The sequence below is a fragment of the Salmo salar genome, chromosome ssa23 (genome assembly GCF_905237065.1).
Source record: "Salmo salar chromosome ssa23, Ssal_v3.1, whole genome shotgun sequence".
Lineage (NCBI taxonomy): Eukaryota > Metazoa > Chordata > Actinopteri > Salmoniformes > Salmonidae > Salmo > Salmo salar.
In genome coordinates this window covers 4,661,006-4,733,094 of record NC_059464.1, presented here as the reverse complement: position 1 = coordinate 4,733,094, position 72,089 = coordinate 4,661,006, and the positions used below count along the sequence as shown (strand labels likewise).

Here is a 72,089-nt window from a genome sequence, read left to right as displayed (position 1 = left end):
TCTACTTCTTATTGCTATAGTACAGTGCAATAATGAGTTATTAATCCGTCTTGGGTTTGTGCAGCCCTTCCCTTACTGCTCACAAAAAAAGCTTTTCCCGCCACTTTCTCTCTCTGTGACAAAAGGTCACACTGTGAATTTCTGTGCCGGTGATACAGTCCTACAGGCCTCAATCTCACTCACTCACTCACTCACTCACTCACTCACTCACTCACTCACTCACTCACTCACTCACTCACTCACTCACTCACTCACTCACTCACTCACTCACTCACTCTCAAAAAGGCCCATGTATGGTCAAGTACTTATACAGGCTAGATGGGAGGAGAGGAAAAGAAGGCAAGCTGTATCGGAGTAGGCCCCACAGTGACCAAATTAACTTTAGAACAAGTATTTACTCAAAGGAGGAGTGAGGAAGGCAAAAGATGAAGGAGTGTACAGTAGATGAGAGACAAACAAGCTACATCTGTTCTCGTGAGATTCACGTCACATCACAACAATGTCTATGCATGTGTGTACAGTAGGATGCATTCACTTGAATAGGGTTACCTTACTATACAGCTATCGTTAACCAACTGTGCTGAAGTGAGTAAACAAAAGGCTACCATCACATAACAATACAGTAGGCCTACACACACACACACACACACACACACACACACACACACACACACACACACACATGCTTTCTTTCATTGTGCACCGTCCGGTCCCCGGTTAGATAAGGCACACTATGTTAGAGTAAGCTCATTTTCACAGGAAATCAGCAGTGTCATTGTTTTACTCTTATCAGGAAAACAAGACTTGTATGGACATGAGTGAAACTACAGCACACATTCCTCTCACTCCCACCCCACTCCACTCTCTCTCTCACTCTCTCTCTGTCCCCCTCTCTCTCTCTTCATCTCCCTCCCTTTCTCTCTCTGTCTATCTCTTTCTCTGCCCAGTACTGGGGTTTTAGGCTGAACCGTAACATTCTTCTGCAGTGTTCATCCATCAGCTTGTCTCTGTCCGTATCTCAAACCAGTAAAGATCTGCTACTTGGGATTCTGGAAATAACTCATCATGAATACATTGTGTGTGTGTGTGTGTGTGTGTGTGTGTGTGTGTGTGTGTGTGTGTGTGTGTGCAAGTGAAACAGCTGCCCTTCTTGTTCAGTAGAGTTGATGAAGTTGTAAAGGTCACCTTTGTCATGACTATCGATGGGGTTTCAGCCCCTGACAGTGCATAGAGTATTTTTAACACAACTGTAGCACCTTGATAGTTTTACTTAGCATGACTATTAATAAGCCTGGTAAGGGCATACTTCATAAAGCATGTCCCAGGGTCTTTGTGAGTGATTGAGCTGACCCTGGGACTAAACACCTCCCTCTGCAACTGCATCCTGGACTTCCTGACGGGCCACCCCCAGGTGGTAAGGGTAGGTAACAACACATCCGCCACGCTGATCCTCAACACAGGGGCCCCTAAGGGGTGCGTGTTCAGCCCCTCCTGTACTCCCTGTTCACTCATGACTACACGGCCAGGCACGACTCCAACACCATCATTAAGTTTGCCGATGACACAACAGTGGAGACAGCCTATAAGGAGGAGGTCAGAGACCTGGCCGTGTGGTGCCAGGACAACAACCTCTCCCTCAACGTGATCAAGACAAAGGAGATGATTGTGGACTACAGGAAAAAGAGGACCGAGCACGCCCCCATTCTCATCGACGGGGCTGCAGTTGAGCAGGTTGAGAGCTTCAAGTTCCTTGGTGTCCACATCACCAACAAACTAACATGATCCAAGCACGCCAAGACAGTCGTGAAGAGGGCACGACAAAACCTATTCCCCCTCAGGAGACTGAAAAGATTTGGCATGGGTCCTCAGATCCTCAAAAGGTTCTACAGCTGCACCATCGAGAGCATCCTGACTGGTTGCATCACTGCCTGGTATGGCAACTGCTCGGCCTCCGACCGCAAGGCACTACAGAGGGTAGTGTGAACGGCCCAGTACATCACTGGGGCCAAGCTTTCTGCCATCCAGGACCTCAAAACCAGGCGGTGTCAGAGGAAGACCCTAAAAATTGTCAAAGGCAATGCATGTTAACATCAGAAGTCTCCTCCCTAAGTTTGTTTTACTCACTGCTTTAGCAGCTCCGCCAACCCTGTATGTCCTTGCCATGTCTGAATCCTGGCTTAGGAAGGCCACCAAAATTTCGGAGATTTCCATCCCCAACTACACCATTTTCTATCAAATTAGAACTGCCAAAGGGGGAGGAGTTGCAATCTACTGCAGAGATAGCCTGCAAAGTTCTGTCATACTTTCCAGGTCTATGCCCAAACAGTTCGAGCTTCTAATTTGAAAATGAATCTCTCCAGAAATAAGTCTCTCACTGTTGCCGCCTGTTATAGACCCCCCTCAGCTCCCAGCTGCGCCCTGGACACCATATGTGAATTGATTGCCCCCCATCTATCTTCAGAGTTTGTTCTTTTAGGTGACCTAAACTGGGATATGCTTAACACCCCGGCAGTCCTACAATCTAAGCTAGATGCCCTCAATCTCACACAAATTATCAAGGAACCCACCAGATACAACCCTAAATCCGTAAACATGGGCACCCTCGTAGATATTATCCTGACCAACTTGCCCTCCAAATATACCTCTGCTGTTTTCAATCAGGATCTCAGCGATCACTGCCTCATTGCCTGCATCTGCTATGGGTCCGCGGTCAAACGGCCACCCCTTCATCACTGTCAAACGCTCCCTAAAACACTTCTGCGAGCAGGCCTTTCTAATCAACCTGGCCCGGGTATCCTGGAAGGATATTGACCTCATCCCGTCAGTAGAGGATGCCTGGTCGTTCTTTAAAAGTAATTTCCTCACCATCTTAAATAAGCATGCCCCTTTCAAAAAATTTAGAACTAAGAACGGATACAGCCCTTGGTTCACTCCAGACCTGACTGTCCTCGACCAGCACAAAAACATCCTGTGGCAGACTGCACTAGCATCGAATAGTCCCCGCGATATGCAACTTTTCAGGGAAGTCAGGATCCAATACACGCAATCAGTCAGGAAAGCAAAGGCTAGCTTTTTCAAACAGAAATTTGCATCCTGTAGCTCTAACTCCAAAAACTTTTGGGACACTGTAAAGTCCATGGAGAATAAGTGCACCTCCTCCCAGCTGCCCACTGCACTGAGGCTAGGAAACACTGTCACCACCGATAAATCCATGATAATTGAGAATTTCAATAAGCATTTCTCTACGGCTGGCCATGCTTTCCTCCTGGCTACCCCAACCCCGGCTCTGCAACCCCCGCAGCTATTTGCCCAAGCCTCCCCAGCTTCTCCTTCACCCTAATCCAGATAATAGATGTTCTGAAAGAGCTGCAAAACCTGGACCCCGTACAAATCACCTGGGCTAGAAAATCTGGACCCTCTCTTTCTGAAATTATCCGCCGCCATTGTTGTAACCTCTAAAACCAGTCTTTTCAAACTCTTTTTCGTATCGTCCGAGACCGCTAAAGATTGGAAAGCTGTCGCGGTCATCCCCCTCTTCAAAGGGGGTGACACTCTAGACCCAAATTGTTACAGACCTATATCCATCCTGCCCTGCCTTTCTAAAGTCTTTGCAAGTCTTCCAAGTTAACATACAGATCACTGACCATTTAGAATTCCACCGTACGTTCTCCGCTGTGCAATCCAGTTTCCGAGCTGGTCACGGGTGCACCTCAACCACGCTCGAGGTACTAAACGATATCATATCCGCCATCGATAAAAGACAGTATACTGTGCAGCCGTCTTCATCGACCAGCCGTCTTCATCGACAGACCTGTTGAGTCTGTTGATAAGAATACGGTGATTGACAGAGTCGAAAGCCTTGGTTTCTCAAATGATTGCCTCGCCTGGTTCACCAACTACTTCTCAGATAGAGTTCAATGTGTCAAGTCGGATGTGTCAAATTGGAGGGCCTGTTGTCCGGACCTCTGGCAGTCTCTATGGGGGTGCCCCAGGGTTCAATTCTCGTGCCGAATCTTTTCTCTGTATATATCAACGATGTCGTTCTTGCTACTGGTGATTCCCTGATCCACCTCTATGCAGACGACACCATTCTGTATACATCTGCCCCTTCTTTGGACACTGTGTTAACCTGTTATGGCTAGGGGGCAGTATTTTCACGGCTGGATAAAAAACGTACCCGATTTAATCTGGTTACCACTCCTACCCAGTAACTAGAATATGCATATACTTATTACATATGGATAGAAAACACCCTAAAGTTTCTAAAACTGTTTGAATGGTGTCTGTGAGTATAACAGAACTCATTTGGCAGGCAAAAACCTGACAAGGTTTCATGCAGGAAGTGGCCTGTCTGACAAGGTGTCGTTCTTCTTGTCTCTGTTTATTGAAGAGTGAGGATCTTAGCTGTCCCGTGACACTTCCTACGGCTGCCATAGGGTCTCAGAAGGCGGTAAAAAGCTGAATCGTGGCTTTGCAGGCTCTGGCTGAAAAAAAGTAGCGCGTTTGGGTAGTGGCTGGTTACAGTACTGTGAGACTCAGGCTCGTGCCCGCGTCGACCGAAAGCTTTGTTTACTTTCCTCTGTTTAGCTAAATGGACATTCCCGGTCGGAATATTATCGCTTTTTTACGAGAAAAATGGCATAAAAATGGATTTTAAACAGCGGTTGACATGCTTCGAAGTACGGTAATGGAATATTTAGATTTTTTTTGTCACGAATCGCGCCATGCGCACGACCCTTATTTACCCTTTCAGATAGTGTCTGGAACGCACGAACAAAACGCCGCTATTCGGATATAACGATGGATTATTTTGGACCAAACCAACATTTGTTATTGAAGTAGCAGTCCTGGGAGTGCATTCTGACGAAGACAACAAAAGGTAATCAAACTTTTATAATAGTAAACCTGATATTGGTGAGTGCTAAACTTGCCGGGTGTCTAAATAGCTAGCCCTGTGATGCCGGGCTATGTACTTAGAATATTGCAAAATGTGCTTTCACCCGAAAAGCTATTTTAAAATCGGACATATCGAGTGCATAGAGGAGTTCTGTATCTATAATTCTTAAAATAATTGTTATGCTTTTTGTGAACGTTTATCGTGAGTAATTTAGTAAATTCTTAGCAAATTCCTCCGGAAGTTTGCGGGGGGTATGCTAGTTCTGAACGTCACATGCTAATGTGAAAAGCTGTTTTTTGATATAAATATGAACTTGATTGAACAAAACATGCACGTATTGTATAACATAATGTCCTAGGTGTGTCATCTGATGAAGATCATCAAAGGTTAGTGCTGCATTTAGCTGTCTTCTGGGTTTTTGTGACATTATATGCTAGCTTGAAAAATGGGTGTCTGATTATTTCTGGCTTGGTACTCTGCTGACATAATCTAATGTTTTGCTTTCGCTGTAAAGCCTTTTTGAAATCGGACAGTGTGGTTAGATAAAGGAGAGTCTTGTCTTTAAAATGCTGTGAAATAGTCATATGTTTGAAAAATTGAAGTTTTTGTATTTTTGAGGAATTTATAATTCGCGCCACGCCTATCATTGGATATTGGAGCAGGTGTTCCGCTAGCGGAACGTCTAGATGTAAGAGCTTAACAAACCTGCAAACGAGCTTCTATGCCATACAACACTCCTTCCGTGGCCTCCAACTGCTCTTAAATGCTAGTAAAACTAAATGCATGCTTTTCAACCGATCGCTGCCCGCACCCGCCCAGCCGACTAACATCACTACTCTGGACGGTTCTGACTTAGAATATGTGGACAACTACAAATACCTAGGTGTATGGCTAGACTGTTAAAACCTGTTGGGAATTTTGAAATAAATATGTGCCCATTTTTAACTGCCTCCTACACCAACTCAGAAGCTAGGATATGCATATTATTGTTCAGGTTTGGATAGAAAACACTCTGAACTTTCTAAAACTGTTTGAATGGTGTCTGTAAGTATAACAGAACTCATATGGCAGTCAAAACCCTGAGACAAATTCTCACAGGAAGTGGATACCTGATGTGTTGAATTACCTTTAAGCCTATGCCATTGAAACACACAGGGGCTTATCGATTGTTGAGCACTTCCTATGGCTTCCACTAGATGTCACCAGTCTTTACAAAGTGGTTTGAGTCTTCTACTGTGAGAACTGAACGAACAAGAGCCTTGGAACGGTGGTGGCCGGTAAGACTCTGGCGCGCGAGTTCATGTTGGGTACTCTCGTTCCAATACGTTTTAAAAGAGAATGCAATCGTCCGCCTTGAATATTATTCATGTTCTGGTTGAAAAAGGCCCTAATGATTTATGCTATACAACGTTTGACATGTTTGAACGAACGTAAATATTTTTTCTCCCCTCTTTCATGAAGACAAGTCCGGCGGGCTTAGATCATGTGCTAACAACACAGAGCTTTTTGGACATAAATTATGAGCTTTTTCGAACAAAACTACATTTGTTATGGACCTGGGATTCCTGGAAGTGACATCTGATGAAGAGAATCAAAGGTAATGTTTTATTTACATAGTATTTTCGATTTTAGATCTCTCCAACATGGCGGTTAGTCTGTATCGCAAAGCGTATTTTTCTGGGCACAGTGCTCAGATTATTGCAAAGTGTGATTTCCCAGTAAGGTTATTTTTAAATCTGGCAATCCGGTTGCGTTCAAGAGATGTAAATCTATAATTCTTTGAATGACAATATAATATTTTACCAATGTTTTCGAATAGTAATTATTTAATTTGTTGTGCTGATTTGACTGGCGGTATTGGAGGGAAAATATTTCCTCAACATCAACGCCATAGTAAAACGCTGTTTTTGGATATAAATATGAACTTGATAGAACAAAAAATGCATGTATTGTCTAACATAATGTCCTAGGAGTGTCATCTGATGGAGATTGTCAAAGGTTAGTGCATAATTTTAGCTGGTTTTCTGCTTTTGGTGACGCGTGTCTTTGCATTGACAAAACATTACACACAGCTATTTTCAATGTACTGTCCTAACATAATCTAACTTTATGCTTTCGCCATAAAGCCTTTTTGAAATCGGACAACTTGGTTAGATTAAGGAGATGTTTATCTTTCAAAGGGTGTAAGATAGTTGAATTATGACATTTAATTGTTTTCAAATTTGGCGCTCTTGATATTTCACCTGTTGTTGATAGGGTGTACCAGGGGTGGTACGCTTGCGTCCCACATAGCCCATAGAGGTTAACTCTCCTTCCAGACTCATATTAAACATCTACAATCCAAAATTAAATCTAGAATCGGCTTCCAATTTCGCAACAAAGCCTCCTTCACTCACGTTGCCAAACATACCCTCGTAAAACTGACTATCCTACCGATCCTCCACTTCGGCGATGTCATTTACAAAATAGCCTCCAACACTCTACTCAGCAAACTGGATGCAGTCTATCACAGTGCCATCTGTTTTGTCACCAAAGCCCCATATTCAGGTACTACTGTAACAACCGTCGTTAGGAATGGACCAAGGCGCAGCGGGAATGTGGATACTCATGTTTATTGATGAAAAAAACAAGTAAAGTATCCACTGGAAAACCAAACAAAACAATACTCACGATGGCAACAGTGTGACAGGCTAAACAAGCAGTGATCACAAACAACTACCCACAACCCCAAAGAAAAACACACACTCCTATATAGGACTCCCAATCAAAGGCAACTCAACACACCTGCCTTCAATTGGGAGTCCCAATCACCAACAACCATTCACACACACAAAACCCCCCTGCCACATCCTGACCAAAACGAACACCAATGACGAACACTGTGCTACACCCTCCCTCCCCAACCCACCTCTCCTGGAGGTGGCTCAGGTGCAGGACGTGGACCTCGCTCCACCTTCGGCGTCGCCCACTTCGGTGGCGCCGATAGCTGCGCCGGGCAGACCGGCCACTCGGGCTGACCCTGGCAGACGGACCACTCTGGCTGGGCCGGAAGACATGCGGGCCACTCTGGCTGGGTCGGAAGACATGCGGGCCACTCGGGCTGGGCCGGAGGACAGGCGGGCCACTCGGGCCACTCGGGCTGGGCCGGACAACAGGCGGGCCACTCGGGCTGGGCCGGACGACAGGCGGGCCACTCGGGCTGGGCCGGACGACAGGCGGGCCACTCGGGCTGGGCCGGAGGACAGGCGGGCCACTCGGGCTGGGCCGGAGGACAGGCAGGGCACCTCTGGCAGATCCGGGCAGTCGGGCCGCTCTGGCAGACCCGGGCAGTCGGGCCGCTCTGGCAGACCCGGGCAGTCGGGCCGCTCTGGCGACTCTGGGCAGTCGGGCCGCTCTGGCGACTCCTGACTGGCAGGCAGCTCTGGCGACTCCTGACTGGCAGGCAGCTCTGGCGACTCCTGACTGGCAGGCAGCTCTGGCGACTCCTGACTGGCAGGCAGCTCTGGCGACTCCTGACTGGCAGGCAGCTCTGGCGACTCCTGACTGGCGAGGCTGGGCTGACACACTAGACGCCTGATGCGTGGGGCTGGTACTGGACGTGCCAGCCTGGAGACGCGCACCTCCATGCTAGTGCGTATAGCGGGAAACACCGGACCTTCGAAGCGCACTGGCGGTCTTGAGCGCAGGGTTGGCATCACCCCTTCCGGCTCGATGCTCACCTCACCCTGGCACATGCGGGGCGCTGGTACAGGGCGGACTGGCCTGTGCGTCCGTATAGGCGAGATGGTGCGTACCTCAGCGTAACATGGCGCCCTCCACCTCATACGCACCTCCCTGTAATCACGGGTAGCTGGCTTACGGCTCTTCCTTGGCCTGGCCAAGCTACCCGTGTGCCCCCCCCAAAAAATGTCTTGGGGGTGCCTCTCGGGTTTCCTACCCAACCGTGTTCCAGCATAACGTTCCCGTTGGTTCCTCTGTCCAGCTGCCTCCACTCTCCTGAGTGCCTCCACCTGTTCCCATGGGAGGCGATCCCTTCCGGCCAGGATTTCCTCCCAGGTGTAGCATCCCTTGCCGTCCAGGACGTCCTCCCATGTCCATTCATCCACCCTGTTCTCCTGTGGCTTCCTCCTCTTCCGCTGCTTGGTCCTTTGGTGGTGGGTAGTTCTGTAACAACTGTTGTTAGGAATGGACCAAGGCGCAGCGGGAATGTGGATACTCATGTTTATTGATGAAAAAAAACAAGTAAAGTATCCACTGGAAAACCAAACAAAACAATACTCACGACGGCAACAGTGTGACAGGCTAAACAAGCAGTGATCACAAACAACTACCCACAACCCCAAAGAAAACACACACTCCTATATAGGACTCCCAATCAAAGGCAACTCAACACACCTGCCTTCAATTGGGAGTCCCAATCACCAACAACCATTCACACACACAAAACCCCCCTGCCACATCCTGACCAAAACTAACACAATTACGCCCTCTGCTGGTCAGGACGTGACAACTACCCACCACTGCGACCTGTATGCTCTCGTCGGCTGGCCCTCACTACATATTCATCGCCAGACCCACTGGCTCCAGGTCATCTATAAGTCTTTGCTAGGTAAAGCTCTGCCTTATCTCAGCTCACTGGTCACCATAACAACACCCACCCGTAGCACACGCTCCAGCAGGTATATCTCACTGGTCATCCCCAAAGCCAACACCTCATTTGCCCGCCTTTCCTTCCAGTTCTCTGCTGCCAATGACTGGAACAAATTACAAAAATCGCTGAAGTTGGAGACTTATATCTCCTTCACTAACTTTAAGCATCAGCTATCTGAGCAGCTTACCGATCGCTGCAGCTGTATACAGCCCATCTGTAAATAGCCCATCCAATATACTTACCTCATCCCCATATTGTTTTTATTTACTTTTTTTGCTCTTTTACACACCCGTATTTCTACTTGCACATCATCATCTGCACATCTATCACTCCAGTGTTAATTTGCTAAATTGAAATTACTTCGCTACTATGGCCTATTTATTGCCTTACCTCCTCACGCCATTTGCACTCACTGTATATAGACTTTTTCTATTGTGTTATTGACTGTACGTTTGTTTATTCAATGTGTAACTCTGTGTTGTTGTTTGTGTCGCACTGCTTTGCTTTATCTTGGCCAAGTCACAGTTGTAAATGAGAACTTGTTCTCAACTGGCCTACCTGGTTAAATAAAGGTGAAATAATACAGGAAAGGAAGACCCTCTGCTGCAGAGGATAAGTTCATTAGAGTTAACTGCACCTCAGATTGCAGCCCAAATAAATGCTTCAATGAGTTCAAGTAACAGACACATCTCAACATCAACTGTTCAGAGGAGACTGCGTGAATCAGGCCTTCATGGTCGAAATTGCTGCAAAGAAACCACTACTGAAGGACACCAATAAGAAGAAGAGACTTGCTTGGAAGAAGAAACATGACCAATGGACATTAGACAGGTGGAAATATGTCCTTTGGTCTGATGAGTCCAAATTTACGATTTTTGGTTCCAACTGCTGCGTCTTTGTAAGATGCAGAGTAGGTGAACGAATGATTTCCTCATGTGTGATTCCCACCATGAAGCATGGAGGAGTGATGGTGTGGGGGTGCTTTGCTGGTGACACTGTCTGTGATTTATTTAGAATTCAAGGCACATTTAACTTGCATGGCTACCACAGCATTCCATCTGGGTTGCGCTTAGTGGGACTATCATTTGTTTTTCAACAGGACAATGACCCAAAAGACCTCCAGACTGTGTAAGGGCTATTTGACCAAGAAGGAGAGTGATGGAGTGCTGCATCAGATGACCTGGCCTCCACAATCACCCAACCTCAACCCAATTGAGATGGTTTGAGATGAGTTGGACCGCAGAGTGAAGGAAAAGCGGCCAACAAGTGCTCAGCATATATGGGAACTTCGGTCTTAAAGCATGTTTAGACATGGACCTCATCAAGCTAGTTTTATCAGTAACAGCACCAGTAGAGACAGAAAATGTACTGGAGGAGTTTGCTGATGTCTTTACAGGAATAGGATTATTCCCAGGAGAATGTACCATTCACCTTGACCCAGACGCAACCCCTGTGGTCTACCCACCGAGAAAGATTCCCCTTGCTCTCCGTGCCCGTCTGAAGAAAGAGTTGGAGAGCATGGAGCAATCTGACATAGTCACCAAGGTTACAGAACCGACTGACTGGGTAAACGCGTTAGTGGTGGTGGAGAAACCACGCACAGGCAAGCTCCGAGTATGCCTCGACCCAAGAGACTTGAACAAGGCTATCAAACGGCCCCATTACCCTTTACCGACGCTAGATGGTATCACGCGCAAGCTAGCGGGAGCACACTACTTCAGTGTCATGGACGCTAGATCAGGCTACTGGGCTATCAAGCTCACAGAAGAGTCATCTAAGCTCACAACATTCAACACACCGTTTGGACGCTACAGGTTCCGTCGCCTGCCTTTTGGGATTATCTCAGCCCAAGACGAGTTTCAGCGAAAGATTGACGAAGTATATGAAGGCCTCGACGGAGTTGTGGCAATTGTGGACGACATCCTTGTTTATGGTCGAACCAAAGAGGAGCACGACCGAAACCGCCGCGCGATGCTGCAAAGGTCCCGCGAGAGAGGAGTCCGGCTCAACCCCGAGAAGAGCACAGTCAGCGCTACAGAGGTCAGCTACTTCGGACATCTTCTCACAGCGAATGGAATCAAGCCAGATCCACAGAAGATCTCAGCCATAAAAGAAATGGAGCCACCAAAGAACCGTGCAGAGCTGGAAACAGTGCTTGGCATGGTCAACTACTTAGCCAAGTTCGCACCCAGCCTCTCCAATGCTAATGCACCCCTGCGTCAACTGCTAAAGCAGTCCAGTGAGTTTCTTTGGGACAAGCAACACGTCATTGCTTTCCAGAATGTGAAAGACTTGATCACGAGAGAACCAGGACCAATCCTTGCCTACTACGACCCCAACAAAGAGCTCAGACTCCAAGTGGACGCGTCGAAGTATGGACTAGGTGCAGTGCTACTGCAAGAAGGAAAGCCCATCGGCTACGCTTCCAAATCTCTCACAGACTGTGAAATCAACTACGCTCAAATCGAAAAGGAGCTCTATGCCATTCTGTTCGGATGTAAACGTTTCCATCAGTACGTATATGGACGACAAGTCATTGTGGAATCCGACCACAAGCTCCTTGAGTCAATCATGAGGAAACCACTAGCTGCAGCCCCGCCAAGGCTACAGAGAATGATCCTTCAACTACAAAAATACGACTTCACAATCACTCACCGTCCAGGCAAAGACATCCCTGTCGCAGACACACTCTCCAGGAAGTTTCTTACCTACAAGGACAGCAGCCTCAGTGAAGGCATGGACATGCAAGTGCACACTGTGTACAGCAACTTACCAGTTAGTGACACAAAAATGAAGGAGATCCAAGCAGAAACAGACAAGGACTCACAACTCACACAGCTGAGGAAAGTCATACAGGATGGATGGCCTGAGGAGAGGAGAAAATGCCCTCAGAGCGTCTCAGAATTCTGGAACCATCGTGATGAACTATCACAGATCAACGGAATCATTTTCAAAGGAGAGAAAATCATTATTCCTACCAGTCTCAGAGAAGAGATTTTAACAAAGATCCATGCTGGACACATGGGCATGGAAAAGTGCAAACAGAGAGCACGGGACATTTTGTTTTGGCCTGGAATGTGCAAACAAATAGAGGACATTGTTGGTAGATGCACCATCTGTCTTGAAAGACGCCCCTCAAACACCAAAGAGCCAATGTTACCTCACTGTATCCCAGACCGACCCTGGCAGGTTGTGGCAACCGATCTGTTCACCTGGAACAACGAGGACTACATCGTAACAGTGGACTACTACAGCAGATACTTCGAACTCGACAAGCTTCACAGCACCACATCTGCAGCTGTGATACACAAGCTGAAAGCAGCCTTTGCCAGGCATGGCATTGTAGAGACTTTAATATCTGACAATGGGCCCTGTTACAAATCAAATGAGTTTGAATCCTTCACAAAAGCATGGGAGTTCACACATGTCACCACAAGCCCACATTACCCTCAAAGTAACGGCCTTGCTGAAAAATCTGTGCAGATTGCTAAATCACTCATGGACAAAGCAAAAGCAGACAAGAGAGACCCCTACCTCAGTCTCCTTGAATACCGCAACACTCCAGTTGACAACTTCAAATCACCAGCCCAGCTGTTGATGAGCCGCAGACTTCGCTCAACCCTTCCCAGCACCAACCAGCAGCTGCAACCTGAGGTCGTCAGCTACAAGGAAATGCATGAAAAACGTGCACAGAGACAACAACAACAAAAGCGATACTACGACAGGTCAGCTAGACCACTGCCACCACTGATCGACGGAGAGTCAGTTAGAATCCAGGAGCATGGCCTCTGGAAACCAGCAGTCGTCATCCAGCCAGCTGACACTGAACGTTCATATCACGTCCGCACAGCAGAAGGAGCAGTGTACTGCCGCAATCGTCATCACCTACTGAACACAAAAGAACAACACACTGATGAGATGAACTGTTCCCCTGAAAGAGAACGTGATGGACTAAACACACACACAGCACAACATACACCACACTTACCTGCAACACCACAAGAGCTGTTGACTGACACAGAAGCATGCTCAACATCATATCGCACAAGGTCAGGAAGAGAGGTCAAGCCCAGAGCTCTCCTCGACCTGTGAAATGTCAAAGGGTGTAGGCGGATCGCTGCCATAAAAGAGTTCCAGACTGTAAACTCGTTATTGAAAGTTCACTTGACATGCTTTGGTATTGTATTTGTTTGAAAAGTTGGATCATTGTTTCAGTCTATGTTGATTCAGTTGGTGTATTATGCAATATAAATGGTTACTTACCTTGAGTTCAAACTACAGAGCATGTATCCAAAAGAAAAGCTTAGAATATGTAAAACATTTGTATTTTGTTTAAAAGAAGGGGGATGTAATATTCATATGTGAATACATACTGAATTATAATTGGATGCATTTTACAGCCGTATCATACTGTGCGGTGATTGGTTAAGACCACCCAGACGGTTAGGTCAGGGCAGTTGATCGTGGTTGGAGATAGGCTAACATGTAGTTGTAGCTAGTTAATAAAGAGTTATGTTAAGAAACATCCTGTAGTTCTGCGTTTTATTATTTTGTACAAAGTGTACAAAACAAGACAATAAGTTGGACAGATCGGGTGTAAAAAGCCGTTTCCCCACACGGCTCATCTCCCCCTTTCCATATCACACAGTAGGTTTCCCCACCCGCCATTTTTAAAAAGACCCGACGGAGCTCATTGCCTTCTTCAATAATGCAGACGGGCAGCATGAAGGTCTCATCATTGATTTTCCTGGAAAGGGAAGAAATTGTGCTATACAATGGTATTGCTTTTACAGTTGACCTGGAAGTATTACTTTTTTGGACGCTAAAATAAGGTAAATTGTACGTTACAGTGCAATGTACAAAAGTGGGTTAGCTAATTATAAATTTTCAGATATTACACGTTTTTAATTTAGTCAAACTGATTTTTCATTTCAAGTTAAAGTGTACTGTTAGCTAGCTAACGTCTGTGTAGTAATATTATTCGTTTCTCAGAGCCATTTGCTTTGCTAGTTATAGCCTAATGTTAGCTAACTAAAATGTTACCTGGTTGGTTAGCTACCTGCAGATTCATGCAGGGTAGTAAAGTCATGAGTTGGGATAATGGTTCATTGTTTAGTTAGCTAGCTACATGTCTTAACAAAAGACTACACTATACAAGTAACATTTCAATGGAGTTTTCATGATATCACTGCAACAACTGTTGATAGACGTAGCTGGTAAATTCGCTCTGGCTATCTAATCCGATTTCAGAGCACTCTCATCTCAGTGTGCCAGAGCGCAGAATAACTGATGAATTTACGAACACTCAACACCCGTTGAATGTGGCCGGTGTCAGTAAACATTGGCAAAAATTGTAATTAAATTGTTGCCAGCAGCACAGTTGCAAGTTAACATACAGCCTCACCAGCTCTGCTAGGGTGTTTTAAATGGTCAGAGTGAGCTGTTCTCTTATTTGTGTCTGGAAGTAGCTAGCAAGCTAGCCAACGTTAGCCAGTTAGCTTGGGTGCTTGACTGCTGTTAGGTCAGAACGCTCGGATCAACCCTACTCCTTAGCCAGAGCGTCCAGTGTGCGCTCTGAACGGTCCGAGGAGAGCGAAACGCTCTGAATTTACGAACAATGGACAATCTGACAACACTCTGAGTTCACGAACGCCCTTAAGCACACTATGGCACTCCAGATTAAATTTACGAACACAGCCGTAGTATAAACCAGCCTTTAGTCTTGAAATGTTTGGTTGTTTAGTACATGTGACTCACCACCTGGATTCTTATGTAGCAAAATTTGAAATTGTGTTTTTTACTTTGGATAAAAGTAGAGACTCAGAGCTACAAATTGGTAAATAATACACCTCATTGTTGAGGAACAATAGGAAAGTAATTCGGCATTGAAAGTTGATAAACTTGTGAAATCATTTTTGAGAAAATGGCTTTGAATGTTTTGGTATCTAGTGAAGAGCTCTTCTTTGTCTACAACCATTCAGCATCGTTCACACCCTCTTCAGCTTTAGACCCACCAATCTTGTTTCACCCTCGGAACGTGCACACTTGACGCTCTGGCCGATGATTTGTTTACCTATGGATAACATGAAAACAGCCTAATCAGCTCTGCTGGTGACAATTTCATTACACTTTTTTGCAAACGTTTACTGACACCGGCCATATTTAACGAGTGTTGTATACTTTAGCTTAAGACATGTAGCTAGCTAGCTAGGTAAACAATGAACCTAGCAAGGTAAACAACGTGTAAGATCATACACGTCACATAACGTTAGCTAACGAGCCAGCCAACTAACGTTAGCTAGTTAAACAACAACAAACATTGTGCCAAATCATGTCGTTAAGACACTGAATGAATATGCTGGGAGCTAACCAACCAGGTTCAATGTTAGCTAGCTAACATTAGGCTCTAACTAGCAAAGCAAACATCTCTAGGATACGAATAACAATGTCAGCTAGGGAGCCAGCCAGCTAACGTTAGCTAGCTAGCTAGCTAACAGTACACTTTAGCTTGAAATTAAACCACTTTCTGTCAAAATTAGAAATGTGTAATATCTGAAAATGTAGCTAGCTAATGCTAGACTATCTTACCTGTATACATCATCATGCATGATGGACGCGTCTCCCTGTCACGGATGCCATGCCACTGTTGCCCTCAGTTTGAAGATGTAATCCGGAGACAGCTGTTTTCTCCATCTCTTTAGCTATCATAGTCTAATTCCACTGATTTCAAACTTGATCCTCCAGAATGTGGAGAGCAACACTTAGCTATGCAGCTCCACTACACAATACATAAAAAAGCCACATTCGACAGGACTACCAACACAGACTGACCAGCTCAAATAGACAGAAGCCCTCTATATGGCAGACCAATCCGAACTCCTCTAACGGCATGTCCAGCCCACTCATTATCTCAGCCAATCATGGCTAGTGGGTAGGTTGCTCACTTTTTCTGTGGCTTAACCAACAAGGCTTGTAATTTAACAATTGTATTAATATTTACAGATGGCATAAACGTTTGTTAAAAAGGCACATGAAAGTTCACATGTTCCAGAAGGCATTTCTGCATTTTGATAAAAAAATACATTGAAGAAAACTTTAAAATGGCTCTCTTGTGAATTCGTGACATGCGACACATGCCTAGTTTCCTGAAACGGGTCCTAATATGGCCTCACATGCAAATCCTAAAGCTTAAGAGGAGGTGAACGATGCTGAATGGGTGTAGACAAAGAAAAGCTCTCCAGTAGGTGTAGCAAAACATTCAAAGGACATTTTCTCAAAAGTTAGATTACAAGTGTATCAACTTTCAAATCAGAATTACATTCCCATTGTTACTAAGCTGTAGTATATGATATACCATTTTCTAGGTCTGAGTCTCTACTTTTATCCAATAGAAAAAACACCATTTCAAATTTTGCTACATAAGACCGAATCGAGCCGGTCGGTCACATATTGTTGCATGAAAATCTCCTGGATATTGGTCTGTCGCTGATTAAAGATAGGCTAGTTAGCCGACAGTTAATCTAGCCTAGTCCTACATACCGGCCATTCTCCCTTAAATAGCCTAGCTGTGCGTAATGGTTCAAAACACAGTGGAAGGCCTTCAGGACAAAGACAGTGGGGGTTCAGCACACTGCAGAGGTCTTCCCAGAAATAACATGAACAGCCCGGCTAGTGTGTGAGAGAGTTGTGGGCCATAACACAGACAGTAGCTGTCTTTATTGCACCCATAGGCCTACTGATGGATGAAATAAACCCAACTGTTGTCTGATGTGGTCTGGGAGTTTAGCAGCCTCGCCTTTGATATGATCTCTATTCTCTACTCACTATAAATAAAGAAAGTAAAGTAATTATAACAGTAAATCATTGTTGAATGCACAGTAAAATACCTGAAATGTATTTTACATAATTAATGCTGTAGATTGCATTGCATTATGGGAAAATACTGAAAAATACTGTTTGGGTAAAATACTGAAAAATACTGTTATTTAAGGAAAAATCCAGCAAAAAGCACTAATTGCTATCATTTACAGAGTTAAATAACACTGTAAATTATTTTATTGTTTTAATAAGGGTTGGTAGCAACGTGAAAATCGTCGTGGATTTCTGTTACAGCTCAAGTCGACTACAAATCCCACAATGCAATGCTCTCTCTATGGGCTGGCTGGCTGGCTTGCTAGCTAGGTAGCTTGCTAGCTAGCAAGCAAGCAAGCAAGCAAGCAAGCAAATGTAGCTACACACAATAATACCAAAGCATGTGACATTGCTAGTTAGCTGTAGAAAAAACTGCATTATCAATTTAGGAGTCTACAATCCCACCATGTTCAACCTGCAGATCGATGTGCCTTGCATAGTGGAGTCAGACATTCGCAACTGCCATGCAACAGCACCATGCAATGCACCCTGGACTGAAGAAGCAGACAAATGGAGAAATGTGGTGGACCTTACACATTTCTTGAGGTAGGATATTGCAAAAATATGATAAATGGCTCATTTGAGAGAAGACAACCTCCCGCATTATGACATTGGACAGTATTGAAATCTGACAGTGATTACCTAGCTGCTAACCTGCTTGCACCAATCCTATGCAATTACAGTAAAATACTGTAAAATACAAACCCTGCCTCTTCTCAATTAATGTAATTTATTCAGCCATTTATTCATTCATTACAATACCAAAAAAGATTACAGTAAGAGTTAGAGTACAGTATACTGCTGCCAGTATAATGCTGTAAATGTACAGGGGAACGTTTTCCAGTGTATGGTCTGGGAGTTCAGTTGTGACATCAGTAGCCTCACCTATGATATCTATTCTCTACTCAATATAAAAGAAGGTGATGTGCATAGCATATATGTGGATATTGATGGGTAAAAAGGACTCCAAGGGAAGCAGTGGCAATTGTTAGGCTACTGAGTGGGCTATCCTGACTAAATGAAGAAATATAATTCCACACCTCAACAGCTCTTTGGGGATGCTGGTTGGTTGTTCCACTGCAAAAGTTCAAAAGTGAACAGTCACAGTTGTATGAGCAAGGAGTCCATGGGGTGGACCGAGCTGCTGCCTTGAGGTTCAGCACCCTGTAATTTGGCAATGGTTCAAGGATAACTAACTGCAGGCTACAGATCAAAACATTCAATTCAAGGTCCTCTTGTCAAAATCAGAACCACCATGTCCCCTAACTAGGAAACACTTTTGGCCCTAATCATGAAACTGTGTACAAAACATTAAGGACACCTACCTAATAAAGTTGCACCCCCCCTACAAAACATTAGAAACACGGGGCATGGACTCTACAAGGTATCGAAAGTTTTCCACAGGGATGCTGGTCTATGTTGTCTCCAATGATTCCCACAGTTGTGTCATGTTGGCTGGATGTCCTATGGGTGGTGGACCACTCTTGATACACACGGGAAACTGCTGAGCGTGAAAAACCCAGCAGCATTGCAGTTCTTGACACAAACCGGTACACCTGGCACCTACTACCATGCCCCGTTCAAAGGCACTTAAATCTTTCACCCTCTGAATGGCACACATACACAATCCATGTCTCAATTGTCTCAAGGCTTAAAAATCCTTGAATTGGATTTTACAAGTCACATCAATAAGCAATCATAGCTTTCACTTGGTCAGCCTGTCATGGAAAGAGCAGTTGTCCTTAATGTTTTTTTTACACTCAGTGTACATTATAGACAGTTAAACTTGAATGGCTTCCTCAATGACAAAACATTTATTTATACAGGTTGTCACTTGAAACAGGCGAAATGGAAAAGTACTACATCACTCTGTGGGTTAAGGGGCAGGAAACTTAGGAAGTTTCCTTTTGGAACATAAAAAATCTGACTGCATGGTCATTTTGAGCACAAGCACAAGTTTCCTAATCTCCACAAATCCTTGATTTTCTTCAACTGTGTCGACAAACAAGGATTAGGCTTAAATGATGTAAGGTAATGAGAGAGCCAAGGAAAACCTATGCTGTTGGAGTTACATTAAATACAAATAAAGTTCTTATTTTTTATAGGTCTTTATATTCACATTCATAATCAATCAATTTCTCATATTTTCTTAATTATAGAAGAATTATAGAAACATTTAATTTCTTATTTATATTTTTTTTGCCTCGTGCAGCTTAGTTTTTTTTGTCTACTGTAAACCGAGCGTACTGCTAAACTGTGAGTCCCATTCCACCTCATTCCCCTTCAGCAAAGCAAACAGTCATGAGGAGTTCAAGGTCAGCTCAGGAGAGGGGTCACCTAAGGACACACCTCGATTCTAATATGCCTTATCATTAAACGAGAAAGCAATATGATTCAAACCAGTTTGAATGGGAGGGTTTCTGGTACTGTTTTGCACTAGGGATTGGTCTATCAATCAACACTTGATAACTGTAGATTATTGTTCTACAGTATATAACATCTGTTTACATTTCTGTATTTTTTTAAAGTTAAATTGAATAAAGGAAAATTAAATAACATTGAAACTATTTATTTGAAATAACCCAACCCATAGATTTGACTGGAAGGAAGGTTTTAGGGTCTGTTACCTATTTTCTAGAGAGGTGAGGTTAGGTTCACCCAGCTCTAACAGCAGACAGTATCACTGTTCAACACAAGATGGCAGTAAACAACTAAGAAAGAATCTAGCATGCCAAATATCCTTCACACCTGCTGTTTAGTCTGTTTTCACAGGAGTTCATGATACCTTGCAGTTGCACAAACAAAGAACTCAAACGGCAAAAATGCTCATTGGTCACTGTTGGAAAGCAGCCAATGGAATGACGTTGGGAAATATAGGCTACTCAGTTTCGGTCTCAGGAGACTTTATTAAGTGAGTAAAGACAAAAACACTTTATTTGACTGGGTGGGATAGGGGGAGAGAGAGGGAGAGAGGGTGACAGAGAGATAAAGAAAGAGAGGGGATGACTCGCAGGTTCTCGATTACAACCATCCATGTCAGTGGATTAAAGTGTCTCATTATACCAGTGCTGGAAAAAGTACCCAATTTTCATACTTGAGTAAAAGTGAAGATACCTTAATAGAGAATAACTCAAGTAAAAGTGAAAGTCACCCTGTAAAATACTACTTGAGTAAAAGTAAAAAAGTATTTGTTTTTAAATATACTTAAATATCAAAAAGAAATGTAATTGCTCAAATATTCTTAAGTATTAAAAGTAAAAGTATAAATGATTTCAAACCAGATGGGACAATTTTCTTGTATTTTTTAATTTGCAGATAGCCAGCAGCACACTATAACACTCAGACATCATTTACAAACTAAGCATTTGTGTTTAGTGAGTCAGCCAGATCAGAGGCAAAAATATAATTAGTAAAGTACAGATACCTCCAAAAAACAACTTAAGTAGTACTTTCAAGTATTTTACATCATACAACATATGACACAACACAGCTCAGAGACATCTGATCACACACACACACACACACACACACACACACACACACACACACACACACAGTGTTAAGCAACAACCCAGTAAGGACTGACCTCTCCCCTCCTGGGGTCCATACCTTTAAACATTTTTTTTTTAACTAGGCAAGTCAGTTAAGAACAAATTCTTATTTACAATGACGGCCTACCCTGGGACTCCCAATCACGGCTGGTTGTGATTCAGCCTGGAATCGAATCAGGGTCTGTAGTGATGTCTCTAGCACTGAGATGCAGTGCCTTAGACCACTGTGCCACTCGGGAACCCCCTCTTTTTTAGGGTGAACATCAATATTTACAGTGCCTTCAGAAAGTATTCACACCCCTTGACTTTTTCAACATTTTGTAGTGTTAAAGCCTGAATTTAAAATGGATTAAATTGAGATTTTTTTTTGTCACTGGCCTACCCATAATCCCCAATACCATAATGTCAAAGTACAAATTTCTAAAAATGAAAAGCTGAAATGTCTTGAGTCAATATCTATTCAACCCCTTTGTTATATCAAGCCGAAATAAGTTCACAGGTAAATATTTGCTTTAACAAGTCACATATTAAGTTTCATGGACTCACTCTGTGTGCAATAATAGTGTTTAACAAGATGTTTTAATGACTACCTCATCTCTGTACCCCACACATACAATCATCTGTAAGGTTCCTCAGTTGAGCAGTGAATTTCAAACACAGATTCAACCACAAAGACCTGGGAGGTTTTCCAATGCCTTGTAAAGAAAGGCACCTATTGGTATAGTAGATGGGTAAAAATAAAATGCAGACATTAAATATCCCTTTGAGCATGGTTATTAATTACACTTTGGATGGTGTTTCAATACATCCAGTCACTACAAAGATACAGGCATCCTTCCTAACTTAGTTGCCTGAAGGAAACCTATCAGGGATTTCACCATGAGGCCAGTGGTGGCTTTAAAACAGTTACATAGTTTAATGGCTGTGATAGAAGAAAACTGAGGATGGATCAACAACATTGTAGTTACTCCATAATACTAACCTAATTGACAGAGTGAAAAAAAGGAAGCCTGTACAGAATACAAATATTCCAAAACATGCTGTCACGTCCTGACCAGTAAAAGGGGTCATTTGTCATTGTAGTATGGTCAGGGCGTGGCAGGGGGTGTTGTTTTTGTGTGTTTTGGGGTTGGTTTGTTTCATGGGGATTTGTTCTAGTTTTCATTTTCTATGTTCATTTTCTATGTGTGGCCGAGTATGATTTCCAATTAGAGGCAGGTGTCTTTCGTTGTCTCTGATTGGAAGCCATACTTAAGCAGCCTGTTTTTTCCTGTGGGTTGTGGGTGGGTGTTTTTCGTATAGTTAGTACCTTACGGAACTGTCGTTTGTTTATTTTGTTTAAGTGTTCTCTCTCATAATAAAAGAAGATGAGCACTCAACACGCTGCGCCTTGGTCTGTCCCTTTCGACGCTTGTGACACATGCATCCTGTTTGCAACAAGGCACTAAAATAAAACTGCAAAAAATGTTACAAAGAAATGTACTTTATGTCCTGAATACAAAGAGTTATGTTTGGGGCAAATCCAATGCAACACATCACAGAGGACCACTTTTTGGTGGCTGCATCATGATATGGGTATGCCTGTCATCGGCAAGGACTAGGGAGTTTTTTTTTAGGATAAAAAGAAACAGAATAGAGCTAAGCACAGGCTAAATCCTATAGGAAAACCTTGATCAGTCTGCATTCCAACAGTCACTGGGAGACAAATTCACCTTTCAGCAGGACAATAACCTAAAACACAAGCTAAAATACACTGGAGTTGCTTACCAAGACAACATCAAATGTTCCTGGGTTGCCTAGTTACAGTTATGACTTAAATCGGCTTGACAATCTATGGCAAGAGTTGAAAATGGCTGTCTAGCAATGATCAACTTCCAACTTGACAGGACTTGAAGATTTAAAAAATGAATAATGTGCAAATATTGTACAGTCCAGGTGTGCAAAGCTCTTAGACTTACCCAGAAAGACTCACAGGGGATTCTAACATGTGTTGATTATTTTATGTTAGAATTGTACATAGCCAAAACAAAACACACTGTCCCAATACTTTGAGCTCACTGTATCTCTGCTAGAGCTGACCTTATCTGCTATTGTCCCTTCTCAGTGTACAGGGCTTGAGAGGGATGCCTAAGGTAAAGCCAAACATGTTTAATGTTAAAATCTGCTACTCTTTTGGAACGCAGTATTGTCAAGATAACTACTTTTTACCGTGTGTAAAATTGCTTGTTTCATTTGAAAGCTTTTTATAAAAATACAAAAAATGCATGAAATGAAATGTATGCATTCACTACTGTAAGTCGCTCTGGATAAGAGCGTCTGCTAAATGACAAATGTAAATGTAAATGTAATTGTTCTTCCACTTTGACAATCCAGAGTATTTTGCATGGAATTTTGACAAAAAAAAAAACGAATTCTATTTTCGTCACACTTTGTAACACAACAAAATGTGGAAAAAGTAAAGGGGTGTGTCACAACTTCCGCCGAGGTCGGTCCCTCTCCTTGTTCGGGCGGCGTTCGGCGGTCGACGTCACCGGTCTTCTAGCAATTGCTGATCCATCTTTCATTTTCCATTGGTTTTGTCTTTTTGTTTTGTCATTTTCTACACACCTGGTTTTCATTATCCAATTACATGTTCATGTATTTAACCCTCTGTTTCCCCCATGTTTGTTGTGTGTGATTATTTCTATGTTCGGTTCATGATGGCTGGTTTTTCCACGGGTGCTGTGTTCACCCGTACGTAATGTTTACCGTTGGTTATTGGTCAGGTATATTTGTTTACCTTGTGCCTTTGTTTTTTGAGTAAAGTATGTTGCTCACTCATTTTGCTCTCCTGCGCCTGACTTCATGCACGAGCTACACTCACCTTCTGACAGGGTGTGAATACTTTCTGAAGGCACTGTAAATACATCTCGGCTGATATATAATACTATACAGTTAATATCACTTGTCATACCCCTTATGATAGTTTATTATTGATTAATATTTCATAAATGTTCCATGCCTTTTATGGTTAGAGTTGTCAGTAAATAATACATACATTCTGCATCATAACTCTTGAATTGTTTAAAGTAGTTCTCACATTCGATTTGTTTTAACATCAAAGACTAAAGGTGTTCACAGTGAAATAGGTGATAGTCACTGGGAAGGAATGTCTTATGATGGAAGCACTCTTTTTTATACAGAATTGTACGTGTATTTTAAGTGCAGCATAGTTGAGTGTGTTTATTAGTAATAATATACAATAACTGTGAAGGAAGTTATCAGCTGTTGTGATGTGAGATAGCCAGTGATGGTGGATCCCCCAGCTCTTCTGTTCTCCACCTGAGGCCCCCAGAGAGCCAGGTTCACAGCTCTAGCCTCCAGCAGCAGTCTGGAACACCTATAATAAACCCAGCCTTCTAGTTCTCTAAGGGCCACTCTGGTTCAGTTTAATTCACACCTACCGTGGCCATATTTATTAGATAACTTCGTTTACAAACCACCTCCTGCATCCACACACTCACTCATCTCTGAAAACTGGAGGGATCTACCTAAGGCAGGAGGTAATTAAATTACAGTGCCCAAAAGAATTCTGTGATTTTTGGAAAAATGTATGTTTTGATTCTAGAGAGTAAACAGTGAACAGCAGGTTGGGTTGAATTGAGACCTCTGTCTCTCTCTCTCCCAGTGACCCTTGCTCTGATTACCTCAGAACTAGAGTCACGCTGCCCTTTCTACAGGCCACATCAGCCAAAGAAAACACAAACACACATCTGGACCCTCCACCCTGGCCTTTTGTGGTTCTGTCTGATGTCAGTAGTGAAGGTCTCAGTGAATCTACTGGCTATTTGTCTGAGTGATGGGCAGAGTGACCAATCAGATCAGCAATTTGGTGGACCTGGGATTTCTCTCTTTTTCTGTCTTTTCCTACCGTCTCTCTTTCTTCCTCTTTGGTTCAGAGGAATGGAAGGATGGTGTGATGAAAGCACGTTAGACCTGTCCTTGTGTTCCTCTGAGGGCTAAAGTGTTGACACGGAATATACCTGAGGAAAGAGCTCATTACAATCTGTCTGTTGTATGGAGGTATATAGTAGCCTGTAGGTATGTACCTATATACACTGAGTGCACAAAACATTAGGAACACGTTCTTAATATTGAGTTGCATACCTTTTGCACTCAGAACAGCCTCAATTTGTTGGGACATGGACTACAAGGTGTCAAAAGTGTTCCACAGGGATGTTGGCCTATGTTGACTCCAATGCTTCCCACAATTGTGTCAAGTTGGCTGGATTTCCTTTGGGTGGTGGACCATTCTTAATACACACAGGAAAATGTTGCGTGTGAAAAACCCAGCAGCGTTGCAATTCTTGACACACTCAAACCGGTGCTCATGGCACCAACTACCATACCCATTCAAAGGCACTTAAATATTTTGTCTTGCCCATTCACCCTCTGAAAGGCACAAATACACAATCCATGTCAGAATTGTCTCAAGGCTTAAAAAATCATCAAGGGATCATAGCTTTCAGTCTGTCATGGAAAGAGCAGGTGTTCCTAATGTTTTGTAAACTCAGTGTACATACCTTCAATGTGAGCAGCAGCTCCTACACAAAGGCATTATTGAGTGTGTACTCTAGTCCCAGACATTAACATGACATCACCACTGCCTAGTGTTGCTGAACCACAGGACTACATGTTCAGACTGGTCTTAGTTAGGCATTCCCCTCTCTCTCTCTCTCTCTCTCTCTCTCTCTCTCTCTCTCTCTCTCTCTGCTCTCTCTCTCTGGGGCCCACAGCAGCATTATGAATCCCCAATAAGTACAGGGTAGCTAAATGACGCTATGTTGCAGTACTGTAGGAAGAGAGAAGAGTTTTAGAATGGTCTCCACTCTTTGTTTCAGATTTAAGCAACATTGCATAGTGGTCACATAGAAATCTATTGTATAGAGAGCATGACTTGCCATATCAACGCATACATTACATGTTTAGTTATTTCTAGCAATGTGTTCTAAACATTAAAGCCTTTGCACACTCCACAGCTCCGGTATTATATTTTTGGCCTACACACCACACACTACACACTGTAAACAGACAAATAATGTGCCAGCGATCCATGTGTTCTATATATACTTACTGACCCATATAGTTTGTATATATACCAACCCTAACCCTCCCCTACCTAAGCACCAGGTCTTCCAACCCTAAAACTCCCCTACTGAAAGCACCAGGCCAAGACCTCTCCTGCCTGATCTGGTGTGAGTTAGCTAGCATCTCATACATACTGTGGAAAGAGATTAGCTGACTACAACTATGTCTTCTCAATGTCTTGTGCTCATAGGGCCTTGTCTGGCAACAAACAGTGTTTTCACTCATACAGTGCATTCAGAAAGTATTCAGACCCCTTTCCTTTTTCCACATTTTGTTAAGTTTACGCCTTACTCTAAAATGTATAAAATATACACAACTGTTCAAAAGTTTGGGGTCACTTAGAAATGTCCTTGTTTTTTAAAGAAAAGCACCTTTTTTTTTTGTCCAATAAAATAACATCAAATTGATCAGAAATACAATGTAGACATTGTTAATGTTGTAAATGACTATTGTAGATGGAAACGGCAGATTTTTAATGGAATATCTACATAGGCATACAGAGGCCCATTATTAGCAACCATCACTCCTGTGTTCCAATGGCACGTTGTGTTAGCTAATCCAAGTTCATCATTTTAAAAGGCTAGTTGATCATTAGAAAACCCTTTTGCAATTATCTTAGCACAGCTGTAAACTGTTGTGCTGATTAAAGAAGAAATAAAACTGGCCTTTTTTAGACTAGTTGAGTATCTGGAGCATCAGCATTTGTGGGTTCGATTACAGGCTCAAAATGGCCAGAAGCAAAGAACTTTCTTCTGAAACTCGTCAGTCTATTCTTGTTCTGAGAAATGAAGGCTATTCCATGCGAGAAATTGCCAAGAAACTGAAGATCTGGTACAACGCTGTGTACTACTCCCTTCACAGAACAGCTCAAACTGTCTCTAACTAGAATAGAAAGAGGAGTGGGAGGCCCTAGTGCACAACTGAGCAAGAGGATGAGTACATTAGAGTGTCTAGTTGAGAAACAGACGCCTCACAAGTCCTCAACTGGCAGCTTCATTAAATAGTACCTGCAAAACACCAGTCTCAACATCATCAGTGAAGAGGCGACTCCGGGATGCTGGCCTTCTAGGTTTTGGAACAAGTCTCTGAATGTCCTTGAGTGGCCCAGCCAGGGCCCAGACTTGAACCCGATTTAACATCTCTGGAGAGACCTGAAAATAGCTGTGCAGCGATGCTCCCCATCCAACCCGACAGAGCTTGATAGGATCTGCAGAGAAGAATGGGAGAAACTCCCCAAATACAGGCATGCCAAGCTTGTAGCATTGTCTCTATAGGTTACGGTGTGTGTGTATGTCTGTGCATGCGTGTGTGTAAATGTATGTTTTTTTTTATTGCTTTAAAAAATATATATTTTAGAATAAGGCTGTACCGTTACAAAATGTGGAAAAAGACAAGGGGTTTGAATACTTTCCGAATGCACTGTATTTAATTGTGTGGGCATTCTCTCTGACACAGACTACGCGGGACTCATTTAGTAGCCAAAGTGGTTGCAGGGCTGACAATTAGATAAATCATTGATGTCAACATTACAAAGCCAGCCGTTGGAATAACAATCCCATAACTGTGGTTATTTGAATGAATCATATAAAGCAAACCACTAACGCTGGTAATGACATTCTGAGGGATCATGGTTGCTATTTGGATTATCTCTAAACTTGACTGTGAAACTAGTAGTGTGTGCCTATGCTACAAATCTATCAATTATTTTAGCACAAGCCAGTTGTGCTGCTTGGGATGTGAAAGAGTAGTCAGTACTGTAGGAGTTTTGCATTCCATGCCCTGCATGGTAAATGTTTTCAGCTCTGGACAGATAAAGATCTGTGTCTGTCTCTAGTGCTTAACGCTTAGGTCACATCCACAGAGTGTGCTATTCACCCATTTTCGTAACGTCCTGGCACTGTACACCCTCACGCAGGCAAACACACACGCATGCACAGACATACACACACACCGTAACCTATAGAGACAATGAGGCAGTCTTGTGTCGGAGAGCAGAGAGGAGGGGAAGGCATAGTGAAAACAATGCCACTCTATCTCAGCATTATTAGAACCAGAGAGACATTTACTGTGGAGGAGGAGGCTCTTAGCTCACTATCCATCCAGCCTTACATCATCATCTCTGGGTGACTTTCTCCACTGAGACACTGCCAAAACCACTGCCACAGACACCAGGGTTGGGACATTTCCATTTTCAATTCAGTCAATTCAGGAAGTGATTTGAAATTCAATGAATGAGTGAAATAATATTCATAGAAAACAATGGGCAATTTTTAACTCAAGAATTGCCCTCCCCTCCTTTCTGCTGTCCTCTAGTGAGGAAAATAGGTAATGATTTATTTTCAGGTTCTTTCATTTTGGTATTTGTATATGGTAATTATGTAGCAAGTAATCTCTTGTGGACAGATTACGTGAACATAAATTATGCAACATTTGAGTTATGGGTAAATTGAGATTATGTAGTAAGTAACATTGGATACTTTATGGTATGTGCAGGTTTCACTAGAGTCAACATCATTGGTAACTACCTGGTTCCAAATCCTAGTGGTTCTTGTTATAATGAATCCCAAAGCAACAAACATGTAATATAGATGTTATTACTATGTTGTTACCATTTTGCCCTTTTTCTCAATAACTCAACCACATTATTGTCAACTCAAGGTCCTGACCTCAGTATTCATGAGCCTGTCTTAAACACATACTACCTAAGTTTGACAATCTGTCTGTCTAATCTTAGAACTGCCTTGGTCATAGTTGGTTTCATACACTATATTTACAATGCTGACCTGAACTCACCTCTGGGCTGAATGTGTTTCATTCATGAGCCAGGAACCATGGGACGATTTAGTCACGGTTCATAGCATGCGGATTCTAGAGCCCCCACACACGTTTACACATATTGTCTCGCAAATCTCACAAATCGATCTGTTACTCATTCTAATTTACATGATAGAAAATAATTTCTGCTGTCCACAATACATATTTCTATTCCAACTCCACTCAACACTCCATTGCACTCATGAGTAAGCCCCATTTCTATCTTTATGTGTGGATGCAGTGTACTAATGTGGCCACCAGAGTGCAGTACAGAGGTGTAACAGAGCTGTGAGTATAAGACCAGACCAGGCCATGGGTATTGTATTGAGTGTGCAGTGCATGCAGTTCAGTAAAAATCAATGGAGAATTCCACTTTGCCTGAAACGGGTCCCAAGGCACAGCGGGATGTCTGCAGCTGCTAACCAGGATAAGCACTAATCCCATTCAGAAATCCCACACCATTCCCCCTGGGATACACCATTCCCAAATACTGGAATCACACTACAGGGGAATATAGGAATACTGTGGTTTGGCAACGAGATAGCTCTTTTCATATGTTCCAGAGCAGGTGTTTGTATAGAGATGGAGAACGTATAAAGAAGATAAAAGAGGGATGGATGGAAAAGGAAAGGGAAGAAAGAACTTGATGAAGGGAGAGGAGGGGGTTTGGTAGGGGTAGAGGAAGTCCTACAGGCATGTGTTATATGAAGGAAGGGGGGGGGGTATCTTTTTCAGATTGATTCCCCCATATTGATTGGTTATCGAAAGAGATGGGCGTGGAGGATTCTCACCATTACATTTTAAACAGCTTTGTTCTGTATCCCTCTCCCCTAGAGAACCTTGTCTCCAGCCTCCCAGGCAGCCCAGGCCCTTTACATACAGCCACTGTATCGTACTGTATATACTGTGATCTGTACAGTACAGTGATCTCCATCCCCCTGGAGCCTGAGTATAATGGGAGGTACACTACATGACCATAAGTTTGTGGACACCTGCTCGTCGACCATCTCATTTCAAAATCATGGACATTAACATGAAGCTGGTCCCCCCTTTTCTCCGATAACAGCCTCCACTCTGGGAAGACTTTCCACTAGATGTTGACACATTTCTGCAGGAACTTGCTTCCATTCAGCCACAAGAGCATTAGTGAGGTCGGGCACAGATGTTGGGCGATTAGGCCTGGCTCACAGTCAGCGTTCCAATTCATCCCAAAAGGTGTTCTAAGGGATTGAAGTCAGGGCTCTGTGCAAGCCAGTCATGTTCTTCCACACCGATCTCGAACAAACCATTTCTGTATTGACATCACTTTGTGCACGGTGGCATTGTCATGCTGAAACAAGAAAGGGCCTTCCCCAAACTGTTGCCACAAAGTTGGAAGCACAGAATCATCTAGAATGTAATTGTACGCTGTATAATTAATATTTCCCTTCACTGGAACTAAGAGGCCTAGCCCAAACCATGAAAAACAGCCATAGACCATTCTTCCTCCTCCACCAAACTTTACAGTTGGACCTATGTATTTGGGCAAGTAGCATTTTCCTGGCATCCGCCAAACACAGATTTGTCCATCGGACTGCCAGATGGTGAAGCGTGAGTCATCACTCCAGAGAACGCGTTTCCAATGCTCCAGAGTCCAATGGCGGCGAGCTTTATACAACTCCAGCCGACGCTTGGCATTGCGCATGGTGATCTTAGGCTTGTGTACGGCTGCTCGACAATGCAAAACCATTTCATCGACCATGGAAAACCATTTCATGAAGCTCCCGACGAACAGTCCTTGTGCTGACCTTGCTTCCAGAGGCCGTTTGGAACTCAGTAGTGATTGTTGCAAATAAGGACAGACAATTGTTTCACGCTACACGCTTCAGCACTCAGAGGTCCCTTTCTGTGAGCTTGTGTGGCCTACCACTTTGTGGCTGAGCCGTTTTTGCTCAGAGACGTTTCCACTTCACAATAACAGCCCATACAGTTGTTGCTCCAAGACGTTTCCACTTCACAATAACTGCACTTACAGTTGACCGGGGCAGCTCGAGCAGGGCAGAAATTTGACTAACTGACTTGTTGGAAAAGTGGCATCCTTTGACGGCGCCACGTTGAAAATCACTGAGCTCTTCAATAAGGCCGTTCTACTGTCAATGTTTCTCTATGGAGATTACATGGCTGTGTGCACAATTCTATACACCTATCATCAATGGGTGTAGCTAAAATAGTATGAATCCACTCATTTGAAGGGGTATCCACATACTTCTGTATATATGTATACTCAGTGTGTGTTTGTGTGTGTGTGTGTGAATGCCCACTCGAATCCTACAAGAATGTAGTGCGGAGGAGTGATTCACAACCACTGATACTGTGGCCGCCCTCTCGCTCAACATCCCCCTCTCATTACACCCACACACACTCACACATTTTACACACAATTTAACATACTGTATGTCTTGCATTGATTACTTATTCTTTACATGAGGGTATAAATAGACAGCAACCACACCCTTACATCTTATACAGTACCATTCAAAAGTTTGCACACCTACTCATTCTAGGGTTTTTCTTAATTTTTTACTATTTTCTGCATTGTAGAATAATAGTAAAGACATCAAAACTATGAAATGACACATATGGAATCATGAAGTAAACAAAAAAGTGTTAAACAAGTCAAAATATATTTTATATTTGAGATTGTTCAAATTGTCCACCCTTTTCCTGATGACAGCTTTGCACGCTCTTGACATTCTCTCAGCCAGCTTCATGAGGTAATCACCAGCAATGCATTTCAATTAACAGGTGTGCCTTGTTAAAAGTTAATTTGTTGAATTTCTTTCCTTCTTAATGTGTTTGAGCCAATCAGTTGTTTTGTGACAAGGTACGGGTGGTATACAGAAGATGTGGTAAAAGACCAAGTCCATATGGCAAGAACAGCTCAAATAAGCAAAGAGAAACGACAGTCCATCATTACTTTAAGACATGAAGGTCAGTCAATGCGGAAATTTCAAGACATTTGCTAGTTTTTTAAAGTGCAGTCGCAAAAACCATCAAGCGCTATGATAAAACTGTCTCTCATGAGGACCGCCACAGGAAAGGAAGTCCCAGAGTTACCTCTGCTGCAGAGGAACAGTTCATTAGAGTTACCAGCCTCAGAAATTGCAGCCCAAATAAATGCTTCACAGAGTTCAAGTAACAGACACATCTCAACATCAACTGTTCAAAGAAGACTGAGTGAATCAGGCCTTCATGGTCGAATTTTTGCAAAGAAACGACTACTAAAGGACACCAATAAGAAGAAGAGAATTGCTTGGGCCAAGAAACATGAGCAATGGACATTAGACCGGTGGAAATCTGTCCTTTGGTCTGAGATTTTTGGTTCCAACTGCTGCGTCTTTGTGAGACGCAGAGTAGGTGAACGGCTGATCTCTGCATGTGTGATTCCCACCGTGAAGCATTGAGGAGGAGGTGAGACAGTGTGGGAGTGCTTTGTTGGTGACACTGTCTGTGATTTATTTAGAATTCAAGGCACACTTAACCAGCATGGCTACCACAGAATTCTGCAGCGATACACCATCCCATCTGGTTTGTATTTAGTGGGACTATCGTTTGTTTTTCAACAGGACAATGACCCAAAACACACCTACAGGCTGTTTAAGGGCAATTTGACCAAGAAGGAGAGTGATGGTGCTGCATCAGATGACCTGGCCTCAACAATCACCCGACCTCAACCCAATTGAGATGGTTTGGGATGAGTTGGACCACAGAGTGAAGGAAAAGCAGCCAACAAGTTCTCAGCATATGTGGGAACTCTTTCAAGACTGTTGGAAAAACATTCCTCATGAAGCTGGTTGAGAGAATGCCAAGAGTGTGCAAAGCTGTAATCAAGACAAAAGGTGGTTACTATGAAGAATCTAAAATGTATTTTGATTTGTTTAACACTTTTTTGATTCCATATGTGTTATTTCATAGTTTTGATGTCTTCACTATTGTTCTACGATGTAGAAAAAAAAAACTTTTGACGGGTACTGTATGTGTATACTGAGTGTACAAAACATTAGGAACAACTCTCTAATATTGAGTTGCTCCCACTTTTGCCCACAGATCAGGATCAATTTGTCGGGGCAAGGACTCTACAATGTGTCGAAAGATTTCCACAGGGCTGCTTGCCCATGTTGACTCCAATGTTTCCCACAGTTGTGTCAAGTCGCCTGGATATCCTTTGGGAAACTTCTTGATAGACATGGGAAACTGTTGAGCCTGAAAAACCCAGCACCATTGCAGTTCTTGACACACTCAAACCGGTCCGCCTGGCACTTACTACCATAGGCACTTATATATTTTGTCTCACCATGTCTCAATTGTCTCAAGGCTTAAAAATCCTTATTTTACCTGTCTCCTCCCCTTCATCTACATTGGTTGAAGTGGATTTAACAAGTTACATCAATAAGGGATCATAGCTTTCACCTGGATAGAACAGCAGGCTCTGGTAAGACACGGGCGGGGGCCTATGAATATATGTAAACAACAGCTGGTGCACGATATCTAAGGAAGTCTCAAGGTTTTGTTCGCCTGAGGTAGAATATCTCATGATAAGCTGTAGACCACACTATCTACCTAGAGAGTTTTCATCAGTATTTTTCGTAGCTGTCTACATACCACCACAGACCAATGCTGGCACTAAAACCGCACTCAATGAGGTGTATACCGCCATAAGTAAACAGGAAAATGCTCATCCAGAGACGGCACTCCCAGTGGCCGGGGACTCTAATGCAGGGAAAATTAAATCAGTTTTACCTCATTTCTATCAGCATGTTAAATGTGCAACCAGAAGGACAAAATTCTCGACCACCTTTAATCCACACACAGAGACGCATACAAAGCTCTCCCTCATCCTCCATTTGGCAAATCTGACAGTAATTCTATCCTCCTGATTCCTGCTTACAAGCAAAAATTAAAGCAGGACGCATGTAACGCCCTGGCCATAGAGAGGGGTTTTTGTTCTTTATTTTGGTTAGGCCAGGGTGTTACATTGGGTGGGCGTTCTATGTTAATTTTTCTATGTTTTTGTATTTCTTTGTTTTGGGCCGTGTGTGGCTCCCAATCAGACACAGCTGTAGTTCGTTATTGCTGATTGGGAGTCACACATAAGTAGCCTGGTTTTCCTTTGGGTTTTTGTGGGTGATTGTTTTCTGTTTAGTGTGTATCCTGACAGGACTGCTTTGCTGTCTCATTTTGTTTATTTTTGTAGTGTTCTATTTTTCAATTAAAATTCTAAAGATGAACACATCCTCCGCTGCACCTTGGTCTAATTCTGACGACGGCCGTTTCAACGCACCAGTGACTCGGTCTATAAAAAAGTTGTCAGATGAAGTAAATGCTAAACTACAGGACTGTTTTTCTAGCACAGACTGGAAAATGTTCTGGGATTCTTCCGATGGCATTGAGGAGTACACCACATCAGTCATTGGCTTTATCAATAAGTGCATCGAGGACGTCATCCCCACAGTGACCGTACATACATACCCCAACCAGAAGCCATGGATTACAGGCAACAATCGCGCTGAGCTAAAGGGTAGAGCTGCCGCTTTCAAGGAGCAAGACTCTAACCCAGAAGCTTATAAGAAATCCCGATATGCCCTCCGATGAACCATCAAACAGGCAAAGCGTCAATACAGGACTAAGATTGAATCGAGCTTCACCGGCTTCAAATCTGGATGGATGTGGCAGGGTTTGCAAACTATTACAGTCTACAAAAGGGAAGCACAGCCGCGAGCTGCCCAGTGACAAAAGCCTACCAGACGAGCTAAATAACTTCTATACTCGCTTCGAGGCAAGTAACAGTGAAACATGCATGAGAGCATCAGCTGTTCCGGACGACTGTGTAATCACGTTCTCCACAGCCGATGTGAGTAAGCTCTTTAATTAATCATTGAGCACTTCCTACGCCATCCACTAGATGTCACCAGTCTTAACCTGTTAGGGCTAGGGGGCAGCATTGACACGGCTGGATAAAAAACATACCCGATTTAATCTGGTTACCACTCCTACTCAGTAACTAGAATATGCATATACTTATTACATATGGATAGAAAACACCCTAAATTTTCTAAAACTGTTTGAATGGTGTCTGTGAGTATAACAGAACTCAAATGGCAGGTCAAAACCTGAGAGATTCCTTTACAGGAAGTGGCCTGTCTGACCATTTCTGGAACTTCTTTGCCATCTCTATCATTTACTAAGGATCTCTGCTCTAACGTGACACTTCCCACGTCGTCCATAGGCTCTCATAGCCCGGGAAAAAGAGAATGTCGTCATTCCAGCCCCAGGCTGAAACACATTATCGCCTTTCTCAAGTGGCCCATCAAGAGACACTAGCTTATGCGCGTGACCCCGACCGCCCCCGCCTTTGGGATTTTTTCCTCTGTTTGCCGAAAAGGAGATTCCCTGTCGGAATTTTATCGCTTTTCTACGAGAAAAATGACGTAAAAATTGATTTTAAACAGCGGTTGACATGCTTCGACGTACGGCAATGGAATACTTTGAATTTTATTGTCAGGAATTGCGCCAAGCGCGACACTTCTTTACTATTTCGGATAGTGTCTGGAACGCATACGAACAAAACGCCGCTATTCGGATATAACGATGGATTATTTTGGACCAAACCAACATTTGTTATTGAAGTAGACGTCCTGGGTGTGCATTCTGACGAAGACAACAAAAGGTAATGACATTTTTATAATAGTAAATATGATTATGGTGAGTGCTAAACTTGCCGGGTGTCTAAATAAGCGAGCCCGTGATGCCTGGGCTATGTACTTAGAATATTGCAAAATGTGCTTTCACCAAAAAGCTATTTTAAAATCGGACATATCGAGTGCATAGAGGAGGTCTGTATCTATAATTCTTAAAATAATTGTTATGCTTTTTGTGAACGTTTATCGTGAGTAATTTAGTAAAATGTTAGCGAATTCCCCGTAAGTTTGCGGGGGTATGCTAGTTCTGAACGTCACATGCTAATGTAAAAAGCTGGTTTTTGATATAAATATGAACTTGATTGAACAAAACATGCATGTATTGTATAACATAATGTCCTAGGGTTGTCATCTGATGAAGATCATCAAAGGTGAGTGCTGCATTTAGCTGTCTTCTGGGTTTTGGTGACATTATATGCTGGCTTGAAAAATGGGTGTCTGATTATTTCTGGCTTGGTACTCTGCTGACATAATCTAATGTTTTGCTTTCGTTGTAAAGCCTTTTTGAAATCGGACAGTGTGGTTAGATTAACGAGAGTCTTATCTTTAAATGGCTGTAAAATAGTCATATGTTTGAGAAATTGAAGTAATAGGATTTTGAAGATTTTGAAAATCGCGCCACAGGCTGGCAGTGGATGTTACGTAGGTGGGACGAATTCGTCCCGCCGGTCCCATAGAGGTTAACAAAGTGGTTTGAGTCTTCTACTGTGAAAACTGACCGAACAAGAGACTTGGAACGTTGGTCATAAGCGGATGGCCGATACTACTCTGGCGCACGAGTGCATGTTTGGGTACTCTCGTTCCAATACGTTTTAAAAGAGAATGCAATCGTCCGCCTTGAATATTATTGAAGTTCTGATTGAAAAAGGCCCTAATGATTTATGCTATACAACGTTTGACATGTTTGAACAAACGTAAATATATATTTTTCCCTCTTTGATGAAGTCCGGCGGGCGTCGTTCATATTTTTGAGTAGCCTACAGGACGCGCTAACAACACAGAGCTTTTTGGACATAAATTCTGAGCTTTTTCGAACAAAACTACATTTGTTATGGACCTGGGATCCCTGGAAGTGCCTTCTGATGAAGATAATCAAAGGTAAGGGATTATTTACATAGTATTTTTGATTTTAGATCTCTCCAACATGGCGCCAAGTCTGTATCGCAAAGCCTATTTTTCTGGGCGCAGTACTCAGATTATTGCAAAGTGTGATTTCCCACTAAAAGTTATTTTTAAATCTGGCAATGCGGTTGCGTTCGCGAGATGTTAATCTATAATTCTTTGAATGACAATATAATATTTTACCAATGGTTTCGAATAGTAATTATTTAATTTGTTGTGCTAATTTGACTGGCGGTATTGGAGGGAAAATATTTCCTCAACATCAACGCCATAGTAAAACGCTGTTTTTGGATATAAATATGAATTTGATAGAACAAAAAATGCATGTATTGTCTAATATAATGTCCTAGGAGTGTCATCTGATGAAGATTGTCAAAGGTTAGTGCATAATTTTAGCTGGTTTTCTGCTTTTGGTGACGCCTGTCTTTGCATTGACAAAACATAACACACAGCTATTTTCAATGTATTGTCCTAACATAATCTAACTTTATGCTTTCGCCGTAAAGCCTTTTTGAAATCGGACAACGTGGTTAGATTAAGGAGATGTTTATCTTTCAAAGGGTGTAAGATAGTTGTATGTTTGAGAAATTTGAATTATGACATTTAATTGTTTTCAAATTTGTCGCCCTTGATATTTCACCTGCGGTTGATAGGGTGTACCAGGGGTGGGACGCTTGCGCCTAGCCCATAGAGGTTAGTCAGGTCAACATTCACAAACCCGCAGGGCCAGACGGATTACCAGGACGTGTACTCCAAGCATGCGCTGACCAACTGGCAAGCGTCTTTACTGACATTTTCAACCTCTCTCTGTCTGAGTCTGTAATACCAACATATTTCAAGCAGACCACCATAGTCCCTGTGCTCAAGAACACTAAGGTAACCTGCCTACCGACCCGTGGCACTCACGTCTGTAGCCATGAAACGCTTTGAAAGTCTGGTCATGGCTCACATCAACACCATTATCCCAGAAACCCTAGACCCACTCCAATTTGCATACCGCACCAACAGATCTACAGTTCATGCAATCTCTATTGCACTCCACACTGCCCTTTCACACCTGGACAAAAGGAACACCTATGTGGCTATTCATTGACTACAGCTCAGCGTTCAACACCATAGTGCCCTCAAAGCTCCTCACTAAGCTAAGGACCCTGGGACTAAACACCTCCCTCTGCAACTGGATCCTGGACTTCCTGACGGGCCATCCCCCAGGTGGTAAGGGTAGGTAACAACACATCCGCCATGCTGATCCTCAACACGGGGGCCCCTCAGGGGTGCGTGCTCAGTCCCCTCCTGTAATCCCTGTTCACTCATGACTGCACGACTCCAACACCATCATTAAGTTTGACACAACAGTGGTAGGCCTGATCACCGACAACGATGAGACAGCATAACGGGAGAAGATCAGAGACCTACCCATGTGGTGCAATGACAAAAACCTCTCCCTCAACGTGATCAAGACAAAGGAGATGATTGTGGACTACAGGAAAAGGTGGACTGAGCAAACCCCCATACTCATCGACGGGGCTGTAGTGGAGCAGGTTGAGAGCTTCAAGTTCCTTGGCGTCCACATCACCAACAAACTAACATGGTCCAAGCACACCAAGACAGTCTTGAAGAGGTCCCGACAAAACCTATTCGCCCTCAGGAGACTGAAAAGATTTGGCATGGGTCCTCGGATCCTCAAAAGGTTTTACTGCTGCACCATCAAGAGCATCCTGACGGGTTGCATCCCTGCCTGAGGGTAGTGTGTACGGCCCAGTACATCACCGGGCCCAAGCTTCCTGCCATCCAGGACCTCTATACCAGGCGTGTCAGAGGAAGGCCCTAATAATTGTCAAAGACTCCAGCCACCCTAGGCATAGACTGTTCTCTCTGCTACCGCATGGCAAGCGGTACCAGAGTGCCAAGGCTAGGTCCAAGAGGCTTCTAAACAGCTTTTACCCCTAAGCCATAAGACTCCTGAACAGCTAATCAAATGGCTACGCAGACTATTTGCATTGCCCCCCCCCCCTTCTTTGCTGCTACACTCTGTTATCATCTATGCATAGTCACTTTAATAACTCTACCTACATATACATATTACCTCAATTACCTCGACACCGGTGCCCCCGCACATTGAATTTGTGCCGATACGCCCTGTATATAGCCCTGCTATTGTTATTTACTGCTGCTCTTTAATTATTTGTTATTCTTATCTCTCACTTTTTAAAATTATTTTCTTAAAACTGCATTGTTGGTTAGGGGCTTGTAAGTTAGAATTTCACTGTAAGGTCTACACCTGTTGAATTCGGTGCATGTGACAAGTAAAATTTGATTTGATTTGATTCACCTGGTCAGTCTGTCATGGAAAGAGCAAGTGTTCCTTAAGTTTTTTACATTCAGTGTATAATGATTGTATATGAAATTAAAGGTTTATTTGAATAATGTAATAATACAGAATATGGAAGCAATAGAATACAATACAATACAATATGTGACCCAATTCAAGAAACTAGGTATATTTCGCAAGTCACGACTTCACAGGAGAGCCGTTTGAACATAAAAACATAAAAAATATTTTTTATCAAAATGTGTTTTTTGGCAGAAATGCCTTCTCGAACATGTGAACTTTCCTGTGCCTTAATAACAAACTTGTATGCCATCTGTAAATACGAATAACATTGTTAAATTACGAGCCTTGTTGGTTAAGCCACAGAAAAAGTGAGCAACCTTCCCACTAGCCATGATTGGCTGAGATAATGAGTGGGCTGGACATGCCGAGAGATGAGTTCGGATTGGTCTGCCATATAGAAGGCGTCTGTCTATTTGAGCTTGTCAGTCTGTGTTGGTAATCCTGTCGAATGCGTCTTTTAAAAAAAATGTCTTGTGTAGTGGAGCTGCATAAGTGTTGCTCTCCACTTTCTGGAGGATTAAGTTTTGAAATCAGTGGAATTAGAGTATGATAGTTAAAGCGATGAAAAAAGCTGTCTCCGGATTACATTTTCAAACTAAGGGCAACCGTGGTATGGCATTCCTGACAGGGAGACGTGTCCATCATGCATGATGATGTATACAGCTTAGCTAGCTACATTTTCAGATATTACATGTTACTAATTTTGACAGAAAGTGGTTTCATTTTAAGCTAAAGTGTCTGTTAGCTAGCTAATGAGAGCCTAATGTTAGCTAGCTAACATTGAACCTGGTTGGTTAGCTCCCAAGCACTGTGGCATTGTTGGCACTGTTCATTGTTGTTTAACTAGTTAACGTTAGCTAGCTGGCTCATTAGCTAACATTATGTGATGTGTGTACAACACCCGTTGAATATGGCCTGTGTCAGAGAACGTCTGCAAAAAAAGCTTTAATGAAATTGTTGCCAGCAGAGCTGGTTAGGCTGTTTTCATGTTATCCAATCATCGGTCAGAGTGACAAGTGTGTGCTTCGAGAGCAAAATGAGATGGGTTGGGCTAAAGCTTAAGAGGGTGTGAACGACGCTAAATGGGTGTGGACAAAGAAGTGCTCTTCACTAGATACCAAAACATTCAAAGCCATTTTCTCAAAAGTGAGTTTACAAGTTGATCAACTTTAAAAGCAGAATTACTTTCCCATTGTTCCTCAAATTCCGTGTATGATATACAATTTTGTATATCTGAGTCTCTACTTTTATCCAATGTAAAAAACACTATTTCAAATTTTGCTACACAAGACCGAATGCAGGCGGTGAGTCACATATAAGAGAAAAGCTTGTACAACTGTATTGTCCACCAAAAATTGAAATTTGCTATGACAGATAACATTATCCAGAACCTCTATCTGCAGAGGCTGTTTAACAGTAATGATGATGAGGTATACACTTCAAGGGGAAAGGAGGAGGGTGGGAGGGAGGGAAAACAAGGAAATAGTATACACAGGGAAATGGTGTCTGTAATACCTACATCAGGGATCATAAGCTAGATTCAGCTGAGGGCCGATTTCTTTCTTTAGAGGGTGGTCGGGGGGGCCGGAACATAATTACAAATAATTTGTAGACTGCAAATTGACCACAAGAAGCCAAAACAGATATCATATTTGACTAAAACATAATAATTTCAAACCTTGCTTACATTTTTACACGAGATAATCATTTCAAACCTTGCTTACATTTTTACACGATCACATGTTTCTCTATTATGCATGGGAATACTTGGGAACTGATCTTCAAAATTAAAATCACTTAGAACTGATTTCCTAATGTTTTTCTAGTCTTTTATGTCTAATAATAAAAATAATAAACATTGGGGGGGGGGGGATAAAACCACCCAAGGGTTGCCAGTTGAGAAACCCTGACCTACAGTTTCAAGCAGACCACCATTGTCCTGTGCCCAAGAACGCCAAGGCCCCGTAGCACTCACATCTGTATCTATGAAATGCTTTGAAAGGCTGGTCATGGCTCACATCAACACCATCATCCCAGACACCCTGGATCCACTCAAATTCGTATACTGGCCCAACAGATCCACAGATTATGAACTCAATATTGCACTCCGCACTGCCCTTTCCCACTTGGACAAAAATAACACCTATGTGAGAATGCTGTTCAATGACTGTAGTTCAGCTATCAATACCATAGTGCCCTCCAAGCTCATCACCACACTAATGACCCTGGGACTGAACACCTCCCTCTGCAACTGGATCCTGGACTTCCTGACGGGACGCTCCCAGGTGGCGAGGGTAGCAACAACACATCCGCCACGCTGACCCTCAACATGGGGGCCCCTCAGGGGTGCATGCTTAGTTCCCTCCTGTACTCCCTGTTCACCCACGACTGAGTGGCCGCGCATGACTCCAACTCCAACATTAAGTTTGCCGACGACACGACGCTGGTAGGCCTGATCACCGACAACGATGAGACAGCCAGAACAACAACCTCTCCCTCAAATTCAGCAAGACAAAGGAGCTGATCGCGGACTACAGGAAACGGAGGGCTGAGCACGCCCCCATTCACATCGACAGAGCCGTAGTGGAGCGGGTCGAGAGCTTCAAGTTCCTCGGTATCCACATCACTAAGGATCTATCATGGTCCAGACACAGAAACACAGTCGTGAAGAGGTCATGACAATGCCACTTCCCCCTCAGTAGGCTGAAAAGATTTGGCATGGCCCCTTAGATTCTCTACAGGTGCACCTTTGAGAGCATCTTGACCCTCTGCATCACCACTTGGTATGGGAACTGCTTGGCATTCGATCGCAAGGTGCTACAGAGGGTTGTGCCTACAACCCAGTACATCACTGGGGCCGAACTCGTTGCCATCCAGGACTTCTATACCAGGTGATGTCAGAGGGAGGCCTTAAAAATTGTCAAAGCCTCCAGCCACCCCAGTCACAGACTGTTCTCTCTTTTACCGCATGGCAAGTGGTACCAATGCAAAAGGTCTGGAACCAACAGGACCCTGAAAGTTTCTACCCCCAAGCCATAAGACTGCGAAATAGCTAGTTAAATAGTTAACCAAATAGCTACCCGGACAATCTGCATTGGCCCCTTTTTGACCAAACTTTTTTGACTCATCACATACGATCTGTCACTTTATTCATAGTTATATGTACATATCTACCTCAATTACCTCATATCAATACTGGTACGCCTTGTACATAGCCAAGTTATCGTTAATCATTGTGTATCTATTATTACTTTTATGTGTTTTTTCTTTTCTATTATTACTCTATGTTCTTTCTCTGTGCATTGTTGGGAAGGTCCGTAAGTAAGCATTTCACTGTTAGTCCACACCTGTTGTGTCACGCTCTGACCTAGGAGAGCTGTGTTTTCTCTGTTTAGTTAGGTCAGGGTGTGATAGGTGGGTGGGCATTCTGTTTTGTGTTCTATGTTTTGCCGGGTATGGTTTCCAATCAGAGGCAGCTGTCATTCGTTGTCTCTGATTGGAAGCCATACTTAGGCAGCCTGTTTTTCCCTGTGTTTTCGTGGAATCTTGTTTTTGTGCAGCTGTGTTTATGCAGCCCCAGAACGTCACGTTTGTTTCAGTTTCACCTGTTTCTTGTTTTGTTCGGGTTCACTAATAAAATATGTGGAACTACCGGCACACTGCGCCTTGGCTGATTTATGAAAGGGAATTCGAAGATAGCACTCGTGACATGTTGTTTACGAAGCATGTGACGAATAACATTTGATCACAGCAACCTGTGATTGTTAACTCCCTTCCCTCTGGCAATAACAGAGTGGAGTACAACAGTGGACTGACACCCTTTAACCACATATGGAACACCTTTAGTGAGGTCGACAACGGCATATTAACCAACACAAAAAGAGACATCTGGTAAAATGTCTGTGTTGTAAGCAAAGTTCCCTCAATTTTTGGGGGCACTGAGCAAATTTCAGCTCTGCTGAGCGCAAACTTCATGTTGTGAAAATTCTGTCCAACTTCCAGCCCGCGTTTACTGTGAACACTGAGGCTGTACCAGCTTTAAGTTACAGTTTTAACAGTGGCCAAGTAGGCATCTGTGGCTATTTAATCATAATGTAGGCCTACCAGTGTGGCGCACCATAAAAAAAACAATGGAGAAAATGCATCTCATAACATTTTAACATAGAAATAGAACAGCTATTACTCAGCCTATAGTAGCAGCCAATATGTGGTGTTCAACATAGGCCTACATTCCATGAGACTTTTGAAAAGAAAACATGCAGGGCTTGACATTAACCTGTTTATCCACTTGACCTTCAGACAAGGAGGTGCTGTTCGATGCAAGAAACCACTTTACAAAATTAAATACATTATTATTCCCATACCATTATTACAGAGAATCAGACCAATTATGTTCCCCTCTGCCTATTGGCTACTTAGCTTATTCAAACCTGTCTGAAAATACAACAATGCCCCTTTAAGACAAAAAAGCTCTTTACCTGACTCTTTTCTAAGCTGTCTAGAAATGTAGACGTTTTGTGCTCTTGTAGGAAGCAATCACTCCTCTATTGATGACTACAAATAATCTATAACTGGGCTAATAACTCACTAACTAGCAAAGGATATGAACAAAATGTGCACACATGGCTACATGCAGCTCTCCCTTAGATCTCAAAACAAGCACATTTACTCACGACCACTGACGCTGTAAACACAGCCCAGTTCAAAGTAAATGGCACAGATCCATATATAGCAATGGTCTATTTGCATATAGGCCTACTGCAGCTCTGATTGTTTATGCCACACCGGTCTGTGTCAAGAACAGAATGAGTAGTGCTTGTCAATGCAATAGAATCCTACTCAGATGAGTACTGCCTACAATAAAATATTTTGTGAAGTTTGTTTTGTTTTTGTATGTTTCATTGAAAGTGGCTAATATCGCGTTGATTCGATCACAATTGCCACAGTAAAGGGAAACGTTGATAGTGTTAACAGGGAAAACTCTAGAACAGTGGTCACCTACCTTTTCTGAGTCAAGATCACTTTGAGTCAAAATGCAAGCCAAGATCTACTGTTGAGATTTTTTTATAACATGACTTAAAAAACCTAAGCCTATGCAACATGAACCAATTAAAAACAGTACTGTAGCAATGAGGTTTGCGCAGTAAGCTATAGGTCCAATACATTATCACTGCGTATTGGCTTTGCTTGAATTGCCCTGAATTGTTGTTCGGGCCATTTAACCCTTGTGTGGTGTTCGGTTCCATTTTCAATGTTTACTAAAAGAAAAATGATACAATGAATTATTTTTTCAACCTGAGACTCATTGGCCTTGGCTCATTTTCTATGAATAACATGTAAAATAACACATTTTCAGTGAGTGCACACTGTGCACCCCCCTACAGATTTATATTACATATGTGGTGTTCTGGTCCACTGGACCCGATGGTAATAATAGTGTGGAAAAGTAAAAATGAAACAAAAAGGTTTGCTGTGTGCCTTCACTCTGTCTTCCTCCTCCCTGGGCCTGCTGTTTCAGCATAGCACCAAGAACCTGTCTGTTGGGCCCAGGGTTGTAAAACAGGGGAAGGCGGTCCACCCACTTGTCCCACACTGACCTGATTACAGCTAGCTTGTCTCTCTGCCGCCGAGCTGGTCTGGTGTCTCGGTTATCGAAGCGGATAATCCTGGATATAACGTGGAAGTTTTCCAGAGACATTGTTGCACAGAAAAGTTATCTGCCAGTTTCTGCATCCCACAGGGATTCTGTGGATTCCCCATTGGATCTGAAAACATTAGCAAGGATAAGAACCCCAAAGTATGCATGTAAATGAGTTTGGTCCATCTCTCCAAAAACACGGCAAGTGTGAGTGATGTTGTTGCATGTGTGTGTGTGTGTGTCTGATTCTCTTACCTTGGCCTGCTGTAACTATATATGTGAGTGACTGAGATGTTAGTAACATTCCTGAACTAAATGTTTTCATCATTCTAGATTGCAGCAGGTAGCAACAAGAAGAAGTGCTGCGATGTGTGTGGACCAAGGACAGGAAGACACAGTACACATGCAACAAGTGCAAGAAATACATTTGCAACACACACACACACACAGTAAAACTCTGTCCCTCATGTGGTGTGTAGACCGGCCTTAATTTGGGTTCATTGGGGCTCATTTATCATTTCCATAAAACACTGTATGTGAAATTTGTCCTTCCAATTTGTTCAGTTCAAAGCAATAAACATCAATAGTGATGAAAACCTTGTTCAAGATAAACATGATTTATTCCACCCATGTCTTGATTATAATTGATTTTTGTTTACAAAAATCACATTTTATTAAAAAAACGAATAGAGCTTTTATTGATAAATGAGATCTAGCAGAGGTAAATAGCAAATATTAACCATGTATGCTGTCTATATTGCTTGTAATTGATATGTCAACATCTAAGTTTTTACGTACATTTTTATGGCTGTATTGTTTTAAAAACCCAATAATGTTGTGGGTCCATCAGACCCGTGAACGTTGGGTGAATAACAAAACCATGAACCCCACACAAGGGTTAAAAAAATAATATTTCATCATTTGAGGTAGGCTATATGATCACATCGGTAATAGACCCGTTGTTGTATTACTGGTGAAGCACAGCTGGCTGAGCATACATTTAAATAATTTGCTTTTATTTTTATTTTATTGGGCTGATGATGCCTGCATCTGATGGTCAGTCTCAGTGTAGGGAGAGAGCAGCATACTGATGGTCCGCTTCTCAACATCCCTCCACTCTCCCTTTCCTCCACTGACCAAAAAGGGAGACTGTCTTCTAGCTGACGGCGAAACTCGAGTCGCACCACATTATTTCTGCCCCATGCACAAATTCATGTTGTTACTCCTATAAACAGAGAAAGTGAAATATTCTGCAATATAAAAAAAGACCCAAGCCGCTAATAATAACAACAGCGCAAGCCTATGTATACACTTTCCTACTCCTTCATTACTGCTGCAGTGCTTGTTGTAGCGCTGAGTGGAAATAGGAAGAATTAACATTTTATGACTTATAAAAGTGTTGAATACAAAGTGTTGACAGTGCTGAGTAAGAACTTAAACATGATCTCACTCATAAAAACAGCATCGCTTTACTGTATTCGTTGACAGTCTCTCTCTAGTCATGGTTTTTAACATTTTGAAATCTCACAGGATCAACTTAGCTGTAGCTTTCTTGTATGCCTGCTACATTACTGCAGACATGGCCATCTAAGCCATCCTATTGGCCAGCGGTAGGCCTATAGTGCACTAGATTTGCTCTCTGGGCCCGCCGGGAAGGCAGAGTTTGAACATTCAGACACATAAAATTGTTCAAAAATGGAACATTGGTTATAAGCTGTGTTAGTGTGTTTTAGGTCGCTGTGTTAACTGTGTTTTAGACAGAGTTAGCAGTGTTTAAGGCTATGTTGACTATTTTAGAAGGCTGTTGACTGTGTTAACTATGTGAGCTGCAGCTCGGGGCCTCTGCCCGGTGTTTCAGAAGAATGGGGACGAGGGGGAGGGGTAGAAGGGAGGGAAAGGGGAGAGCGGAGAGAGGACAGGCTTTGTGTGAGATCCAGATCCAGGGGGCCACAGCAATTAAAGGAGAACAGACCGGGGGGAGAGCAGAGAGAGGGGAGAGGGAGGCAAGAGGGGGTAACAAGCTCTAGGGGGACATGAGAGGCCAGGGGGGCTAGTGAGCGTGTGTGAGCCTGTTCATGATCCTACTCCACACCCCCTCCACACACTGCTACTTGTTTCGGCCTTTGAGGCCGAAGCTTCTTTGCAGATTTTAACTCACATATGATAGCGCCGCCTATTGGTGACAAAAGGGACTTACACCACAGAGCTGTATGTCAGTTATTCAAGCCAGTACAACGCTTTCACAGAGCCAGATAGGGTTAGGCAGTGACTTGAGAGTGTTGATCAGAGGCCAAGACTTAGGTCTGCATGACTGGATGATTTGACTTTGAAGATCCTCTTTCAAAATTGGAGAGTCCCTCAGAGTTTCAGTCCTTTCTGTGGTGCTACACAGACATGCACGTATGCACACACGCACACACACGCACACACACACACGCACGCACGCACGCACACACACACACACAAAGATTTGCACTTTACCGTTACGGAGTAAATATTTTATCTACATGGTTGATGTGAGGTACTGATGTGCTAGAACTGGAGTGCTTTTCATCCAGTTGGACCTGTGGATTATAAAATAGAACATTATTACTCTGTTATACCATGCTCTTTATGATATGTGCACCATAACCTAACTCTGCATTTACTCTAATGCATTGTGTCTGGCGTATCGATCTGGAATTCTACATTATGCATTACACTGTGTCTTTTTCATACATTTCTAAGCATATTAATCAGTGGTTAAACTGCATTGCACAGGAAAGCATTACTTTTGTATTGATACAAAACATCTACTGGCATATCAATGCACTATAACGGTTTTGTATTGTGTTTCATATTTTCTTTGTGAGGTTCTTGATTTAGTCGGAACATCAGAAGTATATGTGACTTATCCTATACCTTTGCATTCGTTTAATGAAATAACATTCTGTAACAATGTGTGGCTGTCCATTCCATCCCAAGAACACACAAAGTATACATGATTTATCTCGTGCTAAAAAAACCAAGGGCAGTAGCCTGTTAATGTTGATAAAGTCCTTTAATTCCACTGAGGGGAGTCAGTCAGTTCTCAATTCTACCTACCTGTCCCTCTTAGTTTAAGCAGAGGAGTGAGCCTGGCTCTCTGGTGCTGTGGCTTTAAACGCTTCACTCACTCATACTACACAGGGGCGCCACCTGGGCCCTCAGCATGGAAATCCACATTTTTTGAGGGAGTCGAATAAACTTTCTGCTTAGATGCGTTGTCCTTTATCTGTTATTCTGTCATTTTTATTGGTCTACAACAAAGACAGGATTCATGTTACACAATGATTCTTAAGGTAGCCTACAACATGAAACAGAACTTTTATGAGAGTGACCTAAATTCACTTAATCCAAATCCTGTAAACACAAATCATTAGAACTTGTTGTGAGGTCATTGTGGGTAAGGTAGTTTTACATAATGTATTGTTCAAGTTAGGAGGCTTGCTAGGCTGTCCCCCTATTGGGCTTACCCTGTGCCTGTGAGATCAGTGGTAGGCTTACTATGGATAAAAGTTGCCCTTAGGTACAGATCTACACTATTAGAAAAAAAATGGCTGTTTAGAACCTAAAAGGGTTCTTTGGCTGTCCCCATAGGAGAACCCTTTTTGGTTCATTTTACATTTTAGCAGACACTCTTATCCAGAGCGACTTACAGTAGTGAATGCATATATTTCATGCATTTTTTTCATACTGGTCCCCTGTGGGAATTGAACCCACAACCCAGGCGTTACAAACACCATGCTCTATCAACTGAGCCACACGTTCCAGGTAGAAGCCTTTTAAGTTCCATGTAGAACCCTTTACATAGAGGCTTCTACATTGAACCCCAAATAGTTCTACCTGTAGCTCAGTTGGTAGAGCATGGTGTTTGCAATGCCAGGGTTGTGGGTTCGTTTCCCACGGGGGGCCAGCACAGAAAAAAAAAAAATGTATGGAATGTATGCATTCACTACTGTAAGTCGCTCTGGATAAGAGCGTCTGCTAAATGACTAAAATGTAAAATGTAAATGTAACTAAAAAGGGTTCTCTGCTGGGGACAGCCGAAGAACCCTTTTGGAACCCTTTTTTTCTAAGAGTGTAGGATCAACACAAAACTGACCTTCGATCAGTATCTTGGGGGAGCATCAGTGATACAAAGCGGGCTGATGGGAACAAAGACCTTTCGTTGTGTCATTTGTGTCACACTGAATTAGACCTGGACAAAGGGGCCAGAGGCCTAGAAGCACACTGAATACTGCCTGAAGATGAATGGGGGATCACCACTCACAAACATACCCCCATGCACATGCGCAAACTCACACACTCACACTCCTTAATGAGTGAAAACCTATTGAAATAATGCACCCACTAAACAAAAGCTTGGCTGATAGGTATTGACCAATAGGATAACCAGTCTCATACACTGAGATAACTGAGATAAACCACTGGTTGAACTGGTTTCCAGGGGAGCAAACAAACACACAGACTGGAAGGAAATGTGTCTGCCACATCCACCATCCATACATATAGAAGAAGTGCTGAAACCCCACCTCTTTAAGGAATACCTAGGATAGGATAAAGTAATCCTTCTAACCCCCCCCCTTAAAAGATTTAGATGCACTATTGTAAAGTGGTTGTTCCACTGGATATCATAAGGTGAATGCACCAATTTGTAAGTCGCTCTGGATAAGAGCGTCTGCTAAATGACTTAAATGTAATGTAAATGTAAATGTTGTTTTCTCTCTTCAAACATACCTCGGCGTTACAGTGGAAGTCTCTGTGTGACCTTGGGGCTACTCTGAGGCCTATCCACTGTCTCATTAGTATTAGACCAGGAAGTCATGTTCTCAACAGAGCCCTCTGGCTGTAGTGACTTCCAAGAGGAGTTTCTTCTTCCTCTTCACTCTGATCAATGCTATCTCCATACTGTAGTTTACATTCCAGGGTGCTTTATAAGGTTGTACAGAATACTAAATAGACTGTTTAGTATGGTGTGTTTCTGGTCAAGACATGTGACACCTAAACTGAACTTGCATGTGAAGAATGAGCTTTCATGCTGAGGTGTCTCATGCATTGGTCTGGGAAACTGCAGTAATCCCAACATCCCTATAAGAACATATGCCATTTATGGCAAACAAGAGACACCTTAGGATGGTAAACTTGCTATACCGTATGTGATCGTTTATGATGGCTGGAGATTGACTGTGAGATAGTGGTATTTGTGCACCATGCTTGATCAGCTACACCTTCTCTGCAATCCTTTTACTGTCCATCAAAAGCCCAGAGATCATCTTCAAATGTATACAGTATGTGTGTGGAGCTGTGCTATGTCCCTTTTTAGTCATAGACTATGACCTAGCTACACTCTAGGTAACCTCTACGTTAGCTTAGGTCACCATCACAGGTTCTGTCACTCTCCACATCTCTTGCTGGCGTGCATGCCCCAGTCTGTAATCTATACCAACCAACGACAGTTAATATCAGCCAAATGATCATCCTACACAGTAAAATGACAAAGTGAATTTGAAGAAAATTTGACTCTGCCAAAGATAACATTTGGTCCCAGTCCAAAAAGTATGGCAACTCTGGCAACTCTGGCAACAGAGTTCTTTTTTCAGAGGTGTATTTGCTCAATTTAGTGTTGATATTTAACTCTGCGTCATTGTGTCTAACTCTGTACAGTATTCATTGAAAATAACTTTTTTAACTCTCTGCGGTGTTGTTCAGTATTCTAAAGTAAATTGTTTAGAGTAATGTTTACTCCAACCAGTGTCATTACACATTTACTCTGACTCATAATACTAAATATATTGACTCTTATCAGGGTAAACACATAAAAATTATATTACTACCATAAATCAGTCAACACAAAATATTGCATAACAGGATTTGTTTATTACATGAGATGCCAAAAACAGCCCAAACAGTACTTGCATAGACTGGTGTATGATCTTTGAAACAAAATTAATTCCAGACAAGAGTAGTTATATTGTGTACAATCTTTGCAATAAAATACATTCTAGAGCATTAACAGACATTACCAAAAGCAATCAGGACAGCACAAATTGAAGGCTACACCCCTTGCCTCCGTGGGTGAATTTCTACCCACAGGGGCATGGCATTTCGATTCCGTACTCTTCCTACATGACATCTGTAGGTATATGTACAAATATGTACAATTGTTCTGGTACTAAGTACAAGTGTGGGAAAAAAATTGCATGAAGCAGTGCGGGACCACAAACAAACTTGAATCATCACCACCATAATAACACCTTTCTTGTCCGTACAGCTTTAAACGCATCTAAAGCAAAGGTAACCAGCAGTAAGTTGTCATCTTTTACCAGAATAGATTGGATTTCATGAAATATTAGCATCTCACAATGAACTTTAACACGAACAACCACGTCTGAACAGTATACACTGAGTACACCAAACATTGGGAACACTTTCCGAATATTGCCCTCAGAACAGCCTCAATTCGTCGGGGCATGGAATACAAGGTGTTGAAAGCATTCCATAGGGATGCTGGACCATGTTGACGCCAATGTTTCCCACAGTTGTGTCAAGTAGGCTGGATGTCCTTTGGGTGCTGGACCATTCTTGATACACATGAGAAACTGTTGAGGGTGAAAACCCCACCAGCATTGCAGTTCTTCACACACTCAAACCGGTGCACCTGGCACCAACTACCATACCCCGTTCAAAGGCACTTAAATATTTTGTCTTGCCCATTCACCTTCTGAATGCCACACATACACAATCCATGTCTCAATTGTCTCAAGGCTTAAAATTCCTTTTTTAACCTGTCTCCTCCCCTTCGTCTACACTGATTGATGTGGATTTAACAGGTGACATCAATAAGGGATCATAGCTTTCACCTGGATTCCCCTGGTCAGTCTATGTTATGGAAAGAGCAGGTGTTCCTAATGTTTGTACACTCAGTGTAACCTCTACGTAACATTAGGTCACCCTCACAGGAACATTCCCTTGATGTTTGGCCCATTTTACACTCAAAACCTTAGTGGAAGAAGATACCTGGAGTGCGTTTGCTATCTCATGAGCTCCTTCCATTACATTGAAGGACACTATTTCCCCTGGATCAATATCCAATCTATCTTGGTCAAACGTTTGCTAGTTGTATGCCATGTGACTTTGGTGTTTCTTGGCCAATGTTTTAGTTATGTATTAAAGCTTTTCACTAGTTACATTTTTTTTAATTGTGTTTTACTTATACATATACCAGCTATGGAGAATTGGGCTGATTTTCTTAATATATCTCAGATAACGCACCATAGAATTATGCCTGGGTAACAACCTATTTCCTGGAAACAAATACTTAAGCAATCTGTGGTGTTCGGCAATCAAGTGCTTAAAATAGATTGTAAAACCATCTGATAACACTAGAGAAAATACAATGTCCACTATTTGAAGCAACAAAAACAGCAAATGCCAGTGTTGATCATTTGGATACACCAAGTCACCAAAGATAAGTGATAGATTGCATAGACACCAAGACTGAATGTCATTTAAGCCCAAATCATTGTAACCCTGAAGTAACTTCACTGCAGGGGGTCTGTTGTTTCTATCCATATAACCATAGTTGAAGCTCGATATTCTCATGTCAATTTCTTTTTAGGTTAAATGCTCGTTTTGCAAGTGCTGTAGTAACAATTTCACCTCATGCCCAACACCCTCCAAGATGTCATGCATGATATCAACTGAAAAATTCTGACTTGCATGAACGTACTGTAATTAATGACATTTTTTAACACCCATCACATCTAAGAATTTCAAGGTCGTCATAGAGGAGCTGAGTTTGTTTCGCACATTTCTCTTTTGAGAATAGAGCATGATTCTCAATGAACGCTCCATCATTTAAGTCATAAGGTAGACTTTCTTTGGGACCATCCACAGGCTGGAACATTTCGTTTATGTGTGCATTTTTATAAAGACTCTAACGTCTGCAAAATGCGTATGTACATACATTCATCTGTATCAATAACCTGGTTATATGTTACAGTGGTTCAAATCTTGTGCCAAGGACATATTCAACTGGATCCACAGTTCCCACTTCTCTGAGAAATATTTCAACCTTTTGGTTTCAGAATTCAATACACTGATAGGATTTTCCATTTTCCAAACAGATCTGTTTAATGCAACATTCTGGCCCTCAGCTCTGCTACCCTGGATTCACCTTAGTTGTTTCAACGTCAATGTCGTAGATTGTCATTTGTAGAAAAGTGTACATGTTTACCAGACTCTGACTGTATGAGGTACCGAATACAAAGTGAGCTTTGAAAAGCGAATGAAAACAGCCCAGTGAGCCAGATGCCTTAGAAGGTGCCGTATGTTTGTCGATCATGAGGAAGTAGGCGTGAATTCTCATTCTCTAGGGCCCCACGTCAAGCAGATAGGGCTGTTGACTTCCAGTGATGCCATCCAGATGCTGCTGGATGCTGGTCCCGGCCTATTAGACAATAATGTATTGTTAGAACATCTACTACTAATTCCCACAAGCCAGACAGTTTTTTCCTCCTAACATTGTAATATTTCTCGCTTTACACACAATAGTGCTCACCCATTAGATGTTTTCCTTTTCTATGATCGCTCATGATCACTCTGCCCACACTCTCTCCTCTGCTCTCATCCTTCTAGACCTATCTGCTGCCTTTGATACTGTGAACCATCAGATCCTCCTCTCCACCCTCTCCGAGTTGGGCATCTCCGGCGCAGCCCACGCTTGGATTTTGTCCTACCTGACAGGTCGCTCCTACCAGGTGGCGTGGCGAGAATCTGTCTCCGCACCATGCGCTCTCACCACTGGTGTCCCCCAGGGCTCTGTTCTAGGCCCTCTCCTATTCTCGCTATACACCAAGTCACTTGGCTCTGTCATATCCTCACATGGTCTCTCCTATCATTGCTATGCAGACGACACACAATTAATCTTCTCCTTTCCCCCTTCTGATAACCAGGCGGCGAATCGCATCTCTGCATGTCTGTCAGACATATCAGTGTGGATGACGGATCACCAGCTCAAGCTGAACCTCGGCAAGACGGAGCTGCTCTTCCTCCCGGGGAAGGACTGCCCGTTCCATGATCTCGCCATCACGGTTGACAACTCCCTTGTGTCCTCCTCCCAGAGTGCTAAGAACCTTGGCGTGATCCTGGACAACACCCTGTCGTTCTCCACTAACATCAAGGCGGTGACCCGATCCTGTAGGTTCATGCTCTACAACATTCGCAGAGTACGACCCTGCCTCACACAGGAAGCGGCGCAGGTCCTAATCCAGGCACTTGTCATCTCCCGTCTGGATTACTGCAACTCGCTGTTGGCTGGGCTCCCTGCCTGTGCCATTAAACCCCTACATCTCATCCAGAACGCCGCAGCCCATCTGGTGTTCAACCTTCCCAAGTTCTCTCACGTCACCCCGCTCCTCCGCTCTCTCCACTGGCTTCCAGTTGAAGCTCGCATCCGCTACAAGACCATGGTGATTGCCTACGGAGCTGTGAAGGGAACGGCACCTCCATACCTTCAGGCTCTGATCAGGCCCTACACCCAAACAAGGGCACTGCGTTCATCCACCTCTGGCCTGCTGGCCCCCCTACCTCTGAGGAAGCACAGTTCCCGCTCAGCCCAGTCAAAACTGTTCGCTGCTCTGGCACCCCAATGGTGGAACAAGCTCCCTCACGACGCCAGGACAGCGGAGTCAATCACCACCTTCCGGAGACACCTGAAACCCCACCTCTTTAAGGAATACCTAGGATAGGATAAAGTAATCCTTCTAACCCCCCCTTAAAATATTTAGATGCACTATTGTAAAGTGGTTGTTCCACTGGATATCATAAGGTGAATGCACCAATTTGTAAGTCGCTCTGGATAAGAGCGTCTGCTAAATGACTTAAATGTAATGTAATGTAATGTAAAAAACAAAGCACATATCTGCTCCTTCCAGGAATATGAGCTACAGTATACAGCCTCACTATCGTGGAACAATCTGCTCCCTCTAAGGCAGGCAGACAAGCCTGTAGCTTAGCTAGCTTTGATAAAGAGACAGGACAGGGGCCTCCTGAGTGGTGCAGAAGTCTAAGGCACTGCATCGCAGTGCTTGAGGCGTCACAACAGACTCGGGTTCGATCTCAGGCTGTGTCACAACCAGCCGTGACCGGGAGTCCCATAGGGCGGTGCACCAATGAGTATGTTTCCTCAGACACATTGGTGCAGCTGGCTTCCGGGTTATGCAGGCGGGTGTTCAGGAGTGTGGTTTGGTGTGTCATGTTTCGGAGGACGCATGACTTGACGTTTGCCTTTCCCGAGCCCGCTGGGGAGTTGCAGCAATGAGATAAGATCGTAATTGGATCGCATTTGGATATCATGAAATTGGGGAGAATTCCCCTCTCCTCCAGGACTCCCCAGCCACTGAGGTGAGACACAGACAGAGGGAGACAAACTCACAGACCCACATACTGTATAAACACACACACCCACACACACTCACACAGCCAGAGCCGCTTCCTGACTACCATGTGATATGATCAAGATATTGGTGGATCATGGGTAAACCATTAAGTTTTAAAAACATTAAGATCAATGTTTTGTCTTCATGTATTATTGGAAATCTTATTGCCAATCCCCCATAAACTTGTGAAGGCGGTATATGCAAGATGCTTGTTTCCGTACCTGGCCGACCCCAAAAGCAAAACTGACTATGTGATTATGAAATAAATCTGGGTCCCAATTCACTCTCTACCACTTCTCCTTAGCCCTAAACCTTTGATGTTTGCAGATTTGAAGGGGGTGGAAAGGTGTAAGCAGTGTAGCCTTGGAGCTTTCTGTGATGTGGTGAGGTTGGACCCAGGTGCAGAGAAGAGACCAGACGAAGAATCAGTCGTTAAGGATAAACATAATACTTTATTGGAAAATGGTAGCCGCAGGATCACAGTACACTTGCAAAACAACAGACACTAAGTCTCAAGCTCACTCAGGAAACGAATGCACACGGTAAACAATTCAAGCTTCTGCAAAGGACAACAGAAAACACACCTCTTTTTACAGGGAATTCATAATGAGTAAATAGGACACACCTGAGTGTCGTTAATGTTTCTAGGACGGTCTCTGTCGCAATGTGGTGACAGGTGGAACCATGACAGTACCCCTCATTCTGGGAGCGGCTCCAGCCGCGGAGCCAGGGTGAGCACCATGTAGTTGGTTGAAGTCCCAAACAAGTCCCGCATCCAGGATATCCCGGGCAAGCACCCAAGCCCACTCCTCGGGCCATAGCCCTCCCAGTCCACCAGGTACTATAGGGTGCCTCCAACAGACGCTGGACAGTGTAGGCCGGGCGACCATCAACAAGTCGAGGGGGCGGAGGGGCAGGTGTGGGGAGAGAGAAGGGACTGGTCCTTACCACCTTGAGACGGGAGACATGGAAGGATGGACAGACCCTCATAGACCTGGGAAGCTGGAGACGAGATAGGTGACCGGTTTGATGCGATCTTGAATGGTCCAATATAGCGTGTAGTGATATTCCGCGAGTCCACCTTTAAGGGAAGATCACAGGTAGACAGCCACACCTGTTGACCCGGTTGGAGGAGCCTGGTGTTGGTGTCGGGTAGAGGAGCAGATCAAGGAGGATCGCGCTCTAATCCAGGTGCAACGACATCGTCTAATGAATGCCTCGGCTGATGGCACCCCCGCTTCGGCCTCTTGTTCAGGAAACGGGAGGGGGTGGGGGGGACTGACACTCGAACGGTGACAGAGTTCAGCAGTGTGTTGTGAGCATACTCTGCCCAGACGAGGAACTTGCTCCAGTTGCTGGCCTGGGTGGAGACGAAACAGAGGAGGAACTGCTCCTGCTCCTGGTTGGCCTGGTCCACTTGCCCATTCGACTGTGGGTCCCTGAGTAGAGACCCTGAGGAGAGACTCACCGACGCCCCCAACAGGCATCAGAAGGCTTTCCAATACCGTGCGACGGACTGGGGCCCAGGATCCGAGACAATGTCCTGTGGAAGTCTGTGTAGTCGAAAGACATGGGTAATCATGAGATCAGCGGTCTCCTTCGCTGAGGGAAACATGGGTAAGACGATGAAATGGGCTGCCTTGGAAAACCGATCAACAACCACCAGGACAGTGGTAAGCCCTTGGGTGGGGGGTAACCCTGTGATAAAGTCTACGGACAGGTGGGACCAGGGCCGGCTGGGGATGGGCAGAGGTTGGAGCAACCCAGCCGGTCGCTGTCCTGAGGACTTGCTTTGGGCACAGGTGGAGCAGGCCGTAATGAAGGATCTCACATACTCAATCATGTTGGGCCAACAGAATTTCCGCCTCAAGAACTCCAGTGTCCGATTAACCCCTGGATGCCCAGTTAATTTAGAGGAGTGTTCCCATTGTAGTACTCGGAAACGGGCTGATCGCAGGGGTCAGGGTCACCTCTTGGCTTCTTGAATGGAGACCAAGTTCTTATGGTCTGTCCAGATCATGAAAGGATGAGGTTTCCCTCTCCACCCCTCAAGGGCCCACTTACCTGCCAAGAGCTCCCAGTTGCCTACATCGTAGTTAAGTTCCGCTGGCGAGAACCGCTTGGAGAGAAAGGCACATGGGTGCAGTTTCTTGTCCCACTCTTTCTGCTGTGAAAGGACCACCCAAGAGTGTGCAAAGCTGTCATCAAGGCAAAGGGTGGCTACTTTGAAGAATCTCAAATATAAAATATATTTTGATTTGTTTAACACTTTCTTGGTTACTACATGATTCCATATGTGTTATTTCATAGTTTTGATGTCTTCACTATTATTTTACAATGTAGAAAATAGTACAAATAAAGAAAATCCTGGAATGAGTAGGTGTGTCCAAACTTTTTACTGGTACTGTATGTATACACTGAACAAAAATTTTTTTACTTAAGATGTAAAGTGTTTTTCCCATGTTTCATGAGCTGAAATAAAATATCCCAGAAATGTTACATTCGCACAAAAAGCTTAATTCTCTAAAATGTTGTGAACAAATTTGTTCACATCGCTGTTAGAGAATTTCTTTCCTTTGCCAAGATAATCTATCCACCTGACAGGTGTGGCATATCAATAAGCTGATTAAACAGCATGATCATTACACAGATGCACCTTGTGCTGGGTACAATAAAAGGCCACTCTAAAATGTGCATTTTTGTCATACAACACAATGCCACAAATGTCTCAAGTTTTGAGGGAGTGTGCAATTGGCATTCTGACTGCAGGAATGTCCACCAGAGCTGTTGCTAGAGAATTGAATGTTAATTCCTCTACCATAAGCCACTTGTAACGGTGTTTAAGAGAATTTGGTAGTACGTCTAACCGGCCTCACAACCACAGACCACGTGTAACCAAGCCAGCCCAGGACCTCCACATCTGGCTTCTTCACCTTCGGAATTGTCTGAGACCAGCCACGCGGACAGCTGATGACACCGTGGATTTGCTTGATTGGCAGTGCCCACAAAAGATGAGAAATGAACCTAAACCACTCAAGTATAGTTCACTTTTATTTTATTTCACTCAAATATCCAATTAATGGTGGCCAATATTGAGAGACGTCGTGAGCTACACTCACATATCTGAAATGACATGATGAATTGATGTTTACTGATCATGAAAAGCATGCAGTTAGGCCTACTTGCTAAATATCTCTGACGATAGAGCTAAATGTGCACAATTGTTTTGCATGAATGATCTGAAATTTGTAGTTGACTATGCTTTTCAAGAGATTATATATTACAACCAAATAGTTAACATTTGTTTAACAATTACCTTAATAACGGCACACAGTTGTCAATGGTTTTAGTGGTGCTGGGGTCTCTTTGCCCCCCAGTAGGTAAATCGAACACTCTACAGCTTATTGTAACGTTTTATTGATAACAACTTATATAGGCTTTATGACCATGTTTTCACAAATGTTCACACATTTGATATAATTAGGGGACAATAATTTGGAAGTAAAGCGAAAGGGGCGGTTACTTTCACAGGGTAGCAATGGCATAATTCTCCAGAACCTGTCAGTCACCTGTATCAGACTCTTGCTTTTCTTTCATCCTTGCACCTCTTATGTGAAATGTCTCGAGCAATCCAATAAAATTCTACAGTCAGTCAACATCCACAAAATGACATCTTCCGAAAAGTATGGAGAATTGTCTACAAACATAAACAGTTGAAGTCGGAAGTTTACATACACTTAGGTTGGAGTCATTAAAACTTGTTTTTCAACCAATCCACAAATTTCTTGTTAACAAACTATAGTTTTGGCAAGTCTGTTAGGACATCTACTTTGTGCATGACACAAGTAATTTTTCCAACAATTGTTTACAGACAGATTATTTCACTTAATTCATTGTATAACAACTCCAGTGGGTCAGACGTTTCCATACACTAAGTTGACTGTGCTTTTAAACAGCTTGGAAAATTCCAGAAAATGATGTCATGACTTTAGAAGATTCTGATAGGCTAATTGACATCATTTGAGTCAATTGGAGAGGTACCTGTGGATGTATTTCAAGTCCTACCTTCAAACTCAGTGCCTCTTTGCTTGACATCATGGGAAAATCAAAAGAAATCAGCCAAGACCTCAGAAAAAAAGCTGTAGACCTCCACAAGTCTGGTTCATCCTTGGGAGCAATTTCCAAATGCCTGAAGGTACCACGTTCATCTGTACAAACAATAGTATGCAAGTATAAACACCATGGGACCACGCAGCCATCATACCGCTCAGGAAGGAGACGCGTTCTGCCTCCTAGAGATGAACGTACTTTTGTGCAAAAAGTGCAAAACAATCCCAGAACAACAGCAAAGGTCCTTGTGAAGATGCTGGAGGAAACAGGTACAAAAGTATCTATATCCACAGTAAAACGAGTCCTATATCGACATAACCTGAAAGGCCGCTCAGCAAGGAAGAAGCCACTGCTCCAAAACCGCCATAAAAAAGCCAGACTACGGTTTGCAACTGCACATGGGGACAAAGATCGTACTCTTTGGAGAAATGTCCTCTGGTCTGATGAAACAAAAATAGAACTGTTTGGCCATAATGACCATCATTATGTTAGGAGGAAAAAGGGGGAGGCTTGCAAGCCGAAGAACATCATCCCAACCGTGAAGCACGGGGATGGCAGCATCATGTTGTGGGGGTGCTTTGCTGCAGGAGGGACTGGTGTACTTTACAAAATAGATGGCATCATGAGGGAGGACAATTATGTGGATATATTGAAGCAACATCTCAGGACATAAGTCAGGAAGTTAAAGCTTGGTCGGAAATGGGTCTTCCAAATGGACAATGACCCCATGCATACTTCCAAAGTTGTGGCAAAATGGCTTAAGGACAACAATGTCAAGGTATTCGAGTGGCCGTCACAAAGTCCTGACCTCAATCTTATAGAAAATTTGTGGGCAGAACTGAAAAAGCGTGTGTGAGCAAGGAGGTCTACAAACCTGACTCAGTTACACCAGCTCTGTCAGGAGGAATGGGCCAAAATCACCCAACTTATTGTGGGAAGCTTGTGGAAGGCTACCTGAAACGTTTGACCGAAGTTAAACAATTTAAAGGCAATGCTACCAAATACTAATTGAGTGTATGTAAACTTCTGACCCACTGGGAATGTGATGAAAGAAATAAAAGCTGAAATAAATCATTCTCTCTACTATTATTCTGACATTCTTAAATTCTTAAATTAAAGTGGTGATCCTAACTGACCTAAGACAGGGAATTCTTACTAGGATCAGATGTCAGGAATTGTGAAAAACTGAGTTTAAATGTATTTGGCTAAGGTGTATGTAAACTTCCGACTTCAACTGTACACTCAAAATTGTATGAAATCAAATAGAGATAGTAGAGAAAGAAAGCTCATCATCAATACTGTGTGTGTGTGTGTGTGTGTGTGTGTGTGTGTGTGTGTGTGTGTGTGTGTGTGTGTGTGTGTGTGTGCGCGCGTGCGTGCGTGCGTGCGTGTGTTTCTGAACAGTTTTCCTATGGGTTTCCAGTTGATTCTCATACATTCTCATCAACAGAATAATATAGACAGTAATACAGGACATAAAATGGCCACTAACTAGCCAGAACTACATAGAACTATTTTTTTTATAAATAGTTATATGAATGATCACACAAGCATGTGTTGTTTGTTGTAGGTGTTTCCACAATCTCGTTTCTCTGAAAGAATATTCTGATAAAGGCTTTCATTCAGATAGATAGCACACATACTCAACTGCTGATAACTCTTTGAGACAGAGAGCACGTGAGCACTTTCTTATCAGTTGTTTGTTATGTATTGTTCGTCTGTAGTATATGGTTTTGGCTGTGTGGAGTAGTCCTTATGTAATCTGTTGTTGTTTCTTGTTGTTGTCCGTATAGTCATACTTAGTAACAATTACCCCTTGGTGACAAATCAATTGCAAACATGTGTTATTAATGTGTAATAGTCAGATCTAGACAGAATTTGCAACAGGATCATTTCTAGAGTCCCCTGAAATTACTGAATACATCAAACCCAATACTGCTGCAGAACATGAACAGCTACAATTATGTTGATTACTGTAAAGCAATGCTGTGTAGGTGAGAAAGCCAATGATTCTGTCTGCCCAAAACAATCTTTCAATATGCTTTGTAGATACTTATATCAAAACTATAAGATAGCGGCAAATGAAGAACTCACATTTTTCGGTCAATCTTAAAAAGTTGGACTGCATTGCTATTTTCCCATCTGTTTGAGGAGCTCCTCCAGTGTATTGAGTGTTCCACTAGAGGGCGAAGTGGAGAGAGGAGAGAGTAACTGTGGTAACAATAGCACAGAAAGATGATACAGTAACTCTGTGAGGACACTTTGATGTTAAATATGACAGGCAGGCAGCCCATTGACAATCACACAGCTTTTCTTTATGTTGTTCTACCACAGATAGTAATTTAATGTGTGTAGCATATCCAGAATGGTCACGTAATTGCTCACATAAATTACATAGTTCTATAGAGTGTTTACAGAAACTAATCTAGAATGTCATCTAGAAACTCCAGGGCATGGAGCGATACTGTAATAACACTTAAGTGGTTATCCATTCACAGAGAAGGGTGTGTGTGTGTGTGTGTGTGTGTGTGTGTGTGTGTGTGTGTGTGTGTGTGTGTGTGTGTGTGTGTGTGTGTGTGTACTGTACGTACTATGTACGTGCCCGTGTGAGATAAGATCCCATCTCTGTAACAGGACAACACACATGTTCCCATCCAGGACTGGATCCTCTCTGCAGGTCACAGCATGTAGAGTCCATAGGGGCCTCCTTAGGAAGAGATGTTTTCATTTCTACAACGTAACACACAGCAACCTGACACAGATGCCTTACAATTCCTTACAAATTTAACACATGCTTGCTTTGATCATTGAATACATACCACACATTAGCGCACATTTACAGCATGTAAGATTGAAAACATGCAGTCAGAGTTCTTTGCAAATGTAGAATATTTTTGTTAACACACAAAACTTTTTTCCATTCTCTGTTTTCCTATTTTATTCACTACAGAAAATAACAACCACAAATATTGTTAAGTGCAAATGCCTAATAAATATGACCCTAGGTACAACTGTAGCAACTAACTACTGACATCAGTGCCCTATGTCAATGGGATCATACTATATGGTGCATAGCCCAACTGTCTCAATAGGCCATTTAAAATACATTCTTTATTCAAAATCATTAATTAACATATGTCCACATCTAGTAACTTTGTGCTATCCAGTACTGCGGGTTTTAAATAAATAATTCCACACTCTCCAGGTTTTGCAAACACCCCTAGTGGAGTACTACATTTGATTGAAAGTCGGATTATCCAATCCATGGGGGCAAAGCGTCAGGTTTATGTTTGCTCCAGTTCATCTACCAATGAGGTTAGTTCTTTTACAATCACGACGACATATGGTACTTGGAAAAAGCCATCTTGGTGAGGTAAGTATCTCCTTTTATTTCAATGGTGCACACATGCATAAAAGGAATCACTATGCAACACTGTTACATTTGTTTTCTGATAATGTGCGAGCCTTTTAGCTTTTTTCTATATCTTTATAGTCCTTGACTCCTTGGTGTAGTAGGCTATAGGTTAAATTCATTATGACTTCATTTTTTCTTTGTGCCAAATTTCTGCACAGTGTGCGTAAAGTATGTGCATAAAGTAGCATATTAATGAATTTCCTGACTGATTGCTATTTCTAAACAATGGATCCTCCAACAAATATGCTCTAAACATCTTTCAGAAGTAAATATTGGTGGCGTCGACCTTCACTCACACAAACACACAATAATGGCTGAGCCGGGAAAGGGAAGCTTGCGGAAAAGCGCGCATTTCGGTTTCCAGGGCGCGCGTGAGAGAGAGAAAGACAGAGAGAGAAGAGAGAGGGAGGGGCGTAGATAGAGAAGGGGAGGGGTGCGGAGGGAGAGAGAGAGATAGATTTCTTCATTACATTATTTAGGCTGCATTAATTCATATACAGAATATAAAGATATGTATTTTAGCAAACTAGACCGTCTATCAGTCAAATGAAAGTGCACGCAGGGTCAACCAGCAACACCTCATATAATAAACATTACATAAACGTTTTAAGTAATGACTGATGTGTTATTACATATAACAACTGCGGATGTGTGTGTTATATGTTGCCCAATGCAGTAGTCTAGAACTGAATCCATCTGTCCACTATTGGACATATCCTATGTGGGAGTTGCAATTGAATATTGGCATATATTACATACTGACCCGAGAATCGTCCACTTTGACAAATGCCTATTCACACCGCTACCATCCAGAAGGCGAGGTCAGTACAGGTGCATCAAAGCTGGGACCGAGAGACTGAAAAACAGCTTCTATCTCAAGGCCATCAGACTGCTAAACAGCAATCACTAACTCAGAGAGGCTGCTGCCTACATTGAGACCCAATCACTGGCCACTTTAATAAATGGATCACTAGTCACTTTAAACAATGACAAATAATGCAACTTTAATAATGTTTACATATCTTACATTACTCATATCAAATGTATATACTGTATTTTATACCATCTATTGCACCTTGTCTATGCCGCTCCGCCATTGCTCATCCATATATTTATATGTACATATTCTCATTCACCCTTTTAGATTTGTGTGTATTAGGTCTTTGTTGGGAAATTGTTAGATTACTTGTTAGATATTACTGCACTGTCCGAACTAGAAGCACAAGCATTTCGCTACACTCGCATTAACATCTGCTAACCATGTGTCTGCTAACCATGTGTATGACCAATAAAATTTGATTTGATGTAATCTTGCGTTGACAGAGAGGAGCCTATGCTATGGGGGTCATCGATCCCAGCGCGGTGGGACGGACAGCTACTCGTCAAAGCAATGATTCGGAGAGACTGTTTAGGGGGCGTGAGCGCCTCTCTGAAAATACTGTCCATTGTTCCCTTCGGACCAATCCGGGCTACAAATGTTCCTAATTATGGACCAATCATAACGCACTGGCCGTCCCCCGACTCCACCCAGAACTGTATATTAAAGGTTCCCCTATCGAGCCATATGCCACTGGCACTACTGGCTGTCTTTTTTTCTTTTACAGTGGTCGGACTGAGTGGATTGTATCATTATTTATAAATATTTTTTATGGTCCCAACATTTGTTACATTAGGCTAAGACAGAAACATGGCTGACGCAAAAGTCGAAACTAGTACGGAGATCTCTGCCAAGGTAAGTGGACGGCAATTTGTGACCTGAGTGTTGAATAAATTACAACTTCTACACTTTCTTTCATTTAAATCTATTCCGGACTAAATATTTTGAATGGAGAACAACTATCGGAAGCTGGAACAAGTGTTTAGCCGAGCTTCATTAAACCTAACTGGCGTTGGATGTGTCTTCTGTTGCGGATGTTGGAATGGAAACAGTTTTATTGGAGATCTCTGTCATATTAGATCAAATGTAGCCAAACAATATTTATCGAAAGTTGCACTCACTCACTAGTCTATTGAAACATACACGCCAAGCGATGCCTTTTTTTTGCCCGGAGTATAACAGTCTGCGCGCGGTTCTTTGTTTATGCTAACGTGTCCGTTCACTTGAACACCGATTTTAAAGCTCTTTTGAATAACTCAATCACACACGCACGTCTGGTTTACCGTTTTGATTAATTACCTTTGTTTGCATCTAATATCATAGGCTACTTTGCAATTACCGGACGCAATCGCGGCTGCTATAGTGACTATTGATCCATTCTCCGATTTTGTACCACGCACCGGTCTGTCATAACTTGCTACTTGAATATATCCCATTGTTTTGGAGGTGGTTTCATGGAGTATATGATATTGATATAGAAGTTTATGGGGAATGGCTCGGGCATAAAAGCATCGCGCCTTTTAGAATACAGAATGAGGTGATAGGGATTTAAACAGCGCGTAAATGTTAAATAACGTAACCAACATAAAACAATTATACCCGACCTAAGTACGAGATGATCTAGAGAGGGAGGTTTAAGAGCGTAATTATTTTTGCATAACTGTAAACGGAGTAATGATAGCTGCGCCTGTCTTAAAGCTCAGTGTTAATGTTGAGTGATTTACGGCTGTATTGACATGGATAAGCCACCCGATGTGTTCATTCCACTAGGCTTGTCTGCGCGCAATGTGACAGTGCCTCGATCGGAGCTCCGGAGCCTCCGGTTTAAGAGCATCAGTTGAGTGTATATGTGGGCTTTGGTGGCGCCAATAACGATAGGAATAACCAGTGTCGGACGTGAGTGCGAGCGAAAAGTTGAACTGTGGCCATTATCTCTTTCTCTCTCTCACACACACACACACAAGCTCCTTTACAGCGTAACCCTATTTAGAGAGAGAGAGAGAGAGAGAGAGAGAGAGAGAGAGGGGGGGGGCGTTCACGACAAACCAGCACTGCCTCTTGAAGGCATAGTTTCTACCTGCTGAACCAATGGCGCGCTACTTCTTACATTTAACACTTTTAGTAATTTAGCAGACACTTATCCAGAACGAATAACAGTAGTGAGGTTTCGTACTTTCTTGCCGTACTGGTCCCCCGTAGGAATCGAACCCAAAACCATGGTCTACCAACTGAGCCACAAGGGACCATATGCTGCTCAAACGATCCCCGGTGATGATAAAACAAAGCTAGTATGTTGATGTCTCTCTGTTAGCCTATAGGATGAAAAGTATGCTTTGGTTCCTTCTCTGTTGGAGCGGCGGCGCCGCTGTGCGTAGTTGCCTATAGGTAGGCTACAAAACAATATGGGCATGTAAATGTATTGTTGAAGGTGGAGGGTACAGGGAGATGTAGCTGCTTACCGGCGTATGGGCTCAGCATTACTCAGACTAATTCAAGAATAGATGTCCTTATAGGAAGATGTTAAAACTAATGACGGTAAGAAAATCTTTATTTTATTTTGGGCACTAAAAAGGGCTACTGGAAAAAGTGCTTTTGTCCTTCAAGTGAAAGGCCTGCATAGTCTGCAACACCAACACCCGATCAGAATGGTTTTTGATTGATTACAAACCTTATTGTCTTCATTTGTAGAATGGAAAGTCAATCAAACGCATATCCCTTCTATGCGCTATTGTCTCACTTCCCTGGAGTTAATTTAGTCAGCCTCCTTCTGGTAGCGTTCGTTTGCACGCTCTTATTGGCTGTGTTAAAATAACCTACCAGGGTTCAACGGGAATTGTAGTCTTTTTCCGGGCGTGTCTTCATAGCGTCCCATTAGATGGTTCCTTGACTGAACTACAGTTATCGTTGCACTCAACTCCATCATGGTGTCAGGATGTCCAAAAGTTGGCGGGGAGTAGAGCAGAAAAGCAACCAATAGAAGGTTAAGGATCAAAGTATTGCATTTCAAATGAAAAACGAAAGCATTCACAGGTTTAGAGAGGGGGTGTGTATAGAGAGGGGGTGTGTATGTGTGTGTGCGTGCGTGCGTGCGTGTGTGCGCGTGTGTGACAACATTCTCGTTTCTGCTCGTTTAGGTAGAAGTCATCAAAACCACACCCAACCCTAGAAATAAATCTGAAGGCGGGAAACCTTGATTGAACCTGTGATAGATATTTTATCCACCATGTGACACACAACAGATGACTCAAACATAGTCTCTCATTATCACCTTTCCCCAGGACCTGAAAGAGAAGAAGCTTGTTGAAGAGGCAGAAAATGGAAAAGACACCCCAGCCAATGGAAAAGCTGTAAGACTTCACCTTTAAGACTAGCTTTAATAGACCCTTTTCCCCATTTTACCTGTAAGATGGAACCATCAGCTTCTTTACACCTGTTCTCACCTGTCTTCTTCATTATCCTTATAGAAAGGTTTTTGTAGAAGTAAATCTGAGGAAACTCATGTTTTCTTTTGTTTTTATTACTAACAAGATATCATCTGGTTATTACTTTCACTTCGAAATAATAGTGTCATCCAACATTTATTCTTCCCTGGAGACAAACATATCGGATGCATTGTGTTGTTTTTCCAAAGGAGGCTGAGGAGAATGGTGATCAGGACAATGATGTAGAGGAGGAGGAGGATGATGTGGGAGAGGAGGAGGATGAGGAAGATGATGCTGAGGGTAAGTGATCTGGTCTTTCACAATGCTAGGATGACAGAGTATCCATTACATGTTGACATATGCACCTAGTGGCAGTGATGTCTATTTGCTTGCGTCTGAGGCAGTCTGCCTGTGAAATTGTTTTGTTGGAGCGCCCTCTATGTGTTATAAACTGTAACTGCAAGAATCTAAACCTGTCTTCCTCTCTGAAGGTGATGAAGAAGATGATGACGATGAAGTCGAGGGTCGTGCAGGCAAGAGGGCGGCAGAAGATGATGATGATGATGATGACGAGGTAATGCAACAACTTGAATCTATCTATTGCATTTACATGTAGAAACTCAAATGACTGATCACATATTGACGTGTTCTTTGCAGGATGATGTTGGAACAAAGAAGCAGAAAACCGACGATGATTAAGAGTTGTGTGTTCAACCCGCTGGAAGCTGCTGCAACCTCTCTCCTTAACCGCCGAGCGTTTTGGAGGGAAACTGTGGTCATCATCAAGTAGAGTTCAACGTCCGTGTACACACACACCAAACTGCAATTTTTTTAGAAAACCCAAGACGTCAAAGTTCTACCTTCTTAACAAGATACAGTACTTTAAAATGAGAATTTGTTTGTATTTTTATTTACATTTTATATTTTTGTACATATTGTTAGGAGGTCAGCCATTTTTCGACAGTGATCTCTGGTTACCAAACGGTGCTTTGAAGTTGATGCTTCTCTATGAAATAGACTTTACTTGTGGTTTGACCATGCCATGCTATCTCAACACAAACTTGTACAAATTTTAGAAAACAATTAAATTCAAAGCATTCCAGTAACTTTGTAATTGTACTTTAGTTGTACCATACAAAGTTGGTTTGTATGAGATGGCAAGGCCAAAGAAAATAGGTTTATTTTCTGTCTGTTAAATGGCTGTCTGTTATGGCCTGTTTAATGTATGTGTGAATTTCTTGTATGACAATAAACCTGAATTTTATTTTGTGAGTTCTTAATTTCTTCTGATTCATTTATTTTTTTTGTATTTTTGACCCATCATAGATGGGTTTTCATAATGTTACAGTCAGCCACTTCAACTAGAAAAATCATCATGCAGTTTTTGGCTCTATAATCTATAATCTATAAAAGCATCATTTTCAGACATGCTGTTCACTTGTTTTATTGGACTGTTAGAACTGTATATCAATGTAAATTACTCATGCCTTGGCTTAAAGACTTCAAGATCTGGTAAATTATATTGCATTTAATAAATTTACCTGAGTGAATACTTTCCTTCCGATACATATTTCTTTGAACACCAAATATCACACATCAGTACAAAAATATATGAAGTGCCAATTGTCCATTTCCACATGCATGCTCTTATGGGTTAATTTCAAGGAAATAACCAGGGAAATATTTAATAACAATTATTAGCCCAATGGACTGTATCCTTTCATTTGACATTAGAAGAGTAGATGTTGAAATCAAAAAGAAACCTAACAGTATTAATCTGTTCAATATATAAACTTCCATGTAATTACATCAGTCAATGACCTTATTATGACATGATAATAACCACACAAATACAAATACAATACAACTTTATTGTCCTCCCTCACAAGTTACATAATCACACACATTATGTTAAAAGCAGTATTACAGCTCATTCCTTTGCCTACCACGTGTCTAGAGTCCCTGTGGTTGTGATTTATGTGGGAACATGGTTTCAGGTGGGATATAAACAGACATAAAACCGCTTCCTGTCACATTGTGCAGTAGTCAGGTGTTTTTGAGAGCTGTGGCGAGTCAGAGTGGAAATTGCCAATGAAACTGTTGGTTCTGTGGTTTTGCTGTGGGGCTAATAGGAACTTAAGCACAGACACAAACTAACAACCTCACTCCTTGGACGAAAGCCATGCCGAAACGAGTCAGAGTTTTAAAAGTTGTTCCACTGAACATGCCATAGCAATAAAGGAACTTTTAAGAGCGCTATGAAGAGTGCCTTGGTTCTCCTTTTTTTCTATTACAGTGCGAGAGAAGCAGTGCTAATAATAAGAACCAGTCAACCAGAGAGCAGAAAAAAATTGTTGCGGTTCCTCCTCCAATGCTGCTACTGCGTCCTCAACAAGTGGAAAAACTAGATGTTTTTCTATTTCAGGAAAACATCTCGCTAATGTTTTCTGTTTCACTCTAGACGGCTGTGTAGACATAACTCATCTTTGATAAATAACCTTGGATGTTGTGGATTAATAAAGTATCTATCTATTCAGAATATCAACATAGGGTGTGGTGCATGGGCCGAGATATCAACATTGTAAGGTGTAAAGCAGAAGGGAACCGTCTTTATAATGTATCGTGGAATACATGAACATACAATATTATTCAATGGGGGATACTGCTACTGAAAATTATACTTCAAATTGGGCTACTACACATTCTGATCTAAATTATTTTAAATCAGAAACAGATTGGTGTGGATTAAACACTCATTTAATGAAGCATCATATACATACACATATATATATATACATATATATAAAAGTTTGGACACACCTACTCATTTCAGGGTTTTTCTTTATTTTTACTATTCTCTACAGTATAGAATAATAGCGAAGATATCAAAACTATGAAATAACACATATGGAATCATGTAGTAACCAAAAAGTGCTAAACAAATCAAAAATATATTTCAAAGTAGCCACCCTTTGCCTTGATGACAGCTTTGCACACTATTGGCATTATCTCAACCAGCTTCACCTGGAATACTTTCCCAACAGTCTTGAAGGAGTTGCCACCAGTGTCATCAGACCAAAGGACTAATGTCCATTGCTCGTGTTACTTGGCCCAAGCAAGTCTCTTATTCTTATTGGTGTCCTTTAGTAGTGGTTTCTTTGCAGAAATTCCACCATGAAGGCCTGATTTACTCAATCTCCTCCGAACAGTTGATGTTGAGATGTGTCTGTTACTTGAACTCTGTGAAGCATTTATTTGGGCTGCAATTTCCGAGGCTGGTAAACTCTAATGAACTCATCCTCTGCAGCAGAGGTAACTCTGGGTCTTCCTTTCCTGTGGCGGTCCTCATGAGAGCCAGTTTCATCATAACGCTTCATGTTTTTTTGCGACTGCACTTTAAGAAATGTCTTTAAGTAACAATGGACTGTCGTTTCTCTTTGCTTATTTGAACTGTTCTTGCCATAATATGGATTTTTACCAAATAGGGCTATCTTCTGTATACCAACCCTCCCTTGTCACAACACAACTGACTGGCTCAAACGCATTAAGAAGGAAAGAAACTCCACAAATGAAATTTGTGTTAGTCCAGTTAGTTACACATATGTGTGCGTGTGTGTGCATATATTTGTATGTGTGTGTGTCAGCTAGAGAGTGCTAGAGAAAGCAGTGAACTAGTCAGTGTGAGGCTGAAGAGTGAGTTTTTGTACTGATGAGAGCAAACATATTTCAATCCTGATCCCTCATTGCTTTCCCAATAAAAAAGACAATGAAAAGCAAATTACACTGCTACCCTCACCAAAATATGATTTGAAACACATCAATGTAGCTACACCAACATTTAGCTAACTAAAATTGCACACTCTAATAGTTCCCTAGCTCCATAACCCCAAATTACACACATAGTAGAATGTGCTCCATTTACCGCAATTCACCCAAATTACACAGACCATTTCAGTTACTCACAAATCAAGAAGTTCTTCTCGGAGCTGTCTGTCTGGCTGGGTGGAAAAGCTGCACAGGGAAGAGAGTTGAATGCAGCCACTAAGTCACCAGTATTCTGCTGCTGTGTTTAAGTATTGTTTCTAACTGGGAATCAGGCATGCACCAGGATCCTGAGCAGTGAAAAAGTCCAAAGGGTTAGTTTGGCTCCTATGTTCTGTAACCATCTCTTCCTTTCAGTCTAGCGAACCCTGCTGTGTCATCTGTTTGAACATAATGTATGTGCCGCACATCCAAATGGAATGCCTTGATTCTAGAAATCTCTCAATATCTCACCTCTCACTTTCTCTCTTACTCGCTCTCTCTGTCTGTGTATGCAGAGGGAGCAGTATAATGTGTGTGTGTTCTGAACCCAGGCTTTAGTTCCCTGGCAGATAAACAGAAGAGAGAGAGAGAAACACTCTCCACAGCACCTCCCAGAGAGCCACAATGTATGGTACTGTATCTCATACCCCTCTACTGCCACCTGGTGCTAAGAGGTAGTGCTGCTCCATTTGACATTGCAGCCACCTTGGTAGAGCTGTCTTCTGTAGACTGCCTAATGAATAATAATAAACCAGCGCATCACCATAGCCCAAAATATATGAGATGCAATAGAAAATGCCAAGATTAGAGTATAAATGGCTTTTTATTGCCTAAAGCCTTCCTCAAGCCTTCTTTATCCCTCACTATGTTTGCCTTTTCTTATCCCATTGACAGCCAACCAGCCTACTGACAGCCAGGTAGGGGAGAGTGGGGTATGTTGAGCCATTTTTTACTTTCAGTATCACTACATCAAGGGAAATATGGTATTCTTTCTAACAAAGATATCTACATATCTTTCAAGATGTTGTGAATCCCTGGAAATAATCTGAATTAATGTAAACATAACAGTTTTGAAAAAATAGCTTGTCCAAAAGAAAGGGGTCTCTTGGCACAACTTACCCCGGATATGAGGTAAGTTAAGCATAGGGACAGGGTAAG

At 42.6% G+C, this 72,089-nt stretch overlaps 1 protein-coding gene and 1 long non-coding RNA gene across 3 annotated transcripts; one reads left to right on the top strand and one right to left on the bottom strand.

Annotated features, from left to right (window-relative positions):
• Positions 1 to 51,615: 51,615 nt before the first annotated feature.
• Positions 51,616 to 63,696, bottom strand: LOC106583965 (uncharacterized). Its single transcript, XR_001323660.2, has 4 exons — positions 63,592 to 63,696; positions 62,005 to 62,120; positions 61,508 to 61,592; positions 51,616 to 53,313 (listed from the first exon to the last, which is right to left on the bottom strand). It is a non-coding gene; the product is annotated as an uncharacterized lncRNA (long non-coding RNA).
• Positions 63,697 to 64,325: 629 nt separating this feature from the next.
• LOC106583964 (prothymosin alpha-A) lies at positions 64,326 to 68,407 on the top strand. Of its 2 annotated transcripts, none has more exons than XM_014168687.2 (5): positions 64,326 to 64,560; positions 66,984 to 67,052; positions 67,337 to 67,427; positions 67,619 to 67,701; positions 67,785 to 68,407. In XM_014168687.2, exons 1-5 carry the CDS (start codon positions 64,516 to 64,518, stop codon positions 67,824 to 67,826), a joined length of 330 nt encoding a protein of 109 aa, XP_014024162.1. In that variant the 5' UTR covers positions 64,326 to 64,515; the 3' UTR covers positions 67,827 to 68,407. The 2 variants fall into 2 exon arrangements, with proteins under 2 accessions (XP_014024162.1, XP_014024161.1); XM_014168686.2 differs by lacking the exon at positions 64,326 to 64,560 and adding an exon at positions 65,762 to 65,993.
• Positions 68,408 to 72,089: the final 3,682 nt, after the last annotated feature.

Coding starts and splice junctions, on each gene's coding strand:
- LOC106583964 (XM_014168686.2), top strand. CDS start 65,922: ATGGTCTACCAACTGAGCCACAAGGGACCATATGCTGCTCAAACGATC. Junction 67,053..67,336: donor CCCCAGCCAATGGAAAAGCT/GTAAGACTTCAC, acceptor GTTTTTCCAAAG/GAGGCTGAGGAGAATGGTGA. Junction 67,702..67,784: donor ATGATGATGATGATGACGAG/GTAATGCAACAA, acceptor TGTTCTTTGCAG/GATGATGTTGGAACAAAGAA.